This window comes from Hyperoodon ampullatus (genome assembly GCF_949752795.1).
Source record: "Hyperoodon ampullatus genome assembly, chromosome: 2".
NCBI classification, from domain to species: Eukaryota; Metazoa; Chordata; class Mammalia; order Artiodactyla; family Ziphiidae; genus Hyperoodon; species Hyperoodon ampullatus.
The window spans coordinates 28,636,379-28,708,467 of NC_136915.1; the positions used below are offsets into that span (position 1 = coordinate 28,636,379).

General features: G+C 43.7%; 1 protein-coding gene across 1 annotated transcript; it reads right to left on the reverse strand.

Annotated features, from left to right (window-relative positions):
* Nucleotides 1-8,728: 8,728 nt before the first annotated feature.
* On the reverse strand, nucleotides 8,729-33,694 carry LOC307064044 (traB domain-containing protein-like; the record flags this gene model as incomplete). Its single annotated transcript, XM_079720475.1, is given in 4 exon segments — nucleotides 8,729-9,451; nucleotides 9,455-9,675; nucleotides 33,346-33,454; nucleotides 33,521-33,694. Coding segments are annotated over 4 exon segments (1,227 nt in total).
* Between the last annotated feature and the right edge of the window lie 38,395 nt (nucleotides 33,695-72,089).

Here is a 72,089-nt window from a genome sequence, read left to right on the forward strand (position 1 = left end):
GCATAGATCTGGGTGTTGTTCTGGTGAGCTGAGCTCAGTGAAACTTTAATCCGATTGTCTGCTGATGAGTGGGGCTGAGTTTCCTCCCTGTTGGTTGTTTGGCCTGAGGTGACCCAGCACTGGAGGCTACAGGCTCTTTGATGGGGCTAATGGTGGACTCCGGGAGGGCTCATGCCACAGAGTACTTCCCAGAACTTCTGCTGCCTGTGTCCTTGTCCCTGCAGTGAGCCACAGCCACCCCCTGGTGACCCTCCAACATTAGCAGGTAGGTCTGGTTCAGTTCTCTATGGGGTCACTGCTCCTTCCCCCTGGGTCCTGATATGCACACTACTTTGTGTGTGTTCTCCAAGAGTGGAGACTCTGTTTCCCCCAGTCCTGTGGAAGTCCTGCAATCAAATCCCATTAGCTTTCAAATCTGATTCTCTGGGAATTCCTCCTCCCATTGCTGGACCCCCAGATTGGGATGCTTGTCATAGGGCTCAGAACCTTCACTCCAGTAGGTGGGCTACTGTGGTTAACTGTTCTCCAGTTTGTGAGTCACCCACCCAACAGTTATGAGATTTGATTTTATTGTGATTGCACCCCTTATACCATCTCATTCTGGCTTCTCCTTTGTCTTTGGATGTGGGAGTATCTTTTTTGGTGAGTTCCAGTGTCTTCCTGTCAATGATTGTTCAGCAGTTAGTTGTGATTCCAGTGTTCTTGCAAGAGAGAGTGAGCACAAGTCCTTCTACTCTGCCATCTTGAACCAATGTCACAGCCAATTTAAAGTAGGCCTTTTCTACTTTCAAGTATACCAAGGTATCAAAGGCTGAAGCTAGCAGAGGGAAAAAATCATTCTTGTCCTGAGGAACTGGTCTGTGGCCTCATTTCTGATCATCTGTGTTTTGTAACTTCCATATTTGACTTTATGCCTGGACTTCTGGGAAGCTAAGTATGGTTCTGCTCCCAGTTCCAGTGTGTGGGTTTTTCCCACACCACCAAGCAACTCTGGGACATCAGCAGGCTGTCCTACAATTCTACTCAATTCTGACATGATCTACCAAGTGATAACATCAGATCCCACAGGTTAAGGGCTCAGTCCTACAAAACTGCCCCCAACACTGACACCAATCACAAGTCCAGGTTGTCACCTGTGCTTCCAACTGACCAACTATAGATTGGAGGTTTCAACAACCCCTTCATTGGATTCAATCAATTTGCTAGAGTGGCTCACAGAACTCAGAGAAACATTTTACTTACTAGGTTACTGGTTTATTATAAAAGGCTATAACCCAGGAAGAACCAGATGGAAGATATCCACAGGGCAAGGTACATGGGAAGGGACTTGGAGCTTCCATGCCCTCTCTGGACATACCACTCTCCAAGCATCAACACAGTTAATCAACCTGGAAGCTCTCCAAACCCTGTCCTTTGCATCTTTACAGAGACTTCATTACATAGGCATGACTGATTAAATCACTGGCTATTGGTGATTGATTCCATCTCCAGCCCTGCTCCCCTCCCCTGAGGTCAGGTGGGTGAGACTAAAAGTTCCAACCTTCTAATCACCCAGCTGATTCTCCAAGCAACCAACAACCCGCATCCTTAGATGCAGTCCAAAACTCACCTCATTAACATAACAAAAGAGCACTTTGTCTCTCTCATCACTTAGGAAATTCCAAATATTTTAGGAGCTTTGTGCCAGAAATGGGGACAATATCTATTTGTTATTATATATCTATATTTCTTATTATAAATCACAATATAACACTAAGTCAAGCTTTGCTGTTGTCATGTTTTAGTTTCTCTTTTATCCTTGGTCCCAAATTTTCCTTAGTGTCCATCCTTCACTAAAACAATTGAATATGTATGTTGTAGACAAAGTGTCTCAAATCTTTTATAGAAAGAGGAAGCACATTAATTACGGACAAATTCTGAAGCTGCTCCCTGGAAGAACAGCACAGACTTTCATCAGCCTTCTCAGCCTCTTTACTGCCTTTGACTAGGTTAGACCCACGGCCCTCCCCCCAGCCTCCTTTTCTGTTTTTTCTAACACATGGTACTCTAACTAGTTTTCTTCCTACATTTCTGTCCTTTCTTTCTGGGTCCCCTTTTCCCAATGTAGAAATTTCCCTGCCTGAAACAATTGCTCTCTTTTCATATGTGTCCAATGGTGTCTAGAAAGCTAGGATGGTCCAAAAGCCATCTTGTCACATCAACAAAATTTGTCTTAAGGCCACTCTAGAGCTACTTATTCTTTTTTTTAATTTTTTATTTTATATTGGAGTATAGTTGATTAACAATGTTGTGTTAGTTTCAGGTGTACAGCAAAGTGATTCAGTTATACATATACATGTATCTATTCTTTTTTGAATTCTTTCCCCATTTAGGTTATTACATAATACTGAGCAGCTTTCCCTGTGCTATACAGTAGGTCCTTGTTGGTTATCTATTTTAAATATAGCAGTGTGTACATGTCAATCCCAAACACCCAATCTATCCGTCCTCCCTGACCCTTCCCCTCTGATAACCATAAGTTTGTTCTCTAAGTATGTGTGAGTCTGTTTCTGTTTTGTAAATAACTTCATTTGTAACATTCCTTTTTTTAGATTATGCATATAAGAGATATCATATGATATTTGTCTTTCTCTGTCTGACTTCACTTAGTATGATAATCTCCAGGTCCATCCATGTTGCTGCAAATGGCATTATTTTGTCCTTTTTAATGGCTGAGTAATATTCCATTGTATATATGTACCACCTCTTTTTTATCCATTCATCTGTCAATGAACATTTAGGTTGCGTCCATGTCTTGGCTATTGTAAACAGCACTGCAATGAACATTGGGGTGCATGTATCCTTACAAGCAATTTTTTTCTCCAGATATATGCCCAGGAGTGGGATTGCTGGATCATATGATAGCTCTATTTTTGTTTATTAATGAACCTCCATACTGTTCTCCACAGTGCCTGTACCAATTTACATTCCCACCAACTGTGTAGGAGAGTTCCCTTTTCTCCACACCCTTAGAGTTACTTATTCTGATGCCCACTCTCTCAACCTGCCCAGAATCATTTTATTTTTTATCCTATTATGTAATATTTAAGGTAGACAAAAGGTTTAAAAATAATGCAATGAACTTTGTGCACCCTATCCAGCTTAAGCAATAAAACAGGGCTCCAGAGGTAATGCTTTCTACCTCCAGCTCATTTTCAATTATTAAAAGAAGCAGGGGGGGCGGAGTCAAGATGGCATACTAGGAGGATGTGGAATTCGTGTCTCCACACAACTAGGGCACCTACCAAGCACCAGTGGGGGACCATGGACACCTAAGGGGACGGGAGGAACCCCCAGTGACCGGGTAGGACGTGGGGCATAGGGGGAATGAAGGGGGAGGAGAAGTGTAGGCAGGAAGGGACTGGCACCCCGAGGGGTGGCTGGGGGAGGGGAAGGGTTTCCCACACCCGAAGGGGGAATTTGGGGAACCACTGGGAGGGCAGAGGATCAAAAGGGAGCATGGCCAGGTTTCCCCTGCCCACTTGGTCCCCCAGGAACTTGCTGAGATCCCGGGCCTGATCCTCTGCCCACCAAGGCCCCCTCCAGCCAGACGTGTCCTGAGGGAGTGGGAGGGAGGGAAGAGGAAGCAAAAGTAAAGGCTGGACCTCCAGGACAGCACCCCCTGAGGGATGGCTGTGGGAGGGGAGGAGCTCCTATACCCAGCAGGACCCACCCACGGTTAGGGGTCCAGTGGCGATGGGGGAGACCCTGGGGGAGGGGTGGGAAGGAACAGAAGGGAACGAAGCCAGTGCTTTCCCTGTCCATTTAGGCACTGGGGAGCCTGTTGGGATCCTGGGCCTAATCCTCTGCCCTCAGAGCCTCTCTCCTGCCGCACAGAACCCAAGCCCTGCCTCTATACCCCCACCCAGGGCCCTACCTCTACACTCGGAGACCCCCTCCAAAGATCTGGGCCTAAACCCCACCCACACACCCTCACTCAGGGCCCTACCTCCAAACTCCGGAACTCCACACTCCATGGGTCTTCCTTGCAACCGGCTGCCTCTCCCCTTCTGAGCAGGTCCTCAGCAGAGGCCCCGCCCCATGCTTGAACATAGCCCCACCTCGGCCCCACCCCACAGGGCCTTTTCCGGCTCCATGGGGCCTGAGACTAGGCCCCGCCCCATGCTCAAACGTGACCCCTCCCACCCGCCTAGGTCCTGCCGCAGCCTAAGTTCCACCCCCGCCTAAACTCTGCACCCATAGCCAAGGCTTTTTTTTTTTTTTTTCCTCTTTTAGATTGGGGTTCTGTTTTACCTTGTTGATTCATTGTTGCTCATTCTTTTATATTTTTATTTTTCCTAATAATTTTTTTATTTTTCTACTTTTATTTTATTCTTTATACTTTGTTATTGCTCTCTCCATTTGGTTTGTTTCCCCCCCCCTTATTTATTTCCTTTTTTCTGTTTGTGTTTTATTATACTTTGTTGCAGTTGTTTCAATTATAGTTTACTTTTCCTAATATATTTTCTATCTTTCTAATTTTAGTTTGTTTTTTATTCTTTGATATTGTACTGCTTCTTTCTTTCTTTCTTTCTTTCTTTCTTTCTTTTTACCATGCCACAAAGTTTGCAGGATCTTGGTTCCCAGGCCAGAGGTCAGGCCTGAGCTCCTGTGGTGGGAGCTCCAAGTCCAAACCTCTGGACTAACAGAGAACCTCAGAACCCAGGGACTATTAATCGGAGTGAGACCTCCAAGAGTTCCTAACCCAGCTCCATCCAACTGCCTGCAAACTCCAGTGCTAGACGTCTCAGGCCAAACAACTAGTAAGACAGGAACACAGCACCACCCATCAAAAAAAAAAAATGAAATGACAAAACAATATGTTACAGAAGAAGGAGCAAGGTAAAAGCCTACAAGACCAAATAAGTGAAGACAAAATAGGCAAACTACCTGAAAAAGAATTCAGAGTACTGATAGTAAAGATGATCCAAAATCTCAGAAATGGAATGGAGAAAATACAAGAAATATTTAGCAAGGATCTAAAAGAACTAAAGAACAAACAAACAGTGACAAACAACACTTACTGAAATTAAAAATACTCTAGAAGGAATCAATAGCAGAATAACTGAGGCAGAAGAACAGATAAGTGACCTGGAAAACAAAATGATGGAAATAACTACCAGGGAGAAGAATAAAGAAAACAGAATTGAAGACAATCTCAGAGACATCTGGGAAAACATTAAATGCACCAACATTTGAATTATAGGGGTTCCAGAAGAAGAAGAGAAAAAGAAAGGGTCTGAGAAAATATTTGAAGAGATTATAGTCAAAAACTTCCCTGACATGGGAAAGGAAATAGTCAATCAAGTCCAGGAAGCACAGACAGTACCATACAGGATAAACCCAAAGAGAAACATGCCAAGACACATATTAATCAAACTATCAAAAATTAAATACAAAGAAAAATATTAAAAGCAGCAAGGGAAAAGCAACAAATAACATACAAGGGAATCCCAATAAGGTTAACAGCTGATCTTTCAGCAGAAACTTGGCAAGCCAGAAGGAGGTGGCAGGACATATTTAAAGTGATGAAAGGAAAAACCTACAACAAAGATTACTCTACCCAGCAAGGATCTCATTCAGATTCGATGGAGAAATTAAAACCTATGCAGACAAGCAGAAGTTAAGAGAATTCAGCACCACCGGCCTTCCCTGGTGGTGCAGTGGTCAAGAATCCACCTGCCAGTGCAGGGGACACGGGTTTAAGCCCTGGTCCAGAAAGATCCCATGTGCAGCGGAGCAAGTAAGCCCATGTGCCACAACTACTGAGGCCACGTGCTGCAACTACTGAAGCCCACACACCTAGAGCCCATGCTCCACAACAAGAGAAGCCACCGCAATGAGAAACCCGCGCACCACACAGAGAGTAGTCCCCCACTCGCCACAACTAGAGAAAGTCTGTGCACAGCAACAAAGACCCAACACAGCCAAAAATAAAATAAATAAATTTTTTTTTTAAAAAGGGAGAGAGAATTCAGCACCACCAAACCAGCTCTACAACAAAGGTTAAAGGAAATTCTCTAGGCAGGAAACACAAAAGAAGGAAAAGACCTACAAAAACAAACCCAAAACAATTAAGAAAATGGTACTAGGAACATACATATCGACAATTACCATAAATGTGAATGGATTAAATGTTCCAACCAAAACATATAGACTGGCTGAATGGATACAAAAACAAGACCCACATATATAATGTTTACAAGAGACCCACTTCAGACCAAGGGACACATACAAACTGAAAGTGAGGGGATGGAAAAAGATATTCCATGCAAATGGAAATCAAAAGAACACTGGAGTAGCAATTCTCATATTAGACAAAATAGTCTTTAAAATAAAGACTATTACAAGAGACAAAGAAGGATGCTACATAATGATCAAGAGACCAATCCCAGAAGACATAACAATTTTAAATAGTTATGCACCCAACATAGGAGCACCTCAGTACATAAGGCAAATGCTAATAGCCATAAAAGGGGAAATCGACAGTAACACAATTATAGTAGGGGACTTTAACATCCCACTTTCACCAATGGACAGATCATCCAAACTGAAAATAAATAAGGAAACACAAGCTTTAAATGATACATTAAGCAAGATGGACTTAATTGATATTTATAGGACATTCCATCCAAAAACAATAGAATACACTCTCTTCTCAAGTGCTCAAGGAACATTCTCCAGGGTAGACCATATCTTGGGTCACAAATTAAGCCTTGGTAAATTTAAGAAAATTGAAATGGTATCACGTATCTTTTCTGACCACAATGCTATGAGACTAGATACCAATTACAGGGGGAAAAAATGTAAAAAATACAAACACATGGAGAGTAAACAATACACTACTAAATAACCAAGAGGTCATGGAAGAAATCAAAGAGGAAATCAAAAAATACCTAGAAACAAATGACGATGAAAACACAATGACCCAAAACCTATGGGATGCAGCAAAAGCAGTTCTAACAGGGAAGTTTATAGCAATACAATCCTACCTCAAGAAGCAAGAAAAATCTCAAATACACAACCTAACATTTCACCTAAAGCAATTAGAGAAAGAAGAACAAAAGAAACCCAAAATTAGAAGAAGGAAAGAAATCATAAAAATCACATCAGAAATAAATGAAAAAGAAATGAAGGAAACAATAGCAAAGATCAATAAAAGCTGGTTCTTTGAGACAATAAACAAAATTGATAAACCGTTAGCTAGACTCATCAAGAAAAAAAGGGAGAAGACTCAAATCAACAGAATTCGAAATGAAAAAGGAGAAGTAACAACTGACGCTGCAGAAATACAAAAGATCATGAGAGATTACTACAAGCAACTATATGCCTATAAAATGGACAACCTGGAAGAAATGGACAAATTCTTAGAAATGCACAACCTTCTGAGACTGAACCAGGAAGAAATAGAAAATATAAACAGACCAATCAAAAGCACTGAAACTGAAACTGTGATTAAAAATCCTCCAACAACCAAAAAAAAAAAAAACTCTTCCAACAAACAAAAGTCCAGGACCAGGTGAATTCTATTAAACATTTAGCAAAGAGCTAACACTTATCCTTCTCAAACTCTTCCAAAATATAGCACAGGGAGGAGCACTCCCAAACTCATTCTATGAGGCCACCATCACCCTAATACCAAAACCAGAAAAAGATGTTACAAAAAAGAAAACTACAGGCCATTAGCTCTGATGAACATAGATGCAAAAATCCTCAACAAAATACTAGCAAACAGAATCCAGGAACAGCACATTAAAAGGATCACATACCATGATCAAGTGGGGTTTATCCCAGGAAGGCAAGGATTCTTCAATATATGCAAATCAATCAATGTGATACACCATATTAACAAATTGAAGGATAAAAACCATATATAATCTCAATAGATGCAGAAAAAGCTTTTGACAAAATTCAACAGCCATTTATGATAAAAATCCTCCAGAAAGTAGGCATAGAGGGAACTTACCTCAACATAATAAAGGTCATATATGACAAATCCACAGCCAGCATCATTCTCAATGGTGAAAAACTGAAAGCATTTCCTCTAAGATCAGGAACAAGACAAGGTTGCACACTCTCACCACTATCATTCAACATATTTTCGAAAATTTTAGCTACAGCAATCAGAGAAGAAAAAGAAATAAAAGGAATCCAAACTGGAAAAGAAGTAAAACTGTCACTGTTTGCAGATGACATGATACTATATATAGAGAACCCTAAAGATGTTACTAGAAAACCACTAGAGCCAACCAATGAATTTGGTAAAGTAGCAGGGTACAAAATTAATGCACAGAAATCTCTTGCATACCTATACAATAATGAAGAAAAATATGAAATAGAAATTAAGGAAACACTGTCATTTACCATTGCAACAAAAAGCATAAAATATCTAGGAATAAACCTACCTAAGGAGACAAAAGACCTGTGTGCAGAAAACTATAAGACACTGATGAAGGGTAGTTTTTATTTTATTTTATTTTATTTTATTTTATTTTATTTTATTTTATTGACAGTGAAATAATTCTTTATTTGGGCGGGTTGGGAGAGGGCAGGTGAGGATAAGCTGGACCCCCATGGGGGGTGGCACCCAGGAGCTCCTCAGTGGGCCAGCCCCTGTGCCTCTTGGCTGTGTTAGAGGAGCAGCCACAGGCAGCCCCCTGGATGGACATGGTGGCTCCCTCTGTCCTTCCTACTTGTGTGGCCAGGCCTTGGTGTCCCTCTGCAGGCAGTACTGGGTGGCAGGCAGTGACAAGACCAGGCTTCTGGCATGGCGCCCCATCCAGTACAGGCTGTAGCCCAGGAGTCCCAAAAAGGTGGCTTTCATGATCATCCAGGGCACTCTGTCAGAGATGGACAGCAGGGGGACCATCATTATCTCCTGGATGTTGAGGTCAGTGGTCCAGTTCTTCTCGATGCCAGGGACATGGCCCATGCCCACAATGCCCACCACCATGGAGGGGACGCACTTTCTGCACTTGGCATCAGAGGCACGCAGCAGCTCCAGGCACCAGGCCGCCTGCCTCAGCATGTAGGTCAGGTAGATGTCCTGCTCAGACACGATGGTGCAGTGCAGGTCGGGGAACTCGCTGATCATCTCAGCCATCATCTGCTCCAGCAGGTCCTGCTTGCACCACTCCATGTCATCCTTGCTGATAGGGTCTGACAGGAAACATAGGCCCCAGGCTAGCTTGATTTTCTGCAAGAAGGAGAGGGTGGCAATGGCCCTCTTGAAGGTGACGGGGATAGGCTGGTCACCCAGGTGGAACTTGCAGAAAGGCACCTTGCTGGCCTCCTTGAAAGCCTCCATGAACTCACCTCCAGGGGCCATGCCCAGCTTCTCAGTGATGTGGGCAGACACCTTCAGCAGCAGCATCTGCATGAGTCCCGACATGACCCTGTTCTGCCTTATGGCCTACTGCAGCTTTTCCAGGCTGATGTCCTTGGCCTCATGCAGCAGTGTACACTCGCTCATCTTCAGCACATTAGGCTGCACCTCCCAGATGGTCTTCCCCGTGTCCTTCTTGCTGTCGTCGCTGAAGTGCGCCATGCCCACCATGTGCACCCAGCTCCCGTCCTTGGCCACCAGCTCAGTCACCAGGGAAGATGATACAAATGATAGAAAGATATACCATGTTGCTGGATTGGAAAAATCAACATTGTGAAAATGACTATATAGATTCAATGCAGTCCCTATCAAACTACCAATGGCATTTTTCACAGAACTAGAACAAAAATTTTCACAATTTGTATAGAAACACAAAAGACCCCGAATAGCCAAAGCAATCTTGAGAAAGAAAAACAGAGTTGGAGGAATCAGGCGCCCTGACTTCAGACTATACCACAAAGCTACAGAAATCAAGACAGTATGGTACTGGCACAAAAACAGAAATATAGATCAATGGGACAGGATAGAAAGCCCAGAGATAAACCCATGCACATATGCTCATCTTATCTTTGATAAAGGAGGCAAGAATATACAATGGAGAAAAGACAGCCTCTTCAATAAGTGGTGCTGGGAAAAAGGACAGGTACATATAAATGAATGAAATTAGAACACGCCCTAACACCATACACAAAAATAAACTCAACATGGATAAGACACTATAAAACTCTTAGAGGAAAACATAGGCAGAACACTCTATGACATAAATCACAGTAAGATCCTTTTTGACCCACCTTCTAGAGAAATGGAAATAAAAACAAAAATAAACAAATGGGACCTAATGAAACCTAAAAGCTTTTGCATAGCAATGGAAACCATAAACAAGATGAAAAGACAACCATCAGAATAGAAGAAAGTATTTGCAAACGAAGCAACTGACAAAGGATTAATCTCTAAAATTTAGAAGCAGCTCATGCAGCTCAATATCAAAACAAACAAACAAACAAACAACCCAATCCAAAAATGGGCAGAAGACCTAAATAAACATTTCTACAAAGAAGATATACAGATTTCCAACAAACACATGAAAGGATGCACATCACTAACCATTAGAGAAATGCAAATCAAAACTACAATGAGGGCTTCCCTGGTGGCGCAGTGGTTGAGAGTCCGCCTGCCGATGCAGGGGACATGGGTTCGTGCCCCGGTCCGGGAAGATCCCACATGCCGTGGAGTGGCTGGGCCCATGAGCCATGGCCGCTGAGCCTGCGTGTCCGGAGCCTGTGCTCCGCAACGGGAGAGGCCACAACAGTGAGAGGCCCGTGTACCGCAAAAAAAAAAAAAAAAAACTACAATGAGGTATCACCTCACACCAGTCAGTGGCCATCATCAAAAAATCTACAAACAACAAATGCTGGAGAGGATGTGGAGAAAAGGGAACCCTCTTGCACTGTTGGCGGGAATGTAAATTGATACAGCCACTATGGAGAACAGTATGAAGGTTCCTTTAAAAACTAAAAATAGAACTACCATACGACCCAGCAATCCCACTGCTGGGCATACACACTGAGAAAGCCAAAATTCAAAACAAGTCATGTATCACAATGTTCATTGCAGCTCTATTTACAGTAGCCAGGACATGGGAGCAACTTAAGTGTCCATCGACAGATGAATGGATAAAGAAGATGTGGCACATATATACAATTGAATATTAGCCATAAAAAAATCAAAATTGAGTTATTTGTAGTGAGGTGGATGGACCTAGAGTGTGTCATACAGAGTGAAGTAAGTCAGAAAGAGAAAAACAAATACCGTATGCTAGCACATATATGTGGAATGTAAAAAAAAAAAAATGGTTCTGAAGAACCTAGGGGCAGGACAGGATTAAAGACGCAGACATAGAAAATGGACTTGAGGACGTGGGGAGGTGGAAGGGTAAGCTGGGACGAAGTGAGAGAGTGGCATGGACATATATACACAACCAAATGTAAAATAGATAGCTAGTTGGAAGCAGCTGCATAGCACAGGGAGATCAGCTTGGTGCTTTGTGACCACCTAGTGGAGTCTGATAGGGACGATGGGAGGGAGATGCAAGAGGGAGGAGATATGGGGATATATGTATATGTATAGCTGATTCACTTTGTTATAAAGCAGAAACTAACACACCATTGTAAAGCAATTATATTCAAATAAAGAAGTAAAATAAATAAATAAATAAACAATGAAAACTATTCTTCCATGCAAAAAAAAAAAAAAAGGAATGGGGAAAAATAAAGACAAACAAACAAGCAAATGGGACCTAATGAAACTTAAAACTTTTTCACAGCAAAGGAAACCATAAAAAAGACGAAAAGACAACCCTCAGAATGGGAGAAAATATTTGCAAATGAACTAACTGACAAAGGATTAATCTCCAAAATTTATAAGCAGCTCAGGCAGCTCAATATAAAAAAAACAAACAACCCAATCCAAAAATGGGCAGAAGACCTAAATAGACATTTCTACAAAGAAGATATACAAATTGCCAACAAACACAGGAAAAGATGCTCAACATCACTAACCGTTAGAGAAATGCAAATCGAAACTACACTGAGGTATGACCTCATACCTGTCAGAATGGCCATCATCACAAAAATCTACAAACAACAAATGCTGGAGAGGGTGTGGAGAAAAGGGAACCCTCTTGCACTGTTGGTGGGAATGTAAGTTGATACAGCCACTATGGAGAACAGTATGGAGGTTCCTTAAAAATCTAAAAATAGAACTACCATAGGACCCAGCAATCCCACTACTGGGCATATACCCTGAGAAAACCATAATTCAAAAAAATCATGTACCACAATGTTCATTGCAGCTCTATTTACAATAGCCAGGACATGGGAGTAACCTAAGTGTCCATCGACAGATGAATGAATAAAGAAGATGTGGCACATATATACAACGGAATATTGCTCAGCCATAAAAAGAAATGAAATTGAGTTATCCATAGTAAGGCAGATGGACCTAAAGTCTGTCATACAGAATGAAATAAGTCAGAAAGAGAAAAACAAATACCATGTGCTAACACATATATATGGAATCTAAAAACAAAAAAATGGTTCTGATGAACCTAGGGGCAGGACAGGAATAAAGACACAAGACGTAGAGAATGGACTTGAGGACACGGGGAGGGAGAAGGGTAAGCTGGGTCGAAGTAAGAGAGTAACATTGACATATACAAACTACCAAATGTAAAATAGATAGCTAGTGGGAAGCTGCTGCATAGCACAGCTCGGTGCTTTGCAACCACGTAGAGGGGTGGGATAAGGAGGGTGGGAGGGAGATGCACGAGGGAGGGGATATGGGGATATATCTATGCATATAGCTGATTCATTTTGTTATACAGCAGAAACTAGCACAACATTGTAAAGCAATTATACTCCAATAAAGATGTTAAAAAAAAAAAAAAAAAAAGCAGGCAGTGACTTCCCTGGTGGTACAGTGGTTAAGAATCTGCTTGCCAATGCAGGGAACACAGGTTCGATCCTTGGTCCAGGAAGATCCCAAATGCCACAAAGCAACTAAGCCCATGTGCGCCACAACTACTGAGCCTGCGCTCTAGAGTCCATGAGCCACAACTACTGAGCCCACGTGCCACAACTACTGAAGCCCATGCACCTAGAGCCCGTGTTCCACAACAAGAGAAGCCACCACAATGAGAAGTCCACGCACCACAATGAAGAGTAACCCCCACACACCACAACTAGAGAAAGCCCACACGCAGGAATAAAGACCCAGCGCAACCAAAAATAAATAAATAAAAGCAATCATTTATTTAAAAAAAAGAAGAAAAGAAGAAGCAGGCAGAGGGGTTGTATTTGAGGGTAGCCTGGGGATTGTAGCAATCATGAATAATGAACATAGGGACCATAATTTCTGGCTTACATGTACTCCCACAGATATTTAATCTTCTCTACATTCTGATGAGGTGTCTATTGTTCTTCCCACTTAGGGATGAGTAAAAAAGTTCAGAAATCATCTGATGTGATAGATGCATATGGACCACGGAGCAGATGCTTGGGTTTCAGCTCTGTCTCCAATAACTGCTGGCAGTGCAATACAGGCCCAACTACTTAAATGTTCTATGCCTCTAGCTTTCTCATCTCTAAAATGGGGTAATAATATTACTTACTTCATAAGATTTTCCTAAAGATTAAATGTATGCTTAGAAGGAGAGCTTGGCACATTATAAGTGGTATATAGGTTCTGTTGCTGTCACTACTACTATTACTTCTGTGATTATTATTATTACCTGAATTGCCAACTAAGGAGACCTGTATTCTCCAACATAATTATCTGTCCCCAAGAGTCTCAAATGCCTACACCTATAGCCAATCAGCTTCCACCACAGATTTAGCTACACCCCAGGCTCAAAACCCAATCATCTGGTACTTAGAAGAATTTAAGAAGCACATAGCCTGCTGTTAAAGATTCATCTTGTCTGCCTTGGTGCTTGGAGCCATTTTGATCATGTGCCCCATGAACACTGGGGATCTGTCTCATGCCTCAGCACCCATTTTCCCAAGGCTATGAGGGACTGAGGTGCAGGGGGTGTCTTGCAACCAGCAAGCTAACCACCTGCTAAGACTACTCCATCCTGGCACATCCTTGCCTGGCTGGTGCGACACCCTTGAGCTTCTGATCATACCACCACCAAGTGAATCTCCTTCCCTGGTAAACATGCCTGCCCTCTGCATCTGAGACCTCCCTGACCTACATCAGCCCACCACTAACTAGGTCTTCTTCCAACAAGAGTCACCCAGTTTGGGAATGGCATTTCTTCATTTCTACCAAGTTCCACTTTCCCTTTTAACTACATAATTTGATTTCTTAAAAAATCAATGGCCTCTTGCTAATCAACCTCCTGCCTTGGCAGTTGTGCACTGAGCTTATACAGCAATCCAAAGCACTAGGCTAGGTTAGGCTTTCACACAAATGCAATTGCACTTTTATTGCTGCCATAATTTTGAGTTGCTGAGTAACGAGACTGATTTCTCAAAGAAGTGAAAGGCAAATATGTGGCCACTCAGCAGCCAACTTCTTTTTTTTTTTTAATTTATTTATTTTATTTTTGGCTGTGTTGGGTCTTTGTCACTGTGCGTGGGCTTTCTCTAGTTGCGGTAAGCAGGGGCTACTCTTTGCTGTGATATGTGGGCTTCTCATTGCACTGGCTTCTCTCATTGTGGAGCACGGGCTCTAGGCACATGGGCTTCAGTAGTTGCAGCATGTGGGCTCAGTAGGTGTGGCTCACGGGCTCTAGAGAGCAGGCTCAGTAGTTGTGGCACACGGGCTTAGTTGCTCCGCAGCATGTGGGATCTTCCCAGACTAGGGCTCAAGCCCGTACCCCCTGCATTGGCAGGCGGATTCTTAACCACTATGCCACCAGGGAAGCCCATCAGCAGCCAACTTCTATTTCTTTATAATTTGGTGCCACCAAGGACTAAGTCTCGTTTTTCCTCCTTTCTGGTCACAGCAACCTCAACTGTCGAGAATAGCTGGGTGGTGTTCAACCCAAGAAATCTACACCTAGTCCTATTTATTCTTTTAAAAATATACATGAAGGGGAAATACTTCCTGAAATGTTCAAAAGGAGCTTGGCAGACTTGCTCTCCAGCAAAACAACTATTTAATTGGTGAAAATTACTTTTAAAAAATTATTTAAAGTCTCTAGAAATTGTCCTAAATATGTACAGCAATGGGAAAAACATTCATTCTAGAAAATCTACTAAACCTCAGTAAGAACAGTGAGAGTCTATGGTATTTGAGCCACAGCTCACTCTCTTACCCCCTACCCCACAGCTCTACATTACAGAAGCTCTGCCCCAAGTCAATGTGTCCAAGAAGAAGAGGGCTCCCTCTCCCTCCAGCTCCCAGTGTGGAGCTCCTGTTTCATCTTGTCAGGGGGCAGTCTACTGGTTTTTCTCATCCCCCTCCCCAGCCCCAGGTTGCAGAAATTCTATTCTGGTTGATTCTGCAGAGAGGACCAGTCTCCCTTCCCTCACTCAGCCCCTACTTATAGGGGAAAAGCTCTACTCTAGGTTCAGCAGGCTGAGATGACTGGGGACCCAATCACTCTATCCCCAGTTTGCTTGTAGGGAAGAGGTTTCATGTTAGTAGAGATAAAGAGGGACAATTTATAATGGTAAAAAAGTCAATCCATCAGGAAGACATAACAAGCATAAACATATATGCATCTAACAACACAGACCTAAAATACATGAAGCAAAAGCTGACAGAACTGAAGGGAAAAACAGACAATTCACCAATAATAACTGCAGGCTTATAAATACTCTTCTTTCAGTAACAGATAGAACAACTAGGCAGAAGCTCAAAAAGAAAATAGAAGACTTGGACAATACTATAAACCAACTAGGCCTAAAAGACATCTATAAACCACTCCACATATTGGCGGCAGAATACACATTCTTCTCACATGCACATGGAACATTCTCTAAGATAGGCCTTATTCTAGGTCGCAAAACAAGCCTCAGTAAGGAATTAAATTAGAAATCAATAACAGAAGGAAATATGGGAAATTTACAAATATGTGGAAATTAAACAAAATACTACTATTTAACAAATGGGGCAAAGAAGAAATTGCAGGGAAAATTCGAAAATACTTTGAGATGAATGAAAATGAGTACACAACATACCAGAATTTATGGACTGTGTGAAAGTAGTGCTCAGAGGGAAATTTATAGCTGTAAACAAGTTTTTTGTTTTTGTTCTTGTTTTTTGCGGTACGCGGGCCTCTCACTGTTGTGGCCTCTCCCGTTGTGGAGCACAGGCTCCGGACGTGCAGCCTCAGTGGCCGTGGCTCACAGGCCTAGCCCTTGGCGGCATATGGGATCTTCCCAGACTGGGGCACGAACCCGCGTCCCCTGCATCGGCAGGCGGACTCTCAACCACTGCACCACCAGGGAAGCCCAACAACTATTTTTTTTTTAATATGAAAGAACTCAAATTAATAACCTAGTCTTTCAACTAGAAAAATAAGAGTAAACTAAACCCCTAAAAAAAGCAGAAGGAAAGAAATAATAAAGATTAGAGCAGAAAAAATGAAATAGAGAATAGAAAAGTAATTTTAAAAAGTAAAAACAAAAATTTGGTCCTTTAAAAAGACTAAGAAAATTGACAAACCTTTAGCTAGAGTGACCAAGAAAAAAGCAGAGAAAGAATACTTGACACTAAAATTAGGAATGAAAATGAGAACATCACTACCAGCCTTACAGAAATAGAGAATTGTAAAGGAATACTACAAATAACTTTATGCCAACAAATCAGATAAAATAGATGAAATAGGAAGTTCTTAGAAAAACAGAAATTACCAAAACTGACCTGAGAAGAAATAGAAAATCTGAATATACCTGTAACAAGTAAAGAAATCAAATTTGTAATTTTAAAACTTCCCACAAGGGAAAGCTGAGGCCCAAATAAGTTCACTGCTAAATTCTACCAAAACTCAAAGTAGAATCAGTACCAATCCCTCATGAAATCTTCCAAAAAACAGAAGAAGAGAAACATTTCTCAATTCATTCTATGAGGTCATTACTACCCCGATATCAAAACAAAACAAAGACATCACAAGAAAACTACATACCTGCATCCCTTACGAATATATTTGCACAAATCACTAACAAAATACTAGCAAATTGATGCCAGCAACATGTGAAAAGGATTATATACCATAACCAAATGAGATTTATCCCAGGAATGCAAATTAGTTTAATATCTGAAAATCAATTCATGTAATGCACCATATTAATAGAATAAATGGCAAAAATATCATTTCAAAAGATGCAGAAAAATAATTTGACAGAATCCAATAACCTTTCAAAATTAAAAAAAAATAACCTCAAGAAATTATAAATAGAAGGAAACTTGCTTTTTTTTTCAACTTGCTAAAGGGATCAAAGAAAACCCACAGCATCTTACTTAACAGTGAAAGTCTGAGTGTTTTCTCCTAATGTCAGGAACAAGACAAGGATGTCCACTCTTGCCACTTCTATTCAATATGGCACTGGGGCGGGGTGGGGGGGGGTACTCAGCAAAGATGCAGCACACATGATTAATTTATAAAAATGTTTTATTTCTATACATTAGCAATAAACATTATGGAAAAAATTAAGATATCAATTCCATTTACAATAGCATGCTATTTCATACTAAGAAATAGAATGAAAAAGAATAACATAGTCAGGAAAAAGAAGTATAAGACTTGTACACTTAAAACTACAAAACATTGCTGAAAGAAATTAAAGATATAAATGAATGGAAAGACATTCCATGTTCATGGATTGGAAGAGTTAATATTAAGATAGCAATACTCAGAAAATTCATCTACAGATTTAACACAACCCCTATCAAAATCTTAACTTCCTTTTTTGCAGAAACAGAAAAGTTGATCTTCAAATTCATATGGAAATTAAAGGGACCCAGAATAGCCAAAAGAATCTTGTAAAAAAAAGTTGGAAGACACACTCCCCAAGTTCAAAACTTGCTGCAAAATTGCACTGCAATCAGGACAGTGTGGTACTCATAAGGATAGATCAATGGAATTGAATTGAGGGTCTAGAAATAAACCTTTACATTTATAATCAGTTGATTTTCAACAAAAGCGGCAAGACAACTCAATGGAGAAAGAACACTCTTTCAACAAATGAAGCTGGGACAACAGGATATCCACAAGCAAATGAATAAATTTGCACTCCTACCTCAATTATATACAGAAATTGACTCAAAATGGATCACAGACTTAAATATAAGTGTTAAGTTATAAAAGTCTTAAGCAAAAACATAGAAACAAATTTGTGACTTTGGATTAAGTAATGGTTTCTAAATACTATAACAAAAGTACAAGCAATAAAAGGGGGGGAAAAAGGAAACTGGACTATATCAATATTAAGACTTTTGTGCCACAAATGATACCATCAAAAAAGTGAAAAGATGACCCATAGAATGAAATAAAATATTTGCAAATCTTATACCTAATATGGGACTTATATTCAGAATATATTTTAAAATTCTTAAAACTAACAATGACAAAAACAAATAACACAGTTTTTTTTTTGTTTTTTTTTTTTTGTGGTACGCGGGCCTCTCACTGTTGTGGCCTCTCCCGTTGCGGAGCACAGGCTCCGGATGCGCAGGCTCAGCAGCCATGGCTCACGGGCCCAGCCGCTCCGCGGCATATGGGATCCTCCCAGACCGGGGCACGAACCCGTATCCCCTGCATCGGCAGGCGGACTCTCAACCACTGCGCCACCAGGGAGGCCCATAACACAGTTTTTAAGTGGGTAAGGATCTGAATAGATATTTTTTCCAAGGAAGATATACAAATGATCAATAAGTGCATAAAAAGATATTCAACATCATTATTCATAGGGAAATGCAAATCAAAACCACAATGAGATACCACTTTACACCCACTACAGTGGCTATAATTTAAAATACAGGCAATGACAAACATTGGTGAGAGTGTGGAGAAATTAGAAGCCTCACACATTGCTGGCAGATTTTTAAATGGTGCAGCCACTTTGCATAAGAGTTTGGCAGCCACTCAAAACATTAAATATAAAGTTACCATGTGACTGGGCAATTCCACTCCTAGGCATATACCCAAGAGAAATGAAAACATATATTCATACACTTGTACACAAATGTTCATGGCAGCAGTTGTCATAACAGCCAAAAAGTAGAAACAATCCAACGCCCATCAACTGATGAATGGTTAAATAAAATCTGGTGTATCTATATAACGAAATATTATTCCACAATAAGAACAAATAATGTATAGGTACATGCTGCCACATGCATGAACCTTGAAAACATTATGCTAAGTGAAAGAAGCTAGTCTCAAAAACAACACCTTGTGTTTATATGAACTATCCATTTATATAAAATGTCCAGAGAAGTCCAGAATTGGAAAGTCTGTAGAGAGAGAAAGTATATTAGTGGTTGGGCTGGAGTAGTGGTTGGGAGGAAGTGGGGAGTACTAACAGGCATGGAGTTTATTTGGGGGAGACAAAAAATTTCTAAAATTAGATAGTGCTGATAGTTAAACTTGTGAATATACTAAAAAACATTGAAATCTACACTTTAAATGGTTTAATTGTGTGGCATGTGAGTTATCTCTCAATAAAGCTGTCTAAAAATCATCATCGTTCATGGATAGGAAGACAACATTGTTAAGATGTCAGTTCTTCCCAACTTGACCTATAGATTCAATACAATACAGTCAAAATCCAAGCAAGTTATTTTGTGGATATCAACAAAATGATTCTGAGGTTTATATGGAGAAGCAAAAGGCCTACGATAGCCAACACAATATTGAAGAAGAGCAACAAAGTCACTACTTGACTTAAAGACTTACTATAAAGCTAAAGTAATCAAGATAACATGGTATTAGTGAGAGAACAGATAAATTAATGGGACAAAATGGAGATCCCAGAAATAGATCCACACAAACACAGTCAACTGATCTTTGTCAAAAGAGCAAAGGCAATACAATGGAGAAAAGATAGTCTTTTCAACAAATGATGCTAGAAAAACTGGACAGCCATGTGCAAAGACAAACAAACAAAGAATTTAGACACAAACTTTATACCTTTTGCAAAATTTAACTCAAAAATGGATCACAGTGCTTCCCTGGTGGCGCAGCGGTTGGGAGTCCGCCTGCAGATGCAGGGGACACGGGTTCATGCCCCGGTCAGGGAAGATCCCACATGCCGCGGAGCGGCTGTGCCCGTGAGCCATGGCCGCTGAGCCTGCGCATCCGGAGCCTGTGCTCCACAAAGGGGAGAGGCCACAGCAGTGAGAGGGCTGCGTACCGCAAAAAAAAAAAAAAATCACAGATATAAATGTAAAGCACAAAACTATAAAACTAGAAGATAACATAAGAGATAATCCAAGTAACCATGGGCTTAGAGATGAACTTTTAGATACAACATCAAAAGCACAATCTATGAATGAAAAAAATGTTTATTAATTAAACTTCATTAAAACTAAAAATTTCTGCTCTGCAAGACACACTGTTGAATGAAAAAAAAAAGCCACAATGGAAGAAAATATTTGCAAAACACATACCTGATAATAGATTTGTATTCAAAATATATGAAGACCTTTTAAAACTTAACAAGAAAAAAACTACCCACTTAAAAACTGGGCAAAAGATCTAAACAGACACCTCACCAAAGAAAACATTAAAATGGCAGATAAACATAGGAAAGGATGCTAAATATCACATGCCATTAGGGAACAGCAAATTCAAACAAGATACCACTTCACACCTATTAGAATGGCAAAATCCAAAACACTGACAACAAATATTGACAAGGATGTGGAGCAACAGGAACACTCATTAGGTTCTGGTGGGAATGTAAAATGGTACAGCCACTTTGGAAGACAGTTTAGCAGTTTCTTACAAAACCAAACATACTCAACATACAATCCAGTAATTGCACTCCTTGGTATTTACCCAAATGAGTTGAAAATGTCTATCCACAGAAAAGCCTGCACACAAATGTTTATAGCAGCTTTATTCATAATTGCCAAGATAACAAATATGTCTTTCAATAGGTGAATAGTTAAACTGTAGTGTATCCAAACAATGGAACACTATTCAGAGATAAAGACAAATGACCTATCAAGCCACGTAAAGACACGGAGGAAACTTAAATGCATATTGTTAAATGAAAGAAGCCAGTCTGGAAAAGTCTACATACTGTATGATTCCAACTATATAATATCTGTAAAAGGCAAAACTACAGAGACAGTAAAAAGACCAGTGATTGCCAGGAGTTCGGGAGAGGAAGGGACGAATAGGTGGAGCAAAGGGAATTTTTAGGGCAGTGAAACTATTCTTTATGATTCTATAATGGTAGATATTTGCCATTATGCATTTGTCAAGACCCATAGAATGTACAACACAAGAGTGAATCCTAATGTAAACTACAGGCTTTTGTTAATAATGATGTATAAATATTGTCATCAATTATAACAAATGTTCCACAATAATGCAATACTTCAATAATAGGGGAAACTAGGGATGGGGAACTCTTTGTACCTTCCACTAAGTTTTTCTATAAACCTAAAACTGCTCTAAAAAATAATAAAATCTATTAATTAAAAAAGAAAAAGTTCGGGGCTTGCCTGGTGAAGTAGTGGATAAGAATCTGCCTGCCAGTGCAGGGGACACAGGTTGGAGCCCTGGCCCGGGAAGACCCTATATGCTGCAGAGCAACTAAGCCCTTGTGTCACAACTACCGAGCCTGCGCTCTAGAGCCCACCAGCCACAACTACTGAAGCCTGCACACCTAGAGCCCATGCTCTGCAACAAGAGAAGCCACTGCAATGAGAAGCCCACGCACCACAATGAAGAGTAGCCCCAGCTCGCCACAACTAGAGAAAGCCCGTGTGCAGCAACGAAGACCCAACGCAGCCATAAATAAATAAATAAATATAAAAGAAAGAAAAAAGAAAAAGTTCCCCAGTCATTTCTCATGTGCAATCCTGTTGCATATCACCAATTCAAGCACACAGAGATGCTTGATTCTTGAGAGTGAGTGTTTGCTCTTATCTCTTTCCACAAGGAAACAAGTAAATAAATTATAAAATAATAATAATGTCATGTAATATTTGGTACATCCAAAAGAAAACATGTAATCTGCATGTGAGTTATACAGTGTATAGTAAAGTGAATACCGCCTTAAAAACTAGAATATCATCAGTATTGCTACATCCCCTTATATGCTCCTCCTCATTCTATCTCCTTCCTCCCATCAAAGGGAATAATGCTTTTCCTGAGTTCTGTGTTTACCATTCCTTTGCATCTTGTGAAACAGCTTGGTGTTAGGAAGGCAGCTCTGGAACTTCACTGCCTACATCATTGCCATGGTGGTAGGCAGCTTCTAAAATGACCTCCAATGATTCCAGCCAGCTGGCATATTTACTCCTTTGTGTAATCTCCTTCCCTTGAGCAAGGACTGGACTTAAAGGCTTGCTTCTCTTCTGAGGAGACTATGGCAACCATGATGGGATGTCATTTCCAAGACTGGGCTGCAGAAAGATTCTAGCAGCCATCTTGTTCTCTCTCTCTTGCTTTTTCTCTTGCTGGCCCTGATGGAAGCCAAGTGCCATGTATTGAGCCGCCCTATGGTAAGAATCACATACCGTCAGTCCAACAAACCCAAGGACCTGCATCCTTCTGACTTCCACATGAGTGAGCTTGGAAACGGATCCTCCTCTAGTTGAGCCTTGAGATGACTAGCAGCCCTAGTGGACACCTTGACTGCAGCCTTGTAAGGAACCCTGAGCAAGAGGACCCAGCTAAGCCATACCTAGATTTCTGACCCACAGAAACTGTGAAATAATTTTGTTTTTTTAATCTGCTAGATTTGGGAATACAATACTCTCCCCTTATCCACTGGGGAATATGTCCCAAGACCCCCAGTGGTTGCCTGAAACTATGGATGGTACCAAACCCTACATATACTATGTTTTTTCCTATATATAATACCTATGATAAAATTTAATCTATAAATTAAGCACAATAAGAAACTAACAATAATCACAAATAATAAAATAGAACAATTATACTGTAATAAAAGTTTTCTGAATGTGGTCTCTCTCTCTCCCTCTCTCTCTCTTTCTGTCAAAATATCTTATTGTACACTGGACAAACAGATGACTCATGTCCTGGGCATGGCGAGAGATTTCATCACACTACTCAGAATGACATGTACCTTACAACTTATGAGTTGTCTCTTTCTGGAACTTTCCATTTAATATTTTTGGACCACAGTTGACCATGGGTAACTGAAGCCACAGAAAGTGAAGCTGCAAATAAGGGGGTACTACTGATAATTTGTTATGCAGCAATAGATAACTAATATGGGCATTTTATTAGCTATATGATCTTGGGCAAATAACTTATAATTTCTGTGCCTCCATTTCATAGCTATGAAATAAAGTTATCTTCTCATGGTGTCTAGAGAAGATAAAATAAGTTAATATACAAAAGGCTTAAAGTAGTTTGTGGTGCATAGTAAGTGCCTAGTAAATGGGAGTTATCTGTTTGGGTTGCATGATATATGTATGGATTCCTCACTGAAGGTGCAGCCAAGACCCAACCTCTCCTCACTTTAGCATGAACAGGCACTGCTGATGTTGGGATATTGGAGAAGGGGCTGCAGGTCCACAACATTTATGCCTGTTTATAAGAGCTTGCCCCCCTTTTATGAGGTGGGGGGACTAGTTTCAGGAGCTGGTCCTCCACTGATAAGATGAAATTTATTGACGCTTGTCTAAACTGACTGTGTTCAATGTTCAGGGAGCTTCCATATCAAGAACTTGGGGAGTCCCCACTGAAGACACTGATGTTACAAAAGGAAAGAAGACCTCTCTGTTCAACCCTGTTTCCCTGACTGACAAACACAGATCTCTATAACTTCTTTTCATGGGTTATACCTACCATTCATCCCCAGCCTCTCTAGAGCGCCTCAGACCAGAAGGGCCAGAAGCAATACACAGGGATCTGGGTATGAACACATGGAAGTTAAACAAGATACTGAGATGTGTAATTCCAAAATTTAGTGATTTGCTTATGCTTCAGTCATGGATTTATGCCCACTGCAAGCCAGGCACTCTGCTAGTTCATGAGGTTCAACACCAAATAAGTTAAGGGGCTTCAGCTGGGATTTGAGGATTCATGCAGATCCCTCACCTAAGTGTAGGGGTCTGTAGTCCTGTTTGCCTGGTTTCACCATTCTTCCTTTCTTTCCCTAGTAGCAATACTGGGAAGTCACTAGTCCATAAAGCTATACGCATGGAACTTCCGTTGAGCATTTTGCTGCCTCCCTTTTAAATACGAAAGGCACTGGGGCTCACAAGATATTTGAGGAACCGCTCTATCATGGAAGAAAGACTAACATAAGCAAACAGGGGGGGAAAATGGGGAAATAGAAACAAGGTATTGATAGATTAAAAAAAAACCTGTGGAGCATCCCTGGTGGCGCAGTGGTTGGGAGTCCGCCCGCCGGTGCGGGGGACACGGGTTCGTGCCCCGGTCCGGGAGGGTCTCACATGCCGTGGAGCAACTGGGCCTGTGAGCCATGGCCGCTGGGTCTGTGCATCCGGAGCCTGTGCTCCGCAGTGGGATAGGCCACAGCAGTGAGAGGCCCGCGTACTGCCAAAAAAAAAACAAACAAAAAAAAAACCTGTAACTAATATCCTCAGAGATATAGAGAAAACTACTGTAGCCTTAAAACAAGAACTTATAATGATTAAAGAGAAATATTAAAAGAACTCTTGAAAATTAAAAATATTATAACAAGTAAACAACTCAGTAGAACAGTTGTAAGAGTAAGTTAAGGGAACCTCCAAAGAGACGCACAGAGCACCAGAGAAGTGAAAAATGGGAGGAAGTACAAGAAGATTATAACACCAAATGAGAACAGCCAATATTTGAATAACAGAGGCTCCTAATAAGTACCTACTGTACAGCACAGGGAACTCTACTCAATACTTTGTCACGGCCTATGTGGGAAAAGAATTTAAACAAGAGTGGATGTATATACATGTGTAACAGATGCACTGTGCTGCACACCTGAAACTAGCACAACACTGTAAATCAACTATACCCCAATAAAAAGTTTTAAAAAATAACAGAAGCTCAAGAAAGAGAGAAACCAAGAGGGGAAATTATTGAAGCAATAAACCAGGACATGAATTTCCAGATTGAAAGGGCCCCCAAGTACCAGAACAAAGGATGGAAAACATCACCCACCATCTGACACTCAAAAAATCAGGAACAAGAATAGCATCAGACTTCTCAATATCAACACTGCAAGGTGGAAACAATGGAGAAATACGTTAAAAATCCTGAGAGTCAGGGGAGAGCTGATCTCTATTCTATAATTTTATATTCAGCCAAACTGTTAAGAAAGTGGGAGGATATAATAGAAAATCATCTCACACATACAAGATCTCAAAAATAGTGCCTCCCATGAACGCTTCCTCAGAAAACTGCTAAAGGATGTTCTCCACCAAGTTGAGGGAGTAAATCAAAAAAGAGAAAGCCTGGCATCCAGGAAATCAAGAATTTAATACAGGAGAGAGTCAAGGGAATTTCCAATTTGATGATGAAGGGAAGTTCCAGGTTGACAGACGAGCGAGAAACCAAGTTGGAGCAGGAGGACCAAGAATTATATCAATACATAATTTTACATGTCAACATATTTAAGAGAAAATTATAATTCTGCCAGGGAGCTTGGGGATAAAATAGTGATAGGTACATAGAAAACCAAGTAAATGACAAATCAGGGCAATTATAACCCAAGGAAAACAGCAAAGTTGTACAAGAAAAGAAATATAATCATGATACACCATGTAACTCAAGCTGAGATTAATACAACCATAATAACATAAATATTGAATACTAATATTACCCAAAAATGATAATATAATCTTATTAGGAAGATAGAAAGAAATGTGTTTTGGGAGATAAGAGAGATATATCCTCTTCTTACACAAAAAGAAGTTAATAAATGGTAAGTAGATTTTTTTTTAAAAAACAGAATAAGCATGTTATTTAGAAACATGGAGTTAATACTGGAAGAAAACAGCTAAAAGAGTTGGAAATGGTTGCCTGAGGGAGAAAAAAAGTCAGGAGAAAGGAAGAGTGCTGCCTTCCCTTCAAAGACTTATATGGATATTTATTTTTTTAAACTAAGTACATGAAATTTAAATATGGACTGCATAGTAGATGATAGTGTTGAATTAACTTTAAATTCCCTAGTTATTATAATGGTATTATGATTATATAGAGGAATGCCTTTAATTCTCAGGAGATACATGATGAAGTATATAGGTATAAAGCAATACAATATCTGTAATATATTTTTAAATTATTCAGCAAAAATAAATAATAAGATAGGTAGATGATAGATGGGTAGATAGATAGATAGTTGATAGACTGACAGAGATGAGAAAATAAAGAAATGTAATGAAATGTAATTGGTGAGCCTAGATAAAGGGTATGTAGATGTTCACTCTACTTTTCTTTCAACTTTTCAACCATCTTTTAAATTTTTCAAAATAATATGTTTGCGGGAAAACCACAACATTTTATCAGGTACATTGTTACTCTGATAAAAATAAAACACTTGGTCCAATGCCTGATATATTTATATAGGCATGCTAGCCATTATTAGTATTTTTATCATTATCACCATCATTATTTCTCACCAAGTGGTCCAATTTAACAGATAAGAAAGTGATAGACCACTGATTGTTATTCCTGGATAATAAGAAAAAATATTAACCAAAGACAAGTTTTACTTCACCATTCACCCACCCACCTATCTACCCAGGGTCTAGGGCCTAATGTGTAGCACTAGAAACATAAGCAAATATGCTCTTTCCTCTTACATAATGCTCATGGGCCATACCTGAATGATAGTTGTGGTCATCTCTGGTTTGAGATGGTCCAGAAAATGACCAATGGCCTGGTTAAAGAGATATAAAGGAAGCAGAATCACAAATGTTGAAAGGAAATGTAGTTTAAGGTACCTCTCAGGTGTCCAACTTGGTGGATCTGCGTGAGTGATAGGATGTTGCCTAGAACGAGACCAGCCAACTTGACTTTTACAGTACCTTGTTCAGAGTTGCTTAAGGGTCTACGCTGACTTCCCACCCCAAGAGCCATCCCGAGACCTGGAGCCTGTTGTGTCATAACTATTCATTCTAAATGTATTACATTCACACCTGGCCCTAATTCATGTTACCATTTTCTGTCCACTTGAGAAGAGTTGAATGTCTTCCCAGAGTCTACCCGAACAACTTAATGACTTATGTCCTAAAAAAGCTCAGTAGAGGGCTTCCCTGGTGGCGCAGTGGTTGAGAGTCCGCCTGCCAATGCAGGGGACACGGGTTCGTGCCCCGGTCCGGGAAGATCCCACATGCCGTGGAGTGGCTGGGCCCATGAGCCATGGCCGCTGAGTCTGCGTATCCGGAGCCTGTGCTCCGCAACGGGAGAGGCCACAACAGTGAGAGGCCCGCGTACCACAAAAAAAAAAAAAAAAAAAAAAAAAGCTCAGTAGAACTGCATATTTAGAAACACCAGTGTGTACCTCCCTACCCTGGTCACTTATAAATGTTTAGAAGTCCATTATAATAATGAGACAACCTCAAAGGAACTCATCTTCACGTGTCTCTGTTCCAAAGCATCAGATCGTATCTAACTGGTGTTTTCTGCCTCTAGGTTGAGTCCCTAACCTCTGAGCAACATGTCATTTGTGTGTGTGTGTGTGAGTGTGTGTACACAGATAGACTAGCAAGTATATATACAGTCGATCCTCACTATTCACAGATTCCATGTTCATGAATTCCCCTGCTTGGTAAAATTTATTTGTAACACCAAAATCAATACTTTCACAGTCATTTATGGACATGTCCAGAGCAGCAAAAAAATTGAGTGGACTGACATGCACATTCTCAGCTGAGGTTGAACAAGGCAACACTCTCGTTTCAGCTCTTATACTATAAACAAGTGTCTTATCTGAAGTCTATTTAGTGCCTCGCCCCATTTTTCTTTTTTTGCATTTTTGTGCTTTTTCTGGTGATTTTGCTATTTTAAAAGGCCCCACAAGCATAGCGATGAAGTGCTGTCTAGTGTTCCCAAGCACAAGAAAGTTGCGGTGGGCCTCGGGGAGAAAATATGTGTGTTAGATGAGCTTCATTCAGGCATGAGTTATAGTGCTGTTGGCCATCAGTTCAATGTAAGTGAGTCAACAATATATATTAGAGAAGGCGTCTTTAAAGAGAAACACGTAAAACAAGGTTATGTATTGATTGGCTGACAGAAATGTTGCAGCCTGAGGCTCGCAGGAACCTGACCCTTTTATTTCTCCTAGAAGCAATGATTCAGTATCCACTAAGTCAGAGTTTGTGGCAACTTTGTAGACCACAACCCCATAAATAATAAGAATCAACTATGCAATATGTGTTTGTATGTCTATAGGTTTATGTATGTATGTTATGTATGTATATATATATATACATATGTATATATCTTTCCAATGGCTCTTTGAAAAGTAATATGAACAGGTCCTCCTTTGCTGCTTGATTTTTTCAAAACAACCACCAAATGCACTTCCCCCAAGGTCACATGTTAAAATTCTAGGATGTAGCTGAAAAGGGGCAGGAATTCAAATGACACGGCTGACAAGGGATTCATCTCCAAAATATACAAACAGCTTATACAGCTCAATATCAAAAAAACAAACAACCCAATCAAAAAACGGGCAGATCTAAAAAGACATTTCTCCGAAGAAGACATATAGATGGCCAATAGGCACATGAAAAGATGCTCATCATCACTAATTATTAGAGCAATGCAAATCAAAACTACAATGAGGTATCACCTCACACTGTTCAGAGTGGCCATCATCAAAAAATCTACAAATAATAAATGCTGGAGAAGGTGTGGAGAAAAAGGAACCCTCCTACACTGTTGATGGGAATTCCTTAAAAAAAGTAAAAATAGAGCTACCATACAATCCTGCAATCCCACTCCCAGGCATATATCCAGAGAAAAACACAATTCAAAAAGGTACATGCACCGTAGTGTTCATAGCAGCACTATTTACAATAGCCAAGACATGGAAGCAACCTAAGTGTTCATCAACAGATGAATGGATAAAGAAGATGTGGTATATATACATACAATGGAATATTACTCAGCCATAAAAAAGAATGAAATAATGCCATTGGTAGCAACATGGATGGACCTAGAGATAATCATACTAAGTGAAGTAAGCCAGAGAAAAACAAATATCATATTATATCGCTTATATGTGGAATCTAAAAAAAAAGATACAAATGAACTTATTTACAAAACAAATAGACTCACAGACATAGAAAACAAACATGGTTACCAAAGGGGAGGTGGGGAGAGGGATAAATTAGAAGTTTGAACTTCAAATATACACACTACTATATATAAAATAGATAACCAACAAGGACCTACTGTAATAGCACAGGGAACTCTACTCAATATCTTTTAATAACCTACAATGCAAGAGAATGTAAAAGAAGAATATATATATTTATACATATATGTATAACTGAATCACTTTACTGTGTACCTGAAACTAATACAACATTGTGAAACAACTATATTTCAATTCAAAAAAAATTTTTTAAGGGGGCAGAAATGATATAGGAAAAGTGTGGAAATGATAAGTGTGGCTAGATAAGTCAGAAAATCATCTCCCTTTGCAGAACTGTTCAGGTCCCCTCACTCTGAGCTGCACCCCTCACAACCAGCACCTCTAAGAACCCCATGGCTCTGGTCTGCAATCGTGTACCTACCGTGGCCCTTCACACTGCCCTCAGCCTAGGCCTCTATAGATTAGGGGTAATGATTGTTTCCCATGAGAAGAAAGGATGAGGGGGAGAGTCTTCCCCACCCTTCTGGCCTCGGCCATGCAGCATTCACTTATAGAGGGTAACAGGTACACAAACAACCCCAGGTACTTTATCTTGAGCCCTGGTCATCTAAGTATGATTATTTATACAATGTCTGGCACAGAGTAGGCATTCAGCAAGTATGAACAAATTAACATCTTAGCATAAATAGTCATTCTTTCCCTTTAAAATATGATCCTGAAAGATCTGTCCCATTCCTAATGATGGTTTTATTATTCTTAAGGACATTTTCTTTTCTTTGCATCAGAGAAACACATCTTCAATTCTGCATCAAAAGTCACTGGGTAGGGGCTTCCCTGGTGGCGCAGTGGTTGAGATACCACCTGCCAATGCAGGGGACACGGGTTTGTGCCCCAGTCCGGGAAGATCCCACATGCCACGGAGCGGCTGGGCCTGTGAGCCATGGCCGCTGAGCCTGCGTGTCCGGAGCCTGTGCTCGGCAACGGGAGAGGCCATAACAGTGAGAGGCCCTCGTACCGCAAAAAAAAAAAAAAAAAAAAGTCACTGGGTAAAGACAGTTTGATTCAGTGACCTTGATTTATTGAAATTGCTTGAAGAGAACATCAGTGCCATAAACAGTGGTAAGCGTGCAGCCGAGACGCCATCCAGTCTCAACTTGGCCCATGCTGGCACCCCTGTTCTCACAGCTGGCAACCCAGTCCACACAGCTGGCTGGCACCCCAGTCCACACAGTGAGCATCTAGTTTACACAGCTGGCTGCTAATCCAGTCCACACCTGGCTGGCATCCCAATGCACACAGCTGGCACTCCAGGCCATTCAACTGGCTGGCACTTAGATTCTCACAGCTGGCACCGCAGTCCACTCAGACTGTGACCCAGTCCACACACCTGGCTGGAATCCAGGCCCTCACAGCTGGCACCCATTCCACACAACTGGTGCCCCAGAATGGCAGCTGCTCCACTGGGAAGCTTCTCACTGTTCCTTGCTCTTGACAACAAAGTCTGAACTGGCCTCTGAACACACCTCAGGTGACTACTCTGTTCTCACTAAGCAAAACAAGCTTCGATGGCACTGAAAGGGGCATTAGGTAAGACACCTAGTAAAGCTTTCCAGGCAGAAGAGTTTAAGACATGACCACAAGGAACCTCTTTTATTGAGGATTCCCAGAAAGGAAAGCACTTACAGGTTTCCCAGATGGTGTGAATGTAGTTCTAGTAAGGGGCCTCTTGGAGCCCCTTTGACCTGAGCTGGGATGGAGGTTGTTCTCTTCAAGGTGTCCAGGCTACTCCAGGCACAGAAAAGTCAAAAGCATGGCTCAGCCCTGCATCAGGAGCAAAGGCCCTGTGAAGTCAGGCCCTGACCCTTGTGGAGGTATAGTGACCATGGTGTGGACACTCCACGTTGTCCAAAAAAACCCACCAGGCAAGCCTAGCACAGATGAACACTGGAGTCCAACTGCAGGTAGAAAGGAGCATCATGGGAGTCTGGGATGCTGGACCAGACAGTGCACAGTGGGTCTGGAACAGTGCTCTTCTCAGATGGAACATACTTAGAAGGGCACACACACCCATTTCTAACTCTTTATGATCTTTAAAGAGACACCTGAATACAACACCTGCTGGAAGCATGTAGAAGGGGAAATGCAGAAAGTACTTCCCGAAGCCCAGGCCAGGAATGTTGCTGAGAGAATATCCAGGAAGGACAGCTCCCCTGAGCTCAGTGGCACTGCCACTCATTATCTTGGGAGTGCATCTTCCCCTCTATCAACCTTGGTTTGTCCAACTTGGAAATGAGAATGATGCTGTTTCTCTCTCAGAAACTCCTTCCACCATTGCCTCAGTCTGAGCTGATCCAATTAGATTCTCCCTCTTGGGCATTTGAAAGTGAGATGGAAAGGCCACATAAGTTAGCCATGGATATCCTCCATTTGCCCCGCCAAATCCACTCCCTATCCTTCTCTGCCCTGCTCTGTGCCCTGGGAAGCTGACCTCTATCTGGATTGTATCAACTGGCCTCCCTGACCTTCTGGATTCTAGCCTGATCTGGCCAACATGAGGCACCAGCAGAAGAGAGAAGAGTGGAAGGAGAGAAAGGTAGGGGGACTTATTCCCACAGTTCCCTCTCTTCCAGGTTATGGTTTGGCAGTGGCTGAATTCCTCTACCGAAGGCCATGACTCTTGTCAGGCAGCCCTTCTCCCATTGCCACAGGCTTTGCCAGGTTCAAGGGCACCACTCCCTCCCCTTGCCCCTTCTGATCTACAAAAAGAAATGGTTTCCCACTTTGCCAGCCCCAAGGTGCTTCAGGGTCCCTTGTTGGTTTCCCTGAGCCCTTTACTGGTAAATAATCTCCGCCCTAAGCTCTCTTTGACCTCCCCTTTCGAGCAGACCATCTGTGTCCTGCTGGACCCCTGACAATATAGGGAGCCAAGCTGGAAAGCCTCAAAGATTTAATGACCTGAGTTCACAACTTGGGGGCATTATGATAGCCCTTGTAGAAGCAGGATCATGTAACTGTAGAGAGCATCCAAGGAGCAGATGGCTGCCTGGTGACTTTCCAGGACCCACAAGGCATGACCACACATCCCATATTTCAGAGTCCCTTCCAACAACCTCTCTGGCTCAGCTAGCTTGAGCAGGCTTCTGATTCATGTGCTCATGGATCCCTGATTGAAACACACGCCTGTCTTTATCCTGCTCTAGGAGAGCAGCTGCCTGTTATTTCTCACAAGGACTGGAATTCCTACTGGTGAAAAGGTCTATCCCTTTTTAGGTACGAAGTGCCAGATGGGTGGGTTCTATGATCTTGAGCACGCTGGATGATCAGTACCCAGCCTAGCACATGGCAGAGTAGACACTCAAAAATATATCATATTGAATGAATAAAAAAATAATCTCCAAGCAAATGTGTTTGTTGGGTGCACAAACACAAGATCATTTCAGATAAGATGCTTAGTTGAGAAGGACTGTTGGGCATTTTGCTAATTGGCTGAATAAACACTGGAGTCCACTTTTCTCTTCCACCCAAACTGCCTTTGATTTATCAATGTTCTATAAAGCCAGCTGCCACAGATGACCAGGAATGCCTTCCCAGGCACGTAGGGGCACTGGAAGAGGAGGAACTTGCCTCCAGGTACACAAGACCTGAGCATTTTGCTTTCTGGTTTTGAAATGTAGGAGAAACAACAAAGGGTTGAAGGAAGAAATTTTGGCTGGTTGTAGAGGATAAATATTCCTAGAACTGTAGATTCTCAGAATTGGAAGGAATGTGCAAGGTTGGCAAGTCCAATCTTCCACAAGTGGTAAAATAGCCCTCAGCAAAGGCTGGGGACCCCTCTCGGCCAGGCCAGAGAGGTGCTGTATCTCCTCAGACTCCCCCATCTCCCAGCAAAGGCCTGGCATTCCAGAGGAGGCAGGCAGGGGGGTGTCCAAGGCTCACCTGCGCCTGTGGAAGACGGGGTGATGGCATCCTCACTGGGGGTTCCACACGTGGAAGTGGCAGAGACAGGGTCAGGGGTGGCAGTCACGGTCAGGCTCTGCCCGTGCCCCTGTGAACACGGGGTCTCACAGGGCAGGGGCTTGGGCTAAGCAGGCCCAGTCATGGGTGCCCACACCAGCCCAGGCAGGTCCTCTTCACAGAACCCAAGTGCTCGTCGAATGTTGCCACGTCTCTGTCTCTCGGCTTGCAGTGGGCAGGTGCGGCCTCCACCAAAGGTGGCAGGTGCTGCCGAAGAACGTACCACCCCCCCAGGTTGCCATCCAGAATGAGCCGGCAGTGCCAGGTCCATCTCACAAAAGAGATGCTCAGAACTGCTCTATCGTAAGTATATATCATATCATACTGTATCATATCATATTGTATCATGTATCATATTGTACCATGTCATATCATATATCATACTGTATAGTATCATATGTTATTACATCATATCATATCATATCACATCGTGTCATATATCATATCATATGGTATCATATTATATCATATCTTATTATCACCTCTATTTTACAGATAAAGAAACTAAGGCCCAGAGGGACTAAGTCACTTGTCAATGGCTAGGAAGTGGGGAAGCAAGAATGTGAATCACAGTTGGGCTCAGAAGCACGTGATCTTTCAAGAGCAACAGGTGTTTGGTGGAGAGTGAATGGGGGGCAGGGCAGGGAGGATCAAAATCTGCCTGGAGAATAGGAGAGGCTTGGAGGAAAACATGGGCCAAGCTTTCAAGGTTAGATAGAGGTTCTCCTGGTATCAGAGAAAGGGCATTCCAGTCAGGGCACAAGTTTGCCTCCTGGTTGCCAAACTCTGTTCTAGGAGTTGGGAATACAAGATATACAGAATTTCCTGCCCCGGGGAAGCTTATACTCTGGTGAGAAAGATAGACAACAGGGGCTTCCCTGGTGGCGCAGTGGTTGAGAGTCCACCTGCCGATGCAGGGGACACAGGTTCATGCCCCGGTCTGGGAAGATCCCACGTGCCGCGGAGCGGCTGGGCCCGTGAGCCATGGCCACTGAGCCTGCGCGTCTGGAGCCTGTGCTCCGCAGTGGGAGAGGCCACAACAGTGAGAGGCCCGCGTGCCGCAAAAAAAAAAAAAAAAAGATAGACAGCAAAAAATAATAATAATTAAGTCTGTAGTGTGTTAGGTGATAAATGCTGTGCAGAAAAATTAAGCAGGGAATGGGAGTTAAGGAAGGCGCTCTGGAAGAATAAGATGGTCAGGTAAGGCTTCAGATATCTATTTGAGTAAATACTTGAAGGGCTAAGAATGAGCCATTCAGGTATGTACAGGAAGGGCATTCCAGGCAGAGGAAATAGCAAGTGCAAAGGCCCTGAGGCAGAGGCATTCCGGGTATTTGCGGAACATCAAGAATCCAGTGGAAGGAGTGGGAAGAAGGTAACTGAACTGAATGGACTCTAGGGTTACCCATTGGGGGAACCTTTCTGTGCCTCAGTCTTTTCATCTATATAAGGAATGCACCCTCCCCAGGCATTCAGGGACCCGGATGCTCCAAGCCTATGGTTTCCACTGCCTTCTTCCCTGAGGTCTGAGTCTTCTTCTGTCTCAGTTAAAAGGACCTCAAGTAAAAGCCAAGGGGCAGCTGGCTGGGAAGCCAGAGCAGGCAGCACAGGGAAGGGGCAGGACAAACAGGGGAGTGAGGGGGGTGCACTCTGGGGAGAGGGGTCAGCAGACAACTCCCCTGTCCTCTGGACAGGACTCGTGGTCCAGGAGGAGGGAGTGGGGAAGGGGGCCGGGAGGAGGCTGGGTCAGCTTCTTCAGTCCTGGGGCTGCCATCTTGCCTGGGGCAGGAGCCCTACTCAGGAAACCAGTGTTGGGAGGGTCTCACCCGGAAAGTGAGTACTCCTCCCTTCCCCAGGCCAAGCCAGAAGGAGGGAGCATGGTCCATCAAAGGGCCACCAAAGGAGTCTCTCAGAGATTCCCACTGAAGCCCTGACTCTACAGTTGCACCTTGCCTTTCTCCGCCCATGTCCACCCCAGACCCCTCCCCTGCCTGTCCATGGGGGCTGCAGCTTCCAAAAGCCACCAACCCTCACCCCAGCCCCGGGACTGGAGAAAAGGCTGTCATTTCCAGGGGCTTGGCTTCTGACTTTTAGAAATGCCCCCAGGGAATGGGGCATGGCAAGATGAGGAGGATTTCCCAACAAGGGGTGGGGATGCATAGCTTCAATTATGCCCCACTGTTTCCCTCACTCCCCTTACTTCTCCAATAGAGAAACTAGGAGACCCATGTCCTGTGCAGAGAGGCTGAGACACATAGAGAAACAGGAAAGACACACCAGAGAGGTAGAGAACTAACACGACAGACACAAGGAGAGGCAGCAAAGGAGAGAGGGAAACAGAGGCAGAGAGAGGGAGTGACACAGAGAGGGAGAGGTGGGAAACAGAGTGACAGCCAGACAGGTAGAGAAACAGAGGGGAAGACAGACAAAAGTGTGTGGGGGAGGGGGAAGCAATGAGTCGGAGACAGAGAGACAGAAAAAACAGGCAAATTCTGGGCTACAGCAGGAGAACCAGCAATGGCTGTCCCTGCTATGGGAATGCCTTCATCTATTTGTAAAGAACACAGAAGACATAGGATAAAGGGACCCCCACCCAAGACTCCCAGGAAAGCCTCTTAAAGGAGAGCTCTCACCCCAAACAGCCTTTGTGTCCCTCCAAATCCAGACGGATCCCATCACCTGCCCTCTCTCAAACCTTGCCCCTCCCACCCATGTGGGCTCTGGGCTCACTCCCCCTACCAGTGGGTACCTGGGGCAGTGCAGTGGGGAAGTCCACCCCAGTGCAGGAGATACAGGGATGTGTTGTCTGTACAGACGCTTAAAACAGTAATAAAGCCAACTAAAAGTCCATCTCTTTTTATTATTACCAGGAACTGACAATTCTAAACAATTGCTGTGGTTACTGTTGAGTTTTAACATATACATTTAATATAGATACAATATATATTCAGATTATCTCTTTTTATTACTTGTCCTTTAATGAACATTGTATTCTTCATGGATGGTAATCCAGAGCCCTTTCAGTCATACAGTTGGCTCCCATACGTGGGGCCTCAGTTACACATGTTTATTTTCAGAGTGTTCCAACATTCAGAATCACTCAAGCTCACTTCAGGAGCACTTTATGTCTCTAACTCCCATGATACTACATATTCCTGTGTTTAAATAGAAGCTTCTAAATAAACAATTATAACACAGTGACGGTAAAGATAGTTTTTGGAAAACAAAGAAACTGAGCTTGAGTTACTTCCATTCTGTCTTTCCATGTGACCACATAGAATTTTTATTCATATATAAATTTTTAAAGCAGTGAAACAGAATGCAAACTGCAAGGGTACTATCTTTTGTTTGGAAAGTGCAAATTTTAGCTCAGGAACTACTTTACTGGATTTGGATCATATCTTTAACATTGAAGTGAATTCTTTTTCAATTGTTGCCTATTTTAAAGCTAAAAAGTGAATCAAGAAAACAGAAATTGTAGTGTTATCATTTGTTATTGCAACAGACCAATAAGTAAGTCGAAGTTTCCTCTTTCTTTCAAAACATATGTTAGGGCTTTCCTGGTGGCGCAGTGGTTGAGAGTCCGCCTGCCGATGCAGGGGACGTGGGCTCGTGCCCTGGTCCGGGATGATCCCACATGCCGCGGAGCGGCTGGGCCCGTGAGCCATGGCCGCTGAGCCTGTGCGTCCGGAGCCCGTGCTCCGCAAAGGGAGAGGCCACAGCAGTGAGAGGCCCGCGTACCGCAAAAACAAACAAACAAACAAACAAAAATATGTTAATACAATTTAAAAGTATTAATCCATTACTTCTTAAAATTTTTGTACTGTAGTATTTTACTTATTTTACTTTTTTACTGGCATAATGGTATATATGAAGTTCAATACAAGATAACTTTTACTGAGTTTCTTCTCTAGTCATTATCATCATCATTATTATTATTATGGTTTTATTTCATAATTAGTACTAAAAATAATTTTATTAAATAGAGGAGGGAGACTGTTTAAAGCCTGATCTATCCCAGGTGTCAAAATGCACCATTGCCCCTGACCAAACTTCAGTGGACTGGATGGACCCCCCATCTTGCACACCTCACCCCTGCATCCCCTCCCCTTCTTAGTTCCCCTCCATTTCCTGGGAGAAGTGAGACCATCTCTGCTCCAGGCCTCATTCTCTTAAGCCCCCAGGGCTTCAGTGTAGAGGGGTGGGCAGCATGGGAGGAAGTCTCGACCCTCCTCACCATGGTTACCATGTCACACAGGGACACCTTCCTAGGGGCTCGGCCACCCCACCCCCTCCTCACTGCTGCCACACCTGACCTCCCAGTCACACCTTCACCTCCCTGGAGGACTCTGACCCTGGCTCAGTGTCTTCCTCTCTGCTCAGCCTCAGCCAGGCCGACCTCACTGTCAATGTGGGCTCCACAATCCCTATGCCTTTGCAGCAACTTGATAATCTCAAACCCAGTGAAGGTCTGCATCCCACACAGTGCATCTCAACTAATGGCACCCACATTCACTCAAATACTCAAACCCACATTCACTCCCACACCTAACCCAGCAGCAAGTCCAGGCAGCCGTACCCTGGACTTGGCCATCCTCTGAACTGTCCAGTATCTTCAAATCTTAAATTTGAGTATTTCAGGATCTGGCCATCATCTCTGATTTTTCCAGCTCTCTCCCACCCTCTCCCACCCTTTCACACATTCCTCCTTCAAAGTTCCATTTTTAGCCAATGGACCACCATCCGTTAGTTCCAGAGGTCAGAAACTTGGGAATCGGGACTTCCCTGGTGGTGCAGTGGTTAAGAATCTGCCTGCCAATGCACGGGACACAGTTTCGATCCCTGGCCCGGGAAGATCCCACATGCCATGGAGCAACTAAGCCCATGCACCACAACTACTGAGCCTGCGCTCTAGAGTCCATGAGCCACAACTACTGAGCCCGAGTGCCACAACTACTGAAGCCCACGTGCCTAGAGCCCGTGCTCCACAACAAGAGAAGCCACCACAATGAGAAGGCTGCGCACCACAACGAAGAGTAGCCCCCACTTGATGCAACTAGAGAAAGCCTGCATGCAGCAACGAAGACCCCAAGCAGCCAAAAATAAATAAATAAATTTTAAAAAGAGAGAAACTTGGGAATGCTCCTTACCTCTTCCCCCTTCCCACCTTCTATGTCCAAATCTATTTCCACATCCCACCCATTCTACCTCATACATATCATTTGAATTCATCTACTTCTCTCCACCTCATTGTCACCATCCGAGTCCAAGGCATTTTATCTCCAAGCTGGAACACAAAAGCTTCCAAACCAGTCTCCATCCCTCCACATCCCCTACCCTCAGCAAGCTATTTGTCCCATAGAATCCAGAAAATTCTTTTAAAATGGTAATTTCATCACAATACTCCCACTCTTCAAAACCTTCAGTGACTTTCCATTATCCATAGAATGAAGATGAAACTCTTGAATAGAAACCATTATTATCCAACAGTGCCCTGGTCTCCACCTACCTGTCTCACTTTTTCTCTTATCATCCGCCCTCTCGCTCATTAAAATCCAGCCATACTATTCTCCCTTTTATTCCTATATGTACCTTGCTCCTTTTAACTCAATAATTGTATATATATTTATTGAGGCAAACTATATATTGGACACTGGGGTGGATATACAGTGGTGAACAAAAGAGGTGAAAATAGTTGCCCTCAGGAAGCTTATATTCTAGTGAGTGAAGACAGATCATAAACAAATCTGTGTATAATATAAAAGCATGGGATGAATAAGCGCTATGAAGAAACACGAAGCAGGGAAAGGGAATAACAAATGTCCAGGGATGCTGTGCAAGCCAGAGAGTCAGGAAGGGCATCTCTGAGGATGTGATCTTTGAGCAAAGAGTGAGCCATCAGATTATTGGGAGAGAGGGCTTTCTAGGCAGAAGAAACAGCAAAGACCAAAGGAAGAAAAGTGCTGAACACATATATCTGAAGAACAGCAAGAAATGCCAGGGCATTTGTAAAGGTCTGGAACCCTTTTCTCAGCTCCAGCTTTTCCTTTTTAAACCTCCAAATCACCTTTAGATGTCCAACCAAAGATCATTTCCTCGGGCGGCCTTTTCTGACCCCTGCCCTAGATCAAATCCACTATCACAAGCTCCCAAGTTTCCCTGCTCTCTTCCTTAGTAGCCTTAAGCGCCATTTAGCTTATGTATGTGGGAAACTAATTGAGGTCTGTCTACTTTGCTAGACCCTCTGGCTCACACTTAACATTATGCCCCCCTGTGCACTGGCCTCTTTCCCTTGGCCAGGGCAGAAGAGAGTCTGTCACATCTTGCTCTCTGATTGACCGCTTGCTATCTCCTACCTGCTAGTTAAAACACCCTATTTTCAAGCACGATTCAATATAATTGATCAGGCTACAGCTTGCTTCACCACAATCACATCTTCCTGGGATTACTGCTTCATTCCCTTGATTGGACTCAGATGTTTTGTCATCACTCAGGATGGGCCTCTACCATCTCAAGATGCTGATTTAGTCCATCAAATGTTGAGTTGTCATAGTTTCAGCCTCAGAGATTGTTGAATTTAGCAGTCTCCTTATTTGCCCACCCATACTCTCTTCTAAAAGAGATTACGCCCATAGCCCTGCTACACAACTTCCGTGCTTTATTTTACCTGACCCTTCTCTTGACCTGCCATATTCAAGTGGGTGAGAGAGTGAACACGTGAGCAAAGGCCAGAACCACCTTAGATCCAGAAGTAGCCACTCCTTCCAAGCCTTGTAGAGCCCAGTCCACTATTCCTCCTCTTTTTAGATGGCCTTGAGAGTTCCTATCGCTGCATTTATTCTTAAAATCCATGGGCTATCCAGAGACTGTGTGGCCTGGCTTTAAAAAAGAAAAAAAAAAAAGGCTGGATCAATTTAATGCTTTCTTGAGACTGACCCAAAGGAAAAAAGTTTTTCAGTAAGTGGCCAAGAAAGAATTTGAAAGGATGCCTTGAGTTGGGACAATGGCAAACCAAGGTCAAATGCAATGGAAAATAATAAGGAAAGAAAGGAACTAGACATTGGCTGGAGGTAGCTGATGCATATTAATGGCAAAACAGGGGAGGGATTCTGCTGCTTGAAGAATCCAGAACCACATCAAATCCAAAAGCAGCCACCAACATTCCACCCTTATGGGATGGAAAATAAAAGGAGACGTCAAGGTCAAGGTCGGTTTCTGACAACCAAAATGGGACTTGACTTGAATAGAAGGTAACTGATATCCAAACCACAAGGCTCCTTGACTGGACAGCCTCTACTGAAGGTAGAGGACACTGACTGAAGGTTTACCTGACTGAAGGTCTCTAATCAACTCTGGGGACAGGCGGGGTGCGCACGCCAAGGTAATGGGATGTTCCCTTCTCCCCCACCTCTATCCCAGCTGGGCTCTGAGAACTTCAGCGTTACTGAAGTGACCTGGAAATACTTGGAGCAAGGCTCTGCAGTGCAATTATGGCCTGAGCAGACCCCACCCTTCATTACCCTCTGCGATCAGGGCAGGGAAGCTCTGCTCAAAAGACGTGTGCAATTGATAAAGTGAAGTAATGTGGAGGCACTGCTATCTGGGGAGAGGAATAATTTTATTATTTCATGGTTCTACTAGCAGCCCAGTGTGAAGGCAGAGAGGGGGTGAGAAGCAGAAAACACGATCTAAGCTACTCCCTGAAGGGTTGACAAAGAAGAGGACAAGCCTGGAAATTTTTCAGCAAATATTCACTGTTGGTGAAAACATCTGGCAGCTGCTCTTACACAGATCCAGGAAAAGGGAAACCGAAGCAGACACAGGGTTGGACCCCCCGCACATGTACCAGGCTGTTGATCATCACTATGCTGGGTACTCTGTACACATTTTGTCATTTAATTCCCACAAACTCTATGCCAAGGGTATAAATACACTCATTTTATAGATGTGGCTCATAAGTGAAGGGTTGCCAATAATTGAGAATTAGCCATTTATTGAGAATTTAGAACATGCAGATCCCAGCCTATTGCATTGTGTTATTTCATTAACCCACAGAGCAGCTGTGTCAGTTAAGTACTGTTATCTCCACTTTACAGGTGAGGAAATGGAGGCACAAAGACTCTTGCCCAAGGTCAACAGGGAAAGAAGATGCTTCGAGGTGACTTGGTACAATAGAAAGTCTCCACAACTCCTAAAGAGCAGAGATTGGGTTTAAACCCAGAGAGATCTGACCCTGAAACTCATGCCCTTCCACTACACTGTGCTACTTCCTGCCATGACCAAGAGAGGTCAAGTGATGACTGAGTATGTGGGCCTGTGAACACCAGAGCTTTTGACCCCTGAGTCCTGCAGACCTGAATTCTATCCCTATGGGGCTCCAGAAGGGTGTGGGAGGCTGTGCCAGCCCCCAGGAGCTGGAAGGCTCCCCCTCCCTGTCTGCCAGCACAGGGATGCCCCGGGCCTCTGCAGCTGCCCTTGTCTTGGCTCCAGTGTGTCTTCCCCAAGCAGCACCCAGGGCCTGGGATGACTCTCTTAGGCAAGAGAAGAGTTTCTCTTAAGTTTCCAGAAATGACCTAGAGGAATAAACTTGACTCGCAGCCCAGTAATTGGGGGAAAAATCCCAGTTGTACCGCTCACTTGGTGTTCTTGGAAAAACTGCTTCACCTCTGAGGTTAGCGTCCTTTTCTTAAAATAAGGATAACCGTCCCTATCTCCTAGATGATCAGACGGATTAACCGCCCCCAGCTCTGTACCTAGAATGCAGAAGGGACCCCACCATGTCAGTGCCTGCCTCTTCCTCTCCCCACTTACATCTAAAATGAGACTCTTTTTTTTTTTTTTTTTTTTTTGCGCGCCTCATAAGGCTGCTGTGAGCATGAAATGACATAATCCAGCCTGGGCAATTTTAGGCACTCAGTAAATGTTAATTAAAACCGAATATTCTAAAATGATTGACTTGATGCTGTCCCCAGGAAGCCTCAGCGTTTGCACAGGGAGCTGGAGTGGCTGGAAGGAGAGTCCAGCCCATTTTGCCCAGGCCTGTGATCTTGGGTCCTGGCTGCACTTTGCTGTCTTTCAACATCATCACAGAGGCTCTGAAAGGGCCCTGGTTCTAGGAAAGGACTCAGCATGCACAGTGAAGCCAGAATGATCTTCCTAGAAGGCAAAACGAAGCATGCCCCTCCCAAAAGCTAAAAACTCTTCAATGGCTCCCTGTGGGCTCAGGATCAAGTTCAAATCCTTGAACATATTTTCAAGCCCTGTGTGATCTGGCCTGCGTCCATTTCCAGCCTGATCTTCTGTCACTCTCTTCCTCCTTCTCTACAACTCCAAACCCTCTGAGTCTCTTTCAGGTGCTTCAGGGGGCTGGGTTCCTCCCCTTATCACACACTCCCAGAGCAGCCCAAGGGTCCCCCTTCATAACGTGCATCCCATGTACCAGGCATGTTTTACATCTGTCGACACCATAAGAACATCGGGTGTATGACGGCAGAAGGGTCGAGTCCGTGCCTCCTTGGCTCATTGTTATATTCCCAGTGCCTAGCACAGAGCCTGGTACATGGTGAAGACTGAGCATATTACTTTTACAAGCAGAAATATATGTTCTTATTCAGGTTACTGAGAAATGTCACTTTTCTCTGTGTACCCCACCATCTTGCTCAGTCTGGTAGGCCAATACAGTGTTCTGAACTCCACTTCTGCAAACCTAGCAATTCTGATCCCAGCAGGGTCTCGTGGTGTGGGGGAAGTGGAAGGGTCAAGGGTTAATACAGACTACATGTTCATAAGGCTTAGAGAGCAGCTGTCTCATACACACACACACACACACACACACACACACGGATTCACTTGCATGCATCCAAATAACGCCATGCCTGTATGTGAGGATGTACATGTCTCAGTGTAACATCTCTAATACAAGGGTGCATCTCTGTGCATGTATATTAATGTGAGTAGCCCAACCCCTTTTTTAAGTCCCTCTGAAATGCTTCCATCTTTTCCTCAAAGTCTCTTCTCTCTTGGGCCACCACTTGACTCTTTCTTCTCTCCCAAAGCCCCATGAACGTTCCTCTCCCAAAGCCCCATGAACGTCCCTCTCCCCTAACATTCGGACTAATTCAGCTCTGCTCCCAGACTCACACGCCTCACTCAATCTCTGCTCAGCAAGACAAAACTCCTACAATTAACAGGACCTACCCTCTTTAGAAGGCAGTTTAGCTATAATCTGTTTTACTTAAGGACAATTGCAAAGGTTTCACCCAATCCCCAACCCAAGCCCCTTATCAAAGCAGCTCTTCCAAACACATCTATCATTTGGTCCAAGAATCTTTCATCCCAGCTGCTTAGAGGATAACATGAAAGATAACACTTCCTCTTTAGAATTACAAACTCATACATAAAATCAAGGTGGGGTCCTCCCTAATCCATCTAACAGTGCTGTAGGTGACACAGTTTATGTAGGATCTAGGCATAGGAAGAGGAAGAAAATTCACACTGGGTGTGCACCTATGTTTGCCCAGCCTATTCTTTGATAATTTATGACACTAATTTCATCTTCACAACATTATTCCTAGGTTTAGATAAAGAGGCTGAGGGTCAGAAAGGGTAATTGACTTGTCCAAGGTCCAGCAAGTAAAGGGCAGAACCAGGACTTGAACCCATGCTTGTCTGACTCCTGGGTCCATACTCTTTACACTACACCAGGATGCCTCCTCTCCTCCTTCTCTCCTCTCGGTATAACAAATGCACTGACTTACTTCACTCTGTATGACAGACTCTAGGTCCACCCACATCTCTACAAATAACCCAATTTCGTTCCTTTTTATGGCTGAGTAATATTCCATTGTATATATGTACCACATCTTCTTTATCCATTCATCTTTTGATAGACATTTAGGTTGTTTCCATGTCCTGGATATTGCAAATAGTGCTGCAAAGAACATAGGGGTACATGTGTCTTTTTGAATTATGGTTTTCTCAGGTATATTGACACATATGTGAAATCTAGAAAAATGGTACAGATGAACCTATTTGTAGGGCAGGAATAGAGACGCAGACTTAGAGAACGGACGTGCGGACACAGAGGGAAGGGGAGGGTGGGATGAATTTGGATATTAGGTTTGACATAAATACACTACCATGTGTAAAATAGATAGCTAGTGGGAACCTGTACAGCACAGGGAGCTCAGCTCGGTGCTCTGTGATGACCTAGATGGGTGGGATGGGGGGAGAGGGAGGTCCAAGAAGGAGGGGATGTATGTATACCTATAGCTGATTCACTTCACTGTACAGCAGAAACTAACACAACATTGTAAAGCAATTATACTCCAATAAAAAAATGCACTGAGGCCAACATTGTAATAAGGGGTCTTCAATATGTGTAAAATACATAAGTCATATTTGGAGAGAGGGATAGATAGAAAGAGGGAAGTTTGGGGGGCATGATCAATAAGGAGACACAGATCACAGCACATTGGAAGTAGGCAGGACCTCAGATTCTTTTGTCTAACCACCTCATTTTACAGGTAGGGAAACTGAGGTCCAGAGAAGAAAAGTGACTTGCTTGCTAATCATCACACAAGTGCCAGGTCAGACAAGGTCTCAGGTGTGATAACAGCCTTGCCAAGCTCTTCCAACTATATCCCCTTGCTGTTCTACAAATAATTTATATCTTATTCTGATGTTGACTTGCATAAAATCTCCAGTGTCATCCAGAACTTGAAATCAAAAATTTATCAGTCCCACCCAGGAAAAAACTGCTGAAAGAGCTCTTCCCTGGAAGCCCCTACATTTCCTGCCTCCTGAGCTCATCACTTTAGGACTGGAAGCCCCACCAGAAAAGTCACATCTAATGCAGCCTTTGGATGGTCCAGCAGCTGATGAGGGTCATGACTGATGCTATGGATGCTAAGTCTTGGTCAACATCCTGTCTGGAGATGCAGGTATCATGCTTTGCTTTCCAGTGAAGAAGGCTGGAGTGTTTCCTATCCCAACAGTTAATTCTTTCCCATTTTCATGGGGCAGATTTAAGGCTGCTCCTGGGAGGACTGATGATGGGATGGTGGTTTCTATCCTGCAGGCCAATTTTGGCAGCAGCCCAGAACTCTCTATCTCTGGTGCAGTGCAGCTCTCTTGAAACCAAAGACTGAGTACAAAAAGATATGCCTTTGGCTCAATATGTAAAAACTCTTCAGCAATAAATTTAAGCAGTTCCATTTGGGGCTCTCACAATTTCCTCCACTCAGACAAACTGCTTTTTATTTCAAACGTTCCTGAAGGAAATTGGCCAATTGCTTACTTCAACTGTCAATGCCGTTATGCTGAGCCTGGAGGCAAGACACATATACAACCTGGGGATTTCTCTGAGTTGAATCCTTGCAAAACTGGCCGCTAGAGCAAGGATCCAGCCCAGAGAGTCTGTGGACATTGACCCCCTAGGAACTCCTCAGAGAAAGAGGACAATGGTGGCCGGGGCAAGGACAGGGCTCTGGAGAACGAGAAATAAAGGAATGTAGCATCCAGCTTGGCTCTTCAGATTGACAGTCATGTCCTAAATCCAAGGGGGTGGGGTGATCTCTGGCCATCCTGGGATGGCATCAGCAGTCAAAGAAACTGGCTAGAAGAGGCAGGGTGACATTAGTGTCTGAGGAGTCTGAAATTAACAACAGCAGCTCCATTATTGATCACTTCCATGTGCCAGGGACTGTGCTAGGCATTTTACATGTATAACTGCAGTAAATCCAAACCCCTTACCATGTTCCCTGGAACGGTGCCTGGTACCTAGTAAGTATTATACAAGTGTTAGCAAATGTTGTGGCTGTTAGCAGGAGACTCCCAATGAACCACCAAGCCAACCCTCTCTGGCTTGGAGTAGGCAAGCTGACCCTACAAGTTCCTGTCACCATACCATCAGAGATGAACTTGACTGAAGGCACTGATCAGCTTGGGTCAGGAATTGATTGGTCAATTGTGTGATCCCTGGCTTCTTGACCCTGATGGATGATGCGCTCTGAGCACCTCTTTCCCTGGGTGCCCACGTAGGCTGGCTCAGAAGTGGTGCATGTCCAGACATCTGTATCAGTAGGCGTGCTTCTCCCAGCCTCACCCCACAGCAGGAAAGGTTTCACCTGACACTTCAGGAGAAAAGAAGGAGGAGTTTACATTTTACAGTCAAAACAGAGTCCTGAGGAGTGACTCCTGATTCCAGCATTGCCATGACAACACCTGGAAAACATCCCTGGCTGAAAGCTGAAGTCTGCAAAGCTGAGTGGTTGTCTCAGGTGAACAGGTTCTGGGACGGCTACTCCAGACTAAGGAGAAGGGGGCAAGCAGGGACTTCATACATTAACCACTCCCCCTTCACAGGGCTGGCCGGGAACACTGGATGTTAGAAGCAGGTCTCCTGGTGACCAGTCCCTGTTGAAACGTGCCATATACAGAGCTTCTGAGTTCCAATCCCCATTTCCCTCCCAGAGGGCACTCACTGCTTGCTTTCCCTCCACTGCCTTCCAACCTTCAGAGTGAGTCTGGGATGACTTATCTGACACCCCCCAATACCAAACCCGGATCATAATCACAAGAATACACTGAGCACCTACTATTTTCTGGCTCTAGGCCAGACACTAGGGATACAGTGATTTTTTTTTTAAATGGGCATGCCTGGGTTCTCTAGAAAACAGAGCTTGAGACCAAAATAAACACCAGAGACTCCATTGACGTCAACGCCCAAGGAAAGAGTGGAGAAGAATAAAGGAAAAGGGGGCGGGCTTATCAAATCTAACCCAATGCATTAGAGACTTGGACACATTGTTAGATATGCAATGATATGGAGAAAATTATGTTCCCAGAACTCCTCTTGGGGAGAATATCCTCCGCTTAGAGAAGACTGATAGCCAGTTGTGGGGTTGAGCCTCAAGGCACACGCTTAAGAAATAATAAGTGCCTTACCAGCTTCTCAGGAGGCTGGGCCTATTCGCTGCAGCACTTCTGTTGTGCTGAGCGGGGTATGAGAGTTTGGGCAAGAGCTGAACTGCTCAGGACCCATCCTTCCCGCTACCCTTACCCCCTCCTCCCTATGGCTACTGAGCAGACAGGTAAAGAGTGCTGATTTGAAGCAGGGGCCAAATTTTCATCCCTTCTGGGGTACCCACAGTCTGATTCCATTGTGGGGAGCCACCCTAACGCTGGGAGACAAAGCAGCTAAAAGGCAGGTACCTAAAGGGTGACCAGCTACAGCGTCTTAAGGACTGAAGTAGCCTGGGGTTTAATCTTCACTGTTCACATGGGCCAAGTGGACAGAGATGCTTCAGGCTTTAGAGGGAAGCTCATCCAGGGGCTAAGCATACAGGGCCTGCTCTGGGCCAAGGAGGCACCAATGCTGAGGCAGCAGCAGTGACCTTTCCAGCGAAGTGGGCTGTGGTTCGGTTCACAAAGCAGGTAGTGCTGTCTTCACCATCTGGGGCACAGAGGTATGTAAGTTAAGGACTCCCCTGCCCCTGAGTTGCTCATAACGACTGGGGGAGACAGCTAGGCCAACAGAAAATTACCATACACCAAGACGATTTGGGAATCTGGTCACATTGTACTTGGTGCTGCCAGGGCACAGAGGAGCCCTTTCTGGAAAGGGAAAGCTTCCCAGAAGAGGTTAGGCTGGGGACAGGGCGGGGGTGTGGGGAGAGAAAGGAGCAGGGAAGGGGAGGGGAGGAGAGGCTGAGCGTGGGTGAAGCTGTCCCAAACCAAAGGAACAGGATGAGCAAAGGAACAAAGGCATGTAATACCATACTACGGACAAGGAACAAGTCCTTCTGAATGTTGGATCAGAAAGTCCGTACCCGTGAGTGATGGAAGATGATTCTGCAAACAGAAGAAAGGAGCCGGGTCGTGAAGGAGCTTGGATATCATGTGATACCTGGACTCTTATCCTGAAGGATGATAGAGACCACTGAAGGATTTTCAACTTGGGGATGACACAGTCCCATCTTTAAGACTTCTCTCTCAAACTTCCTGCCCTTAATGCCCTATTTCTTTCTTCCACCTGCCTGAACCTTGGCTATTCGTCAAGGCTTCCCTGAAACCCCACTTCCCTCAGCAAGACTTCAGGACTTACACAGGAATCTCACCATATTTCACTTGACTTTCAATGGGTCTTAGTGGACTCATTTCTGGATCTGGCCCTCTCACTAGACTGTGGGGTCCTAAAGGACAGGGCTTTGCCATAATCATTCCTGTGTTCCAGTTGCTTTGTGCGGCCGGAGGAAGGCACTCTGAAATGCAAAGCATGGCATAAACATCTACTACTGCCACGACTATTAGGACAACAATTATTATCGTCAGTATTACTTGCATTATTGGAGTTCTTTAAATACTGAGTAATCCCTTAACCATGGAGACCCCAACTTCTGCCAGTGAAGCCCCGTTGGAGTTGATTCACGTGAATGGAAAGAGTTCAGGATTTGTTGTCTGGAGGTGAATTAAAATTCTGATTCCACCACTAATCGAATGAGGAGGCCCCAAATTACAAAAGGTCTGTTGAAGGAGAACAAGAGGGTTAAGAAGGCTCTGCAATTCAGATTCCCCAAGAGTAACACCTAGTAAAAGCCTGGCCCCTTATTTCAGATGGTCAACAAGATGTTTACACATCAGAAGCATTTTGGGAAGCAAGTTCCCAACCCCAGTCAAATGGGACAGACTCCATCCCCAGCACCTTGCAAATGAAGCCAGGAGGCTGCCCCTCTGAACCCCTTTAGAAGCCTCCATGCATGTAAAATGGGCACTGTGGCAGCCCAGCTGTGAGTTCCCCAAGAATGTATTAGGACGGGTCAGGTCAGAAGTGTCCATAAGATCAAAAGAGGCCAAGAAGTCAAAGGATGCCTGCGACCTGTGTCTTCTTCAGCCACTCAGAGACTGAGCAATTGGAAAAACCAAGACAGCACAGTGGAAGTACTGAGTCTTGACACTCCGTAGGAGCAGATGCGAGCTTGCTGACCAGTCCTACCTGCAGCTCCGCATCATCATCCCCCCGGGGAACTCATGGTTTCTGCAAGAGACGAAGCAACCACAGCTTGGATGGAAATTGTCAACAAAGGCCTGACCTCCCTCTTCCTCCCAAAGCTACTGACTCGTCAGAATCTGTGGCTTTCTCTGATAGAAGAGCATGCCCACTATGCCATTAAAATAAAAACAAGTACATGCAGGGGACTTCCCTGGCGGTCCAGCGGTTAAGACTCTGATCTTCCACTGCAGGGGGTGCAGTTTCGATCCCTGGTTGGGGAACTAAGATCCCGCATGCCCTGTGGTGCAACACACACACACACACACACACACACACACACACACACACACACAAAACAAGTACATGCAATATGGACTGGGGGAGGGGGAAGTGCCTATAAGAGATGGAGGGGTGATGGCAGATCACATGACCCAGGGCTGCCCTACCTGGCTCTCCTCCTACTTCTCCACCATCTCCAGCCCTCTTTAATGAACACTTGCTTAATTACAAGGGGCCTTATCAGACTGCCAATGAATCTGAGTACCATTCACGTTGAATCGTTGTGTTGTCTTTTTGTTTTTTATGTGAAGAGTCTCAGGAAAAGTCTAAATTCTTTCTGAATTAGAGTGGTCCTGATTTGGTGCCTGATTCTCATACTTTCTCTGGTATGTTCGGGCTCAAGGCTGGTAAAATGACCCAACTGCAAAGGGACCTGATGAACTGATCAGTGCTGACCTGGAGCAGGAGAGATTACAGGCCACTATATGAGACACTTTTCTAAGTATCTTTCTTCAGAACTGCCTGAAGAAAGGGCATGCTGACTTCACAGATAGTGATCTGCCTGTCACTGGAGAGGTTCAAGGAAAAGCTGGCTAACTACCTGATGGAGAAGTTGTAGAAGAAAGGCATGGATCTGTAGGGGTCTTTCCCAGCCCTGAGCCCGTGATTCTGTGTCTCTTACTACCTCTCCACTTAGGATGCACTCCTCCCGCCGAAGTTCTGGGGGCCCTTGCCACTCTGAGGATCCATTTCTTTGGCAGAAAAGATGGTGCCAAATGGCAGCAGAAGTCTGCTTTCTCTCAGTGTGTGATTCCTCCCCAGTGGCAGCCAACACTTCCCTTATTCTTCTTCCTGATCCAAACACAACTAGGGTTTAGTCCAAGGAAGGGCGCTTTATTTTTCTTTAAAGCCTTGTTCTTCACCAAGAAATAAATAAAAAGGATGTGAGTAAGCAGAAGAGGCAGGAATCCAGGTAATCTGTAGCGTTCTCCCAGGATTTCACTTCCTAGGGAGATAACCAGTGGGCTCACTGTAGGCTGTCCCTAAATATGCAATGTTCCACTGAGAGGAGAGAACTCCTGTGACTCTGCCCTGTATCAAAAGCAGACCTACTGCTAGGGCAAGAGGTCCTTCTGGCAGAGGAAAGCAAGGGTACAGTCCAGCTACCAGCTACCGAGCTACTGACTCAGAAAAGAACCAGGAGTCATCAACTACACCCTACCACCGTAAAGGATTTAGACAATTCCAGAATGTGTGCAATTTCTCAAAAGTTGGTTCGATTTTTTTTTAACCTCTTCCAAGTTCCTGGTAGGAATTATCAGTAAAACCCTTAAAATGTAAAGGCCCTACTTACTTGTTTTAAGGGACAGGAAGACAATGTCCTACTTGAAGGCTAAGTTTAGTAGGGAGAGTCCCAAGGGATAGAGTGGAACTTAAAGACAAACGCCACAGAATGAACTCCAGAGCTGAAGACTCAGACACCTGGCTGCACCAGTTGAGAGAAGTGGAATCACAGACACCTTCTGGTACATCCACCAAGTCCTACCTATCTCTGAACTGTTCCCGATACACACTAGAATGGCCCTCAGACAGCTGCGGCTGTACTATGCAGCTCCACCCCCTGGCCATCAATGATTGGATGAGAGGAGGACATGTAACTAAAATGAGCCAATCCATTCTCCACTCAAAAATTTGAACTGAGGGACAGGGCTGGGAGTTGAGAACTGAGTCAGGCTAAGAGCAGTGCTCTTGGGCCAAGAGCAGCATCACCTGGGACCAGGTGAGAAATGCAAATTCTTGGTGGGCGTTGGGCCCAGCAAGTCTGCCAGGTAATTCTGATGCTAGCTAAAGTTAGAGAAGCTTTGCCCTAGAGGAAAGGAAGTCCAAGAACTCCTACTGCTAAATCCCTCTCTCAACTGAATTCTGTGAGACATTCAAATATATTTCCAATAAATAGAATATATTTTCCCTTAAGCTACTTCAAATTGGTTTCTATTACTTGCAACCAGAGAACCTTAACAAATACAGTGGCTTGAGCCTGAGATAACAGAAGCAGACCCTCCATCCCCCAAGTCATCACCACCACTTCCCAATACTGGTATCCCATTCCCATTCCCAGTTCACCCTATGCTCTTTCAGCAGGAATCACTCTAATCCCACTCCTTTCCCACCCATAGTTCTTCGGATTTGCTTTTTTATTCACTTGCTTTTTTCAGTTCACATCTTTTCCCTAATCCTTTATTTACCATCTCAACCTGGAATCTGACATGTTACTGTAACACCTTGATTTCTCCTCTTATGCCATAAAGCCTAGGCCCCTCCCAGATTCTCCCTCTGTTCTCTAAAGCACAGGCATCCCTTATTTTTTTCCCCAGGAATGCATTTCTCTTTCATTGCCTTGAAGGAGTGGGAAGCTTCTCTCACAGTGGCACCCAGGTTCACACAGTAAGTAAGGGACACATTCAGACACCAAACCAAGTCTGGCTGACTGCAAAACTCACGTTCATTCCACTCTATCTCAGCTTTTCATCTGCAAACTGTCTCCTTAATCCTCCCTCCCTCCCCTGAGTGAGGAGCAGGGGCTGAACTGAGAGCCTCTCTATCCCTCCCCCAACCTGAAGATTGTGCTCTGCAAAGCAATAGATTCTGCCCTTTATTTCTCTACCTTCTCTTATGGCTCTGTGTGTGTGTGTGTGTGTGTGTGTGTGTGTGTGCGTGCGCATGTGCGTGCATGCGCGCATGCAGGCATGTGTGCATGTGAGTGTTAATAACAGGTTCAGTTCCAAACAGCTGTTTGTAAGGCCATTTGTTTGCAAGTCCAAAGAACCTAGTGAAGGTTAAGTTTGTAATCCCCAGGTACGTTTTCCACCAAATAGAAAAGTGAGTTGATGCTTCACACAATCTTCTGTTTTGTTCAATATGTGTTCTTTTTCCAAAATCTCCTAGTTCCCCAACTTTGAAAATCTGTTGAAGCAGGCAAAGCCCCCCTTCAAGATCTTTACAAGAGAAGCCCTTGGCAGCTATAGTATCAACATCATTTTGGCCCTGGGGAGATATTAGGAGCACTGAGCCTATGGAATCATTCATAGCTCACAACAGCAGTAAGACTTTTACTGTGGCCAAGTTCTCAGATAGACTCCTAGGTGTCTCCTGGACTCATGTTAGGCTAAAAAGCCTCCCTTGATGCCACTCCTTTCTAGCCAGATACTCAAAAGTTTTTCTACTTTTTTGATTTTGTCAATTGCTTCTCATCATATTTTACTGGTTATTGTCAATAGCATGGGTGCAGCATTTTTTTTTTTTGTATGTTGCCTGATTCACTCTTGGTCCTTCACAATCATGCCACTGTCAACAAGTGTATCCCATTTTCACTTGCAACATCCATTTTCTCACCCCTTTCAATTTTCGAAATTATTATTCCACTTTGGTTTCCATCGTAACCATATGTCTCTTCTAACTAGCACTTTCAGTGCACTCTCACTCACTGCTTCTCCACTTATCGGTCATGATGATAACAACGTTTGTAAAACACCTTCATTCTAAGCACCAACACTGCAAACAAGCCGTAACGAATCAAGTGACAACCAACTACAACCACTGTCGCCATCTATTGGTGGCAGGAAGAGCTGAAGCGCTTTTGCTGTGGAGCAGGGGTCAGCAAACCTTATTTGCAAATAAAGTTTTATTGGAAAACAACCGTGCCTAAGTATTTATTATTGTATATGTTAGCTTTTGAGCTACAATGGCAGAATTGGACAGCTGTGACAGAAACCATGTGGTCCTTAAAGCCAAAAGTATTAATGATCTTTATAGGAAAAGTTTGCCAGCCCCTGCTCTACAGCACTTGTGGAAATTAATAAATTTAAAGTTTGCAAGGAAGGAACATACAGCTTGAGTCCATGCATGACTCAAGTAGATGGTCTTCATGAAGCTCATTTGCATGAGAGCCTTTGACAGAATTCACCCTAAGTAAAGAACGGACCAAACCCAAACAGCCTGACCCAGTCAGAAAGTTTAAGTCAGTGTACAGAATAGAATTTCTCATTACTAGTGGTGGCTATAACTCCAACCTGTCCTGAGCTCATTTCCATTGATGTATGTCTGGGTCTTGGAGGGAAGAGGGCTTATCTCAGTCCACTATAGTCTAAATAATGCCGCATAACAAACCATCTCAAAACTCAGTGGCACACAGTCATAAGCATTTATTCCTCACTCTAGCATCTTCAGGTCAACTAGGGAGGCTCTGCCTCAGTCACGGGTCTGCTCTGTCTGGCTCAGTACCCCATGTCTCTCATTCTTCCAGGACAGTGGTCTATCTAGGAGGGCATGTTCTTCTCCTGACAATGGCAACAGCCCAAGAAGGCAAGTCCAAATGCACAGGCACATTTCAAGCCCTTCCTTGTTCTACATCTGCTAATGTCCCATTAGACAAAGCAAGTCACATGGTCAAGACCAATGTGAATGGTTGGGAAATACACTCCTCTCATAGAGGTTTGGGGGAAGGAAATGAATATTTGCTGAACAATAAGATACCTAAGTAAAGACCACGAGACTGTTTCATCAGACTCTATAGAATTGGGAGATGATTCCAAGACAGTGCAGCACAAAGGAGGAAGAGGCTTTCTCCTTTGCTCTCCACCCTCATTCACTATAGACCACCATTCAGCTTTGACATTCAGACTGTGTCCCTTGAGAGATGGCAGCAATGAAAGAGCCCAGTGAGGCAATGGTGGTGCCTGGTGGCCACTGCTGGGCCTGGCAGATCAGCAGCAGAACTTGACAGGTTGCCCAGGAGTACAGAAGGAGACGCTGCAGTGCCCAGCAAAACAGCGACAGTGCCCGAAGTTTCCAGTACCTGTAGAGCAGCCGTGGCATCTGCAAGGGTTAGCCATACCCAATGGAGCAGCAGCACCCCCTAGAGAAAACATGGGACTCAGCAATACAGCCACATAGCTGTCCAGAGGCGCCAGGGACACAGCGGGGGATTCTCAGGAAACAGTGAGATCTTTTACAGGAGTCTAAGGTGAGGACACACGGCAGTGAAATCTGAGTCACCTCATTGATACCCACAAATTGGTGGATGCTGGAGAAATTTATATTATACAAACTAGGATATCTAAACCGAAATCCCAGAGAACACATTCCCTTAAATACACACACACAATACAGAGTGAAGTAACTCAGAAAGAGAAAAACAAATACCATATGCTAACACATATATATGGAATCTCAAAAAAAATGGTTCTGAAGAACTACAGGCAGGACAGGAATAAAGACACAGACGTAGAGAATGGACTTGAGGACACATGGAGGGGGAAGGGTAAGCTGGGACAAAATGAGAGAGTGGCATGGACATATATACACTACCAAACGTAAAATAGATAGCTAGTGGGAAGCAGCCGCATAGCACAGGAAGATCAGATCAGTGCTCTGTGACCACCTAGAGGGGTGGGATAGGGAGGGTGGGAGGGAGGGAGACGCAAGAGGGAGGAGATATGGGGATATAGGTATATGTATAGCTGATTCACCTTGTTATAAAGCAGAAACTAACACACCAATGTAAAGCAATTATACTCCAATAAAGATGTAAAAAAAATTTTAACAATTTTTAAAATACACACACACACACACACACACACACACACACGGCACAAACACCCTTAGGTCCCACCCATTAGAAAGAAGCAGGAGCATTAGATTCTCATAGAATTTCCTTCCTTCCTTTGGTAGATTCATCAAACAGAGATTCCTACTTATTCACCAAGACAGAGCAGTGAGCTGTAACTAAGCCTGTGCCTGAGGGCAGAGCAGCCTCCATCCTGGAGTCTCTGGAGAAGCGTGCTGGAACACCTCTTTATGGGGGAAGCTCCTCCCCGCTCTCCATCTGTCCAGCCCCACCAGTCCCTGGAGCTGCTGACCATTAAGCAGTAAGTACAGTTCTAATGGGGGTTAATGGCGGGCTTAAGTACTTGTTACGGAAGGAACTCCTAAGGTTGTCTGACTTACATGTATCCAGTGGTCCGGCAGACCCATGGAACAGTTCCTCCTAATGAGACGATCGACTAAATGCTGAATTTGAGCGCAGGAAATGGCTGGGGAGAGGGAGGAAGCCCTGCCAATGCCCTCTGTGAGGGCCCAGTGTGAAAGCACAGCCTCCTTTGCTATCCCCCGGGGGATCCCGTTGGACGAGCAGCCCTGTAGAAGTTGAAGAGCTAAGGTGCTGTTAGTAGTTAATAGGCAACAGTAAGGCTGCCAGGCTAGTCTTGACTTTCACCTCTGCTGCACCTCAGTCACCACACCCAGGACACCCCTGTGTTCATGCTCACCCAGAACTGCCCTGCCTGTCTCAGAAATTCATTCTGCTCATGGTCCCCTGCCCTCTGGCTCTCTCCCACCTGCCTCCCACCACTCCTGCCTTTCCTTTGACATTCTCCAACCCAGCAATGACCACATATATCTCCCAAGTATTTAAGCCGGAAAGCCAGAATCCTAAGAGTCACTCTAAATACCTTCCTCTCCCTTGAACCCCTATGTCAATCCATCACCAAGTCCTACTGATTCTCCCTCCTAAATGTTTCTTAAATCTGCCCACCCCTCTCCATCTTCCTTGTCCAACTTCCCATTATCTCTTGCTTGGACTACTTTGATGGACCCCAATGGCAGGGACTCCATTGTACCCATCTTTGTATCTCAAATGTTGCACCTGGGTCTGGCACAAGCTGAGAACTCAGAAAATGCTTGCTGAATGAATGAGTAAGTGAATGAATGAATGAATGAATGAATAAAAGGGCCCAAATATATTCATGTGTAATTATTCTCAGCTTATCTCTCCTTCCCAGTACTAGCTGTATGCAATTGGACTAGTCACTACTCTGAGCCTGTTTCCTCACCTGTTAAACAGAGATAATCCAATCTCAGGTAGAGTTGCTGTAAAGATGAAAGGAAATAATAATAAAGGAACTTTTTTTTGCTGCTGATAATAATCTGAGAAACAATGACCTGCGCCAAGCTGGCTTTTTCTTTCTTCTCTGGTAAGAAGCTTAGAAGAGGCTGTTGCTGGCATTGGCCCAGAGGCTCAAGACATCTAGGCCAAGACCTGTATAATATTCTTGGCTTTTTCCTTATGATTAGGTTACAAAATGGCGGCTGTACCTCCAACATCAACCCACATTCCAAGTAAAAAGAAGAGGAAATATCAAAGGCAAAGGGCAAAAAAGGTACATGTAAACTCTGTTTATCCCTTTTGAAGAGCTCCACACACTTCCAATTTGGTTAAAAAGTAAAGAAAGCTTTGGATCAGACACCAAACATCTGCTTGAATGGCTGTATCAGTCAGGGTTCTTGGATGCAAACACTGGAAACATCTTTGGCTATATTAATTTTTTTTAAGAATTTCTTAGAATGATATTGAAGGCTCACAAAATTATTAGGAAACTAGGCGCCAGGGTTGGAAAATGAGCAAGAACCAAGGGCTCCCCCAAGGGCCCAACACAGGAAATGATCTGGCCAGGATGCTATGGCCACTACAGCAGGACACCACTGACACTAGCCACAGCTACTGCCACTACTAGGCACCACAATGGCTACCACAAATGAATTCCCAACCATAGTTCTTTTTTGAATAATTTGCTCCATTTTCAAAGTCCTGGGCAGAACAGCCAACTGGCCAAGTCCATTGTATCAGTAAAGGTCTTGGCAGGAATTGGGTGATTAAGAGTTTAATAAAGGGGCTATTTACAAAGGGGAAGGGAGGGTATAGGGAAACCACAGGAATGGTTCAGCATTCTGAAATTTGTAATGGCACAGGGCTATGATAGGCCTGAACAGGCAAGGGAAGGGAGTGGTTACAGAAACCCAGAAGAGTCTTAACAGAGATAGAGGGCCACCTACAGGGTCTGTGACCTTAGGGAGAGGGACATAGTCAGCCCAAGTAATCCAGCAGTGAGGGATAAAGAAAAATAAAGACTCAGACCTCACTCTCTTCTCTATTTCTCTCTCTCTCTCTCTCTCCTCTCTCTCTATACTCTCCTGCAACAGTCCTCCATCGGACACACTCAACCAGAGCCCAGAGAGCAACAGGCCCATTGATGTTGATAAAAGTCAGCCTCTGGGAGCACAGAGCAGAGTAGGGCAGGGTGGCAAAGAGATCTGAAGAAGTAAATGTAAGATATCTGGCAAGAGCCACTCTTTCTACCCCTTAGCATCCACTTTTGCCATTCTTCTGGGTCAAAAGCTCAAAAGTTCATGTCTTCAATACAGAGAACAATCAAAGTCCATCTGCCCCTATATCATTGCAGGGCGATGTCAATTCATTCAAACTCTCTACGGAAACCTAAAAATTTAGCCACCACAAGTGTTCTTCATATAAGGTAGTAGAAGAAGAAGAAGAAAAGGGGGAAATTTTGACATAAAACTTAGCTGCTACTGTCCATACTTTTATAGCTGGACATGAGACCTAAGTTGGTAATAACAGTGGCCCTCTTCTACCAATCCATGTTCCCTTGGTCTCTAAGAACACCCTGGATGGATGGGGTTTATTGCCTGGTAGGGTTACCCAACCTTCACACCTGTTAGATCTGAGTCCCTGGTAGTCTTGTCTCTCCTGGTTTGCAACAGTTTTACTTTCATCAGGACTATTGGGTGAGGGAATATTAAGAGGAGTCCTAGTGACCCTGGGGTTCTAAATGGGTCTGTCTTACCCCAGGATGTGGCAAAAAGCAAATTTTCCTCTGGTAGCCAGGATCAACCACCTGGGCCAGTACAGATATGCCCTCTTCAACCTGGTGGTTCAGCAGCACAGAGATCCCAGAATGGCTAAGGGACTCTCTCAGCTTCTAGTTCCCAGTGAAGCCCAGAGTCGAGGAGACAGCAAACAAAAAATTTTCAGTTAAGTTACTGGGTGTAATAGTGAAAGAACTACTTCTGCCTCTACCTTGGTGCCCAGACCCATGCATTCTGGCTACAAGAGAGGCAGCAGCAGACATTGGCTACTGGTTTAAGGCATATACTCTACCCTGTAGAACCCCACCCAACTTCACAGGTGCTATCTCCCAGTTGGTGTTGTAATTTAACCTTCAACAGACCTCTCCACCATATTGTCAAGCCAACTGCTTCTGGGTGATGGGCCACATGGTAAGAACAGTGAATTCCATGGGTTGAGTCCATTGTCTTACTTCTTGGAAGCCTTGAAAAGTGTCCCCTCGTTGGAGATATGATTGTGTAAGATACCAAAGAGATAGATTAGAAATTCTTTAAGTCCAGAAATGATAGCTCTGGAAGAAGTACTGTGGGGAGGAATGGCAAGTCCATACTTGTGCGACCTACTCAGCCACGCTGCATTAGCAAACCACGAGAGGGCTTTGGTTTCACCAAAGTATTAGGAAATGCATTGGCCAGAGGGCACCAGGGTTCATGGAAATCCGTGGGCTTATCACCTGCCCCATCTCCCAGAAGTCGCTGTCCTGACAGGAAAGTGAAGCAGCCTGATGAAAGTTCTGGGTAAGCATCTCCATGTTGGGTTATTGTGGAAAATGCACACACCTTGTCTCTGATGGTTCAGCATCACCATTCGGCCTCAACAATGCTAGGATCCCATTATTCCCACTAAGAACAGGGATCCTGGTTCCACACTCAGCTTACAGATGAGTCAACTACAGAACTCTTTAAGGATTTTGGTGCCTGTTGACAATGCATTTCTCAATACTTTGGTGAAAGGAGCTTCAGGCCCTCCCAGGTTATAGGGGCCAGGGCAGGGGAGTGGGGGGTAGAAAGTGCTGAGAGGGTGAGCAGTTTACATATCAATGATCCCTTCCTCCCTTCCCGTCTCACTGAGGCTTCGGACACCTTTTGCAGCAGTAGTTCTCAGCCCCCCAGGGGACATTTGGCAATGTCTGCAGACATTTTTCGTTGTCACATCTTGAGGAGTGCTACTGGAATCTAGAGGCCAAGGATGTTGCTAAATATCCCTCAGTGTTCAAGACAGCCCCTGCCACCACACACACACACACACACACACACAATGAAGTATGCCAGAGAACTTCTGACTCCTTGATCTCATTCACTGTAGGCCACTGCGTCCAGTTTTCCCTTAGCCAACCCAGTAGACCAGTGCTTCTCAAAATGTGGTCCCTGGACCAGCAGCATCAGCAGCAGCTGTGAAATTATTAGCAGTGTAAATTCTCAAGCTCCACCCCAGACCTACAGAATCAGAGATTCTGGGGGTGGGGCCCAGCAGTCTATGACTTAAAAAGCCCTCCAGGTAATTCTGTTCCTAAAGTTTGAGAAGCACTCTAGTAGACCAGGGGTTGGCAAACTTTGTAAAGGGCCAGATAGTAAATATTTTAGACTATGAAGGCCAAATGATCTCTGCTGCAACTATTCAACTCTGAAAACAAAAAGCAGCTATAGACAACACAATCAAATAAGCATAGCTGTGTTTCAATAAAACTTTACTTATAGATACCTTAATTTGAATTTCATAGAATTTTCACATATAACAAACAATTCTTCTTTTGAATTTTTCAAGTATTTTAAAATGTAAAAACCATTCTTAGCACCAGGGTCATACAAAAACACACAGTGGGTTGGATGTGACCCACGGGTGTAGTTTGCCAACCCCTGGAATAGGCTATTAACACCACCCCCAGGGCTCAAGCTAGCATGTTCAGTTCTGAATCCCAGGAGAATACATCATGTGGATGAATCTTGCCTGAAGAAACCGTTCAAACCGTATTCTCCTCTCTCTCCCACATCTTCCAGTGGTCCCCGGTGGCTGAACTGCTTCCTGGGACACAAACAGGGTGGGGAGAAGTTCGAGTGGGGATTGGGAGTAGCTTAAAGTCAGGGGCAGGAAAAAGGGAGCTCCCTAGAGGGGGCGCTGCCTCACAAAAGAAGGAGATGGGGTATTGCAAAAATTTTAACATCAAATATCTACTACAGTGGTGTATTTTCATCAAGCATCAACTGATCTTCTTAATGTCATATTGATACAACCCAAATTTCACACAGACTGGATCTACAAATGCTCGCTGCCACGGCAGAGTTAAGATAGAAAGATAGTCCCCCGTGTGCCCAGGGGGCATTCACAGAAAGCTTGGTCCCTGCAGAACTCCCAGGCCACCAGCACCGCTGGCTGGGTGGACTTCAGACCCGGTCCTCAGCAGGCAGGCCCATGCGTGCGCATGTGAGCCTTCCTAATGTCCCACCGCGGCGGAAGGGGCAGTGCAGGGTTCAGCAAAGCCAAAACACAACCATCTCCTGGTGTGAAGTGGGCACCATTTCAGTTTCCCTGGGGAACTCAGAAAAGCCACAGTCATAACAGCGATGACAGTGCTTTCACACCCGAGGGGGCTCCTTGACAGCGGTTCACTTGGAACGTTGACCAGCCCTTGAGGCTACTGCTAGACTAAGGCCACGGTGGGGAACGCTAGCTGTCAACAACCTTGTACACACATACCTCACACTCAGCGCACAGTCACCGTGGTCACACCTGCACATCTCAGAGGTCCCCCAGACAGCACACCACAAGCAGTGCTGCACACACACTCATACAGAAATACAGATGTGTGTATCTTTCTTTCAAATAGAACTGAGCTGCAGAAAACCCTTTAAACTATCTACTTAGAAAGCCCAGATGTACTGCATGGGAGCCAAGTCAGGGGCTGGGTGAGAGGAGGAATCTTGAATCCAGGCATAAACGGAGTGGAGGCAGGCAGGTATATCCTAAAGTTGTTTTATGCCTCCCACAATGGTTATTGATGTCTCAGAAGTTAGGAAACAAAGAAGGGAACAGTTTATACTATCCACTTAGCAGAATGGCTATCTGGAAGTGAGTTTCCCAAAAAAAGAGAGAGAAAGATAAAGGGGTGGGGAAGTCATTTGTCCTCAGAGATGGACTAAGAGGGAGCTCTCTGGAACGAAGACAGCTCTGATGCTAGAGACACCCAGGTCTGATTTCCAACTGCACCGATCAGCTGTGTGATCGTAGGCAAGCTACCTCACCTCTCTGAGCTCAGTTTCCCAGGTTTATAAACAGGGTTACTGTGAAAGTTCAGTGAGATAACCTATAGGAAGTAGCTGGTGCAATGCCTGGCATAAAGTAGGCATTCAACAAATGCTATTTCTCTTGTCTTCCCCCTTCCCATGAAACCTCCTCTCCAGGAAACACTGAGCCTTATCTGCCACACTGTCACCACATCCTGGACATTCTGTCATAATTTCATTTCTGTTCCTGAGTTGATTCATCTCGAGATAGTGGATCTCCTTTTGCCCCTGGTATTTTGGGTCCCTGTCTAATTTTTGGTTCCACACTGGAATTTCATTTTCTGTCTGTATCTCCTCCTGTGAGTCCCTTTTGCTTGCCCTGCTTCCTGACTCAACTCCATCCTGCCTTTTTCCTGTTTGTTTCTCCCTCCCTCCTTCCTTCCTTCCCTCTTGCCTACAATAGATATAGAGAATCTGCTGCATTCCCAGTACTGGGCTGGGCATGCAGCCTAATAGGTCATCCTAGAAACAAGACAAATGCAGTCCCTGATCTCAAGCACCTTCAGTCAGGTAGGAGAGACAGTCAATGAACAAATATATTACAGGATGTTTAAATGGAAGTGTTAGCCAGGGCATCAAGAGACAGCAGCTCTCATATTTCAAAGGAGGTGCTAAACCATATGCAGAATTTACAAATGAGGTTGTCAAAACCAGTTTCACATTCAAGTGTACATACAGGTCAAAAGTTGGATTTGGCAGAAATATTTTAACAAAGAATTTCTTGCGATAAGCTGTGTTGTGAATCCCACCCCCTTCCAGGGGAAGGAGTGGGAGGCTGTGGTAGTCACTACTACTCTTCACTGGTGTTTGGTTTTTCTCTATTTCTGGGCACCAGAGATATTGTATCCCACCCACACACACACCCTTGAAATTAGGGATGACCATTAATTTGCTTTGGCCAATGAATTTCATGGCAATGCACATCCTTCCAGCCCCATCTTCCCTTGTTGTGGCAATGGTAGAAGAATTTTTTCTTATTATTTAATTCTATTAAGGTTATTCCACCCATCAATTTGCACAAGTGCTGAAAAGAGAAAATATTGATAATATCTGAATGAATATCTAGCATCTAGTTAAGGTAAAAATTATTTTCTCTTACGAAGCAAAAGTTAAGTTCACTGAAAATAATGTTTTTCTCCATGCAACATTTTTTTAAATTGCAGTAAAGTATATACAACATAAAATTTACCATTTTAACCATTGGTAAGTGTACAGTTCAGTGACATTGAGTACATTCACTTTGTTGTGAAAACATCACTACCCTCCATCTCCAGAATTTTTTTGTAGAAGCATTTTTTTTTTTTTTTGCGGTACACGGGCCTCTCACTGTTGTGGCCTCTCCCACTGCGGAGCACAGTCTCCGGACGCACAGGCTCAGCGGCCATGGCTCACGGGCCTAGCCTCTCCGCGGCATGTGGGATCTTCCCGGACCGGGGCACGAACCCGTGTCCCCTGTATCGGCAGGCGGACTCTCAACCACTGCGCCACCAGGGAAGCCCTGTAGAAGCATTTTTGATATGGAGATGCCATAGATCAAAGCAGCCTGGAATGCTGGGTCAACACTTGGAGGACCACTGCCCATAACGGTTGTCTGGATCCGTGGGGGAGTGAGAGCAGGAAATGAACTTGTATGGTATTTAGTCATTTTGGTTGGAGGCTGTTAACTCAGAGTAACCTAGCTTAGTCTTATTAGTGCACGGGTGCTGCCTCCTACCCGCAGGGTGACTAGAGATTGGCTTTGAGAGACTACTTGGAGAATTTAAGTGGGATGCCTGTAGTTTCACTTGAGAAAGCCAAATGTCAAGAGGCTGGCTGCAGCAGCCTGTAGAGCAAAGGAGAGAGCTACAGTTTGGGAAGTAACTTACTCCCAGAGTTCACCAAGCAAAGAAATGACAAAGGCAAAGAAATGTAAGTCAAGTGCAACAGTGAGCCAGTGTAGAGGTCATCTTAGGTCCTGTCGGTCCTGTCAAAGGGAGAAACCAGAGGCACTGTTGGGTTCCCAGGAGAAAGCAAATAGCCAAAATAGAGATGCATGTGTTCTAGACCTGTAGGCTGAAAGATCCCCAGTGATGAGATGGCCATCTCCAACGGCCCACAAAAGCACCCAGGAGAGAAAGAGTTCACTTTTAACATCTGCCAAGTCCAAAGAGTGTCGAAACCGGTCACCACCATGGAAACAGTCCCTCCTCCCCTTACCTCTTCTAGCGCTCCTCCATCCCATCCTGGAGGTGTCATACATGGCTAGCAAGATGGCAGAGGAGGAGAAGTACTAGGTGAAGAAAGAGAGAAAATACAATCATACGTCTCCCTTCCCCAACAGCTTCCAGCCTGCAATAGGCTTCAGTGGAGGGCATCTTTAAGGCAAAATTGCAGGGCTGCATAATTTAATCACTAAGTTAGAAATACAGTAGAAACATAAAGTATACATAATACTTTTTCTTGCTGAATAACAATCAGAGATGTCAAGTTTTCATCAAGAGGTAGGAGAACTAGCCCCACAGAATGGATCTAAACTGGGACAGTGGGAGATAAAAATGAAGTCATTTATGATGACATCCCACAAGTCATCATAACTTATTCAACATAATGATACAAATAAATCTACAAATATTTTCTGAAATCAGCAAAGTCAGATTAAAGATTTGACAGGGATGTTGTGACTAAAGAAACTATTTGCATTTATTAATGTAAAATAATGTGATATTTCTTGCTTGGAGGATCCATCAGTGCTATTCAATGTAAGATCAGAGGTCAAAGTTCAGATGGAAATTGTGCTAAGCAGTTTGGAACAATTTTGAAGAAGTGAATGAGCCTTATTTTCATGTGTAATTAGTAGATTTATTGCAGTCCAGATTCTAATCTAGTTTCAAAAGTAAATAAATTATTCATTAAATGCAAAAAAAAAAAAAGAAACTATTTGTGAATCAAAACAGGAAGTGGTCAGCCACAGGCACAGAACAAGAAGAGAACCATGGCGTGTCCATCTGAGCCCCAATGGCTCAGGTTACTATGTTCCATGGCTTTGATCCTCCAGTTTCCAATGGCATATGGGTGGCAAAGGTAGAGGTTAATTGTTTATTATGTGTCAGCTTCACACTATGCAGCTTTCAAATCACATAATTAAATCCTATTATTCTAATTCCACACATGTCAGATGTAAATGGTCAGTTGGCTCTCAGCAGCCATCCCCATCTCCTTCTACTGGGCATTCCTCTACTGGAGAAGCTGAAAAGATTTTTTATGTATATACTTACATTTCCCACACTCCCTTGAAGATTGGTTCTGGGTAAGAGATGGGTTTCAACAATCAAGTGATGAGACAGGCTGGAACTTGGGACCCTTTGCTGCAGTGTTGCAATGCTTGCACCTGGGCAAACGTCTCCTTGAGCTACGAAATACAAAGAAACTATAAGGGACTAAAAATAACTGTGGGGCAAATTATAGACAAAAAGATACAAAAAGACCAAAAACCTCAGCTGCCACTTCTGAAGAACCAGGAGCAAAAACAGGGTGCTGCACATGCCCCCTGCAATCAATACCACCTAAGGGGTGGGCAAAACACTTAACCCATCCCTCCGGCCAGCTTCCTGGACACATCCCTACCCTCACCCCATATAAGGAGCCAGCTCGCCCCACTTCGGGGAGTGAGCAAGCAAGGGAACCTGTTACTTGTTCTCGCTTCCCCCTGCTACAGCAGGGGCTCCAATAAAGCCTTGCCTGAATTTCTTGATTAGAGAAGGCCAAGAACCCTGGTCAGTGTCAGTGAGATATTTGCAGATGAAAATAAAGCAGATACTATCTTCCTGGTGACAAGCAAGAGGGTAGAAACACCAGTAGGCCTTTTTCAGATTATGTTTCAGTGCCCAGGAAATATAGTGGTGGCGGCAGCAGCAGATTCCTGAGTCCTGGATCATATCGCTGTGTACTCTGTGCCTCTGTGATTTCAGGGTCAACTCCTGATCTCCCACAGCCCAGATTATGTCAACGGCAATAACTCTCTTGATGAATCCCTTCTACTGGGAGTCATTCTCGAGGTCCATTTTAGAGTCTCTCCTCCAACCCTTCCAACAAATTTGGAAGTACCTAATTCCTCATAATAAATAAATCTCTTTCTTCTTAAAATATCCAGAGTTTCTAGTTCCATCATTGAATACTGACTGATATACAAAAGCACCTCTGATTGTAATCTCACTCTCACTTGGCATGGCCACAAAGAGAGAATGCTCTAGTTAACCTATGAGTAACCATTCCCCAAAGTGGTAATATTTTTCAATGAGGTCTGATGTCATACATCAGATGCTTATGAAGTTCATGGGCATTCCTGAGTTTGAGTCATTCAGGGGCATGGGCTAAACTGTGTTTCTATGTTTAAGGCTTGACTAAAGTCTGGATATGGGTGAATTCACAGAGGAACGTGCCACCCTGGAAGATCTTAGGGGAAGAGGACACCCAGATTTCCCTGGTGGCACTTCAGCTTCATAAATACCTCAACATTCAAACACCCCTTCTATGTTTCCAGTCCGGTCCTGGTAAGACCAGCCCTAACAGGCTCCATCGCCCATGTAGCAAATCTGGACAAAACCTAATCATGTTCTCCATGTCTGTCATATTCCTCCCCTTCCTTCTTCTCCTGCTGCTCCCTCCTAGGAAATAATCACCACACAGTTAGTAGCTCATCAGAAACACCTTTCATTTTAGCTGGAAAAGTCCAGTTTTAAGGCATGTCCATCCAGGTGTAACACACCCCCAGGAAACAAAGTGGTTGTGCTTCCCTCAGCTACAGCAGGGAGTTATGCATGAAAGTCAGTGAGTGGGCAGAGACCACCTGGACAATATTCTCTTAACCCTTCCTTTGTGGTCTCCATTTGAGCTCCCTGGACAGTAGATGATTTTGAAGGCAGAAACTGTCCTGTTTGTCTTTACATTCCCAACACCCATCTCTGGCCCTTGAAGAGCAGATGCTTAGGGATGTTTTGTCGAATGAATGGATGAATGAATAACACTTCTATTTCTCTGCCTCTTTTTTTCCCTACACTCCTCTTGTGCTTTACATACCAGCCACACAGGATAGCTTTCATTTCATGCTCTCTCTTACCGTCTGCCTCCATATACCCTTTTCCCACTATACTATGCATACATCCATCTTCAAGTTATGCTTGGACCTCCACGTTTTCCAGGTACCTTCCCCAACCACTTAGACTAGTTTTGCCCAGTAGACCTATCCATAGCTCCCATATATTCTGCTTCATAACGTTCATCACCCCTGTGTGTCACTACTTGTCCAAGTGTCTGTCTTTTCCACTATAAGGTAAACTGCAAGGAGGCAGTGGACCACATGCTCTACAATTATTTGTTGAATGAATAAATAAATGTCTCTTTTAAAGGCATGCATTAAGAGTAGAACCTTCCTCCCAAGAACTCTCAGCCAGATTTTCTAACCACAGAGCATGGAAGGGAACTCCAATCTACATCTCTGCCCTTCTAGAGGATAGCACACCTTGTCTCTCACCTGCCACCAGGTTTGTCATGCTTAATTCACCCACTGGGTCCCATTGGTCCCTTGGAGGTTGGTACTTGTGTTATCTTCTATACTGTGTTTACTACAGCAGTTTTCTTTTGTTCTTTCTCTATTTTCCTTGTATTGTGTCATTTTTAGACTATTTTATTCCCTTATATGATGTTTTCTCCTGCTTTCTTTATTACTATTTAAAAGGAAGTTCCATTTTAAGAAGTCATAGCTTTAAGCAGCTGATTTATCCTAAGTGAGGACCACTAAATGTCACCCCCATCTCTACCCATCACTCCCCACCAGCTAGTGCTACAGAGCCATTTCCTGTGTCCAAAGGAGAACTTCTGGTCCAGTCCTGGGAGAGCCCCTAGACTACAAAGACTTTTCATTAGGGTCATGAAAAGTTTCCCACCAAAAGCCATTATGTCTGATCACAAAGGAGAGCAAAAGAGACATAGAGATAAGACTTGTGGTTGCCAAGGGAGTGGGGACGGGGAGAGATGGACTGGGAATGTGGGGTTGGTAGACGCACACTATTACATTTAGAATGGAGGAACAGCAAGGGCCTAATGTATAGCACAGGGAACTATATCCAATCTCCTGGGATAAACCACAATGTAAATGGATATTAAAAAAAGAATGTATATACGTGTAAAACTAAGTCACTTTGCTGAACAGCAGAGATTGGCACAATGTAGATCAATGTTATATTTCAATTAAAACAGAAATAAAAACAAAGGAGAGCAAAAGGCTAGGATTCTCTGACCCCAGAGTGTGAATAAGTCCAGCCTCAAAATACAAACCTGCTGCCTGTGCATTCATCTGTATTTCCCCAGAGCCAGGCTCAGGAGCCTTCATCTCTAAAGTGTCAGAAAATGGATGAAAAGTGGATAAATAATAAATGTATGAGCAAATGACTGAGAGAATAAATGGATGGACAAATGGATGAACTAATGAGCAACTGAATAAATAAGAGGAAGGAATCAGTGAATGAATCAATGAGTAAATAAATGGATAAATAGACAGGATGGGCAGAGGAATGGATGAATGAATGAATGAATGAGTGGAGGAGAGAATAAGTGAATTAGAGGATGAGTGATTGAGTGAACAAATAAATGAGTGAAGTAATAAATAAATTTGAGTGAGGCTTGTAACTCAGGCATCAACCAGGCATGAATTCCTAGCAGGAACATAAAACAGTCAGTTCCAGAAAATGGAATTGGATACTAAAAATACAATAAAGAAATTAAAAACAAAAACCCAATACGGGAGTTTTAGGACTTCCGGGTAAGATGGCGGAAGAGTAAGACGCGGAGATCACCTTCCTCCTCACGGATACACCAGAAATACAGCTACACGTGGAACAACTCCTACAGAACACCTACTGAACGCTGGCAGAAGACCCCAGACCTCCCAAAAGGCAAGAAACTCCCCACATACCTGGGTAGGGCAAAGCGGAGAGATTCCCGCACAGAGGATCGGTGCCGAGCGGCACTCACCAGCCCGAGAGGCTTGTCTGCTCGCCCGCCGGGGCAGGCGGCGCTGGAAGCTGAGGCTCGGGCTTCGGTCAGAGCGCAGGGAGAGGACTGGGGCTGGCGGCGAGAACTCAGCCTGAAGGGGGCTAATGTGCCACAGCTAGCCGGGAGGGAGTCCGGGAAAACTCTGGAGCTGCCGAACAGGCAAGAGACTTGTTCTTCCCTCTTGGTTTCCTGCTGCGCGAGGAGAGGGGATTAAGAGCGCTGCTTAAAGGGGCTCCACAGACGGGCGCGAGTCGCGACTGAAAGCGCGGAGCCCAGTGACGGGCGTGGGACGCTGGGGCTGCTGCTGCCACCGCCAAGAAGCCCGTGTGCGAGCGCAGGTCACTGTCCACACCGCCCTTCCGGGAGCCTGAGCAGCCCGCCACTGCCGGGGTCCCGGGATCCAGGGGCGGCTTCCCTGGGAGAACGCACGGCGCGCCTCGGGCTGGTGCAACGTCACGCCGACCTCTGCCGCTGCAGGCTCGCCCCGCACTCCGTGCCCCTCCCTCCCGCCCGGCCTGAGTGAGCCAGAGTTCCCGAAGAGGCTGCTCCTTTAACCCTTTCCTGTCTGAGCGAAGAACAGACGCCCTCCGGCGACCTACACGCAGAGGCGGGGCCAAATCCAAAGCTGAGACCCGGGAGCTGTGAGAACAAAGAAGAGAAAGGGAAACCTCTCCCAGCAGCCTCAGAAGCAGCGGATTAAAGCTCCACAATCAACTTGATGTACCCTGCATCTGTGGAATACATGAATAGACAACAAATCATCCCAAATTGAGGAGCCAGGAGTCAGTACTGTGCCTCTGAGGTGGGAGAGCCAACTTCAGGACACTGGTCCACAAGAGACCTCCCAGCTCCACATAATATCAAACGGCGAAAATCTTCCAGAGATCTCCATCTCAACACCAGCACCCAGCTTCACTCAACGACCAGCAAGCTAGAGTGCTGGACACCCTATGCCAAACAACTAGCAAGACAGGAACACAACGCCACCCATTAGCAGAGAGGTGGCCTAAAATCATAAAAAGTCCGCAGACACCCCAAAACATACCACCAGACGTGGACCTGCCCACCAGAAAGACAAGATCCAGCCTCATCCACCAGAACACAGGCACTAGTCCCCTCGACCAGGAAGCCTACACAACCCACTAAACCAACCTTAGCCACTGGGGACAGACACCAAAAACAACAGGAACTACGAACCTGCAGCCTGCAAAAAGGAGACCCCAAACACAGTAACATAAGCAAAATGAGAAGACAGAAAAACACACAGCAGGAGAAGGAGCAAGATAAAAACCCACCAGACCTAACAAATGAAGAGGTAATAGGCAGTCTATCTGAAAAAGAATTCAGAATAATGATAGTAAAGATGATCCAAAATCTTGGAAATAGAATAGACAAAATGCAAGAAACAGTTAACAAGGACCTAGTAGAACTAAAGATGAATCAAGCATCGATTAAAAACACAATAAATGAAATGAAAAATACTCTAGATGGGATCAATAGCAGAATAACTGAGGCAGAAGAACGGATAAGTGAGGTGGAAGATAAAATAGTGGAAATAACTAATGCAGAGCAAAATAAAGAAAAAAGAATGAAAAGAACAGAGGACAATATCAGAGACCTCTGGGACAACATTAAACGCACCAACATTCGAATTATAGGGGTTCCAGAAGAAGAAGAGAAAAAGAAAGGGACTGAGAAAATATTTGAAGAGATTATAGTTGAAAACTTCCCTAATATGGGAAAGGAAATAGTTAATCAAGTCCAAGAAGCACAGAGAGTCCCATACAGAATAAATCCAAGGAGAAATATGCCAAGACACATATTAATCAAACTGTCAAAAATTAAACACAAAGAAATCATATTAAAAGCAGCAAGGCAAAAACAACAAATAACACACAAGGGAATCCCCATCAGGATAACAGCTGATCTCTCAGCAGAAACTCTACAAGCCAGAAGGGAGTGGCAGGACATAATTAAAGTGATGAAGGAGAAAAACCTGCAACCAAGATTACTCTACCCAGCAAGGATCTCATTCAGATTTGATGGAGAAATTAAAACATTTACAGACAAGCAAAAGCTGAGAGAGTTCAGCACCACCAAACCAGCTTTACAACAAATGCTAAAGGAACTTCTCTAGGCAAGAAACACAACAGAAGGAAAAGACCTACAATAACGAACCCAAAACAATTAAGAAAATGGGAATAGGAACATACATATCGATAATTACCTTAAATGTAAATGGACTAAATGCTCCCACCAAAAGACACAGATTGGCTGAATGGATACAAAAACAAGACCCATATATATGCTGTCTACAAGAGACCCACTTCAGACCTAGAGACACATACAGACTGAAAGTAAGGGGATGGAAAAAGATATTCCATGCAAATGGAAACCAAAAGAAAGCTGGAGTAGCAATTCTCATATCAGACAAAATAGACTTTAAAATAAAGACTACTAGAAGAGACAAAGAAGGACACTACATAATGATCAAGGGATCGATCCAAGAAGAAGATATAACAATTGTAAATATTTATGCACCCAACATAGGAGCACCTCAATACATAAGGCAAACACTAACAGCCATAAAAGGAGAAATCGACAGTAACACAATCATAGTAGGGGACTTTAACACCCCACTTTCACCAATGGACAGATCATCCAAAATGAAAATAAATAAGGAAACACAAGCTTTAAATGATACATTAAACAAGATGGACTTAATTGATATTTATAGGACATTCCATCCAAAAACAACAGAATACACATTTTTCTCAAGTGTTCATGGAACATTCTCCAGGATAGATCATATCTTGGGTCACAAATCAAGCCTTGGTAAATTTAAGAAAATTGAAATTGTATCAAGTATCTTTTCCGACCACAATGCTATGAGACTAGATATCAATTACAGGAAAAGAGCTATAAAAAATACAAACACATGGAGGCTAAACAATACATTACTTAATAACGAAGTGATCACTGAAGAAATCAAAGAGGAAATAAAAAAATACCTAGAAACAAATGACAATGGAGACACGACGACCCAAAACCTATGGGATGCAGCAAAAGCAGTTCTAAGAGGGAAGTTTATAGCAATACAATCCCACCTTAAGAAACAGGAAATATCTCGACTAAACAACCTAACCTTGCACCTAAAGCAATTAGAGAAAGAAGAACAAAAACATCCCAAAGTTAGCAGAAGGAAAGAAATCATAAAAATCAGATCAGAAATAAATGAAAAAGAAATGAAGGAAACAATAGCAAAGATCAATAAAACTAAAAGCTGGTTCTTTGAGAAGATAAACAAAATTGATAAACCATTAGC